Raw genomic sequence first — 69,852 nt, 5'->3', positions numbered from 1 at the left:
CATTATTGATAAGACTGTCTGCCAGTGATGGGGACGATGGGGCTGGTAGCAATGAAATGGAGCCTTACCCATCTCGAGTGGGCCCACAAGAGTTAAATCTGGCATCTGAGTGGCTCTCAGCACATCTAGGCTCATGCTGGGCAAGACACTGACAGCAAAAAGAGGAGGTCAAAGGCCCCTGAGAGCAGATTGGGGATGCTGGCACATGAGCTTCAGGGCTGTGTGAGATGCCTACCCTTGTATTTACGGACAGCCGAAGCCCTGGTGAAGTATTTAGAAGGTGAGACTGCCACAGAACGGGGCCGGATCCGGCAGCCCAAGCGGGGTGAGCCTGCCATGGCTCCATGCCCCAGACCCAGCCAGCAGCACAGCTGAGCCTGTGTCCCATGGTTTTTCCTTACTGATCTTTCTGAAAGAATTAGTTTTGGAGACTTAGAGACTTGCCTAAGATGTAGAAGATCCAACAGAGATGCGGTCCAGTTGGCAGTGGAAGCTGGGGCACTGCTTCTCTCTGCTTCCCATCAGTCTCCAGTTTGCACTGAGCATCCTTCTGCTCTAGTAACTCGAAGCATCTTCCTCAAACCCCTCGGGAGCAACTCAGACCCTGAATAAGGCAGGGCCCTGCAGAACTGAAAGGGGGAGGATCAGGAACACCGTGCCACGGGGGGGGCTGCATGAATGCTGGCGAGAGCTGTTGAAAAAGAAGCGGCTGATTCGCACTGTGCTGCTGTATCTGCTTGCCCACACCTGCACCAGCACACAAAGGGACGAGGCTGCTTATCTGCAAGTGTAAAGCAGGCACATTTCAGGCTGTGAACCAGCAATTACCTCCGACATGTTGCCAGCCGAGTTATGTTCCTCATCTCAATCCCAAATACAGCTTGGCCTGTATCCAATGTCTTCCCCCCTCCCTGTCCACAAAAAGCTCGGTGCTCTTGTATTGCCGGGGGGTCCATGGGATGTAGAGGCCTGGATTAAGGAAAAATGAGCTGAACTTAATTGCAGTGATAGTACAAGCTGCTGCCCAGATTGCTGTCACCACCAGGAGCTTTAGGCCAGATGGAGGCTGAGCAAAGCCATGGAGCGAATGAACTGCATCTCCCAACGCTTTTGTGTAACCTTTGAAGCAATGCACGTGGCCACACTTAGACCTTCATCTTATTCCGTCTGGGGCTGATCCCTGCAGCCCCACGGTGTGTGGAAAGGGACCGCGGAGGGGAGCAAGGCTCTCTTGCGTACCCTGGGGTGATCTGTGCTGAAAATAGTGCTGGGGAGACGCTGAGCTGCAGTAACTCAGATTTTGGCTTGCAGGTTTTTGTAGGGCTAGCAAGAGGCATCTCCTCAGTCAATGGATGGCCAAGTTTTCAAGAGCTTGCCTAAACCAACAGGTGATCTGGATTCCCTAATAGCAAAGTACTCAGCGTGAGCTTTATAATGAACATGCTGGTTCTTTTAGGGATGGGATTTGGGAGACCCAGATCCTGCTCCCTGTGCTGCCATTGACCACGGTGGGGCACTCAGTCAGCACTTTTCCTGTGTCTCCTTTGGGATATGTGAATCAGGGAGCGTGTTCAGGCCTCCTGCCATCCCTGTCCTGTGCGTCTGCTTCCACATTATGGCTGTGAGGAGCCCAGCTCAGATACTTCCCAGACATCAGCTGTTGGATGCTGCTGAAAGGTCCGGTGGGATACACAGCGGAGGACTTGCACAAGCAGGCTTGCACCAAGACACAAGAGTAGGGCTAGAGTTTTGTGCTTTCCCACGTGCTCACCTAAAACCTTCACCCTGAGCCCAGGTGGACTTGAGGTGAACGTCGGCTTAGGCCTGCTCTCCTGCAGTGCTGTGGACATAGTGTTGGTCTCTGAGGAGACACAGCCTTTGCAGGATGGGGAGCTTGTGCTGCCACCCAGAACCAAGTAGGTGAAACAACTCCTTATTTCCAAAGCTAACAAAGGAACTTCTTTCAGAAATGCTGTGAACAGAGCTTATGGGTTACCCGTGGACGTTGACATGACTCCTCATGGCATCTTCCAACTCCTCTAGCTGGAAGCACCTCTTTCCATCCCGGTTTCTGGCAGGTTTGTACCCAGGTGTTGCTGTATCCCACCTTGCTGCACGGCGCTCGGTGCCACACAGATCCTAACATGCACCACGAGAAGCTGCAAACACGCTTCTTGATCGGCAAAGCCCATTTCTGCTCTCCATCTCAGGCCAACATTGAGTACCATGGGTGGATGTGCAAACTTCTGGGCAACGAGAAGAGGAAGCAGGGGCTGTTTGTCTCGTGTGTGGCTCATTTAACCAGGCAGGTCATGCATGGCATTCAGTGAAAGTGGTGCCTTTTAATCTTCTGATCTCTGCCCCTGCCTTGAGCAGCTTTGCCATCTGTTCAGACGCAATGTAAGGTGACGACGCGTGCCCCAACAAAGGCCCATGTTTCTCCAAAGCTCCTCTGCTCTGTCTAGATCTACCGAGCAGCTCAGGGAAAGAAGCTGTGCGGCACTTGTGACACTGAGTTATTTACCAATTGCAAAATTATTTACCGGACTTGGAGGTGGCCCTTTTAGGTAATCACATGTGAAATATGACTTTTTTTGTCTTGATTTCCCTGGAGAATTTGGTGTTTAAGTGGTTTTATCCTTCAGTGTTGGTCACTTAGTGTCCAGTTTTGCTGTCAGCTTAAGGTAGAAGTCCTCTAGTTTTCTTTGGGTATTTCTCGGGCGGTTCTGCTTATTTGGAAGCATTACTGACTTGAGAGAAAGGAAACTGAAGGTGCATTTCCACAGGTAAGCTGAAGCTGCAACGGCCCCAGATACTTCAAAAAAAGAAATCCTTAACTACAGGACAAGCTGCTCTAGGCACGACTAATTGCAGAAGGTTTCTTGAACTTGGATCACAACAACGGCACTTGGCTCTTACGTCGCTTCTGCCATCAGCAGGTCTCAAAGCACTTTGCAAAGAAAATCAGTGTATTTTCCACTGATTAACGCAGGAAAGGGTGACTGCTCAAAAAGCCAATGGAGACGCGGACTTGATCCCGCAATTGCTCTGTCCCCAGGCTTGTGCCCCAGGGTGGGGAGGATTTATCCTTCTCCCTTTCAGCTTTGCACCTCCCTTGGGTTTGTACGTGCGGTCATATCTGTGCATGCTCAGCTGCCCGCTTGGGCCCAGAAAGGCAGGACACCTGCATTTTGTCACTGGAAATATTTGTGGAAATACACCCATCTGCAATGGAGGCGAGGGTGTGGTCTGGCTGAAATCTAACTAAAATACGGCCTTTTTTTTTTTTTTCTTTTTTGTCTCAGGAATGAACCTCTTGGGGTTCAGTAGTTTCAGCTGACGTGCTATTAGTTTCAGGCTCTCCTTAGCAAGGAGGAGTTGATGATAACTGTGCAAGGCCAGGTGATGTTTGAAATAGGACCTGTGCTGTTATTGTAACTGAATCTTGGCTGCTCGGGAAGGCTTGGCTGGCTGGTGAGTCTGTGCTGAATGGGTCTTGCAATACAAATATTTGCCTGTGAATAGATGCCTTATTATTAATTTAAAGTCTGACATAAATCACGAGCTCAGAAATGCAGACTTAAGCTTCACGGACAAAAATAGATGTGCCTCTTGCATGGGGAGCCGTTCCGATTACGCTTCCATAATTGGATCATGCTGAAATGGATACCTTAAATTTGGTTACAAAAGGCTAACAAGAAAAAAATGCCAACAATTTATCACAGCCATGGTGCTATATTTAAAGCTGTCAGCGTTTCCAGGATATAAAGCGATTATAAATCCTAGCGATTTGTAACCGGCCATAGGAATCTGCCTTCATGCTGACATTTAACATTCAAGTTCTCCATGCTGGAAGCCCTTGATTCAACAACGTAATTAAGCCTTCACCTCCTTTTCACTTTAGGAATAGCCCTGCTGCCGTTACAGGCTTAAACGTAGGCATATACTTAAATGCACTGTCGAATCAAGGTCCAAACGCTTAATTTATTTCTCTCAGTAATCAACACCTTGCTGCTGATTTGCAGTTAGAGGTACCAAAATGCTGCTCTCGCGTTCCATTTAACTGAAATAAAGCACTGCCCGGTCCTGTTTTGAGTTTGAGCTTGTGGCAGCTCATTAGCAAAGAGATGAGAAGCGCAGGAGTCAAAAAACTGCTTTAAATGCAGTCCTCCATGAACCTTTCCTATGAACGGCTTGCACAGAAGCCTTTAGAAGAAGACACACAATAATCCATAGTTTAATATTTCTTAAATCCCCTGAGCCTGCTGGCATCATCAGCCCAGGGCCATGCCTCCAAAAAAAGGCAGAAAGAACTTGGAAGCGGGCAGGCATGGAATGACCGTCCTGAGAAGGTTTCTTCCAGGTCTTCTCTAGCTCATGCCCTGAAGCAAGGGAGTTTACCTTATTTTAAAAACTCATTTAGAGCTTAATCTTGCAATCTCTAGTAACGTGGTGGTTCTCTTCTCACCAGTTTGCCTAAGGACTTTTCCATGGATAAGAGCAGTAGAATACCTGTTAATTTAAACTCAAATACACCTGCCCTCGATTCTGCTGCCTGTTGAGGTATCAAAACAGCCTTGATTTCCAAAAGTGTCCCCTTTTCTTGGGTTACACCAAAGCCAGGTTTGTACATCAGAGCACCTCTGAGCTGCTGGAACCCAGAGCTGATGTCAGCTCTCCATCTCTTCTTATCAAAGACAGAAATGGAGCACTAGTGTCTCCTAAAAAGTTCCATTATTTGTTATTAAAAAATATTTTTACCTTTGCTTGCTGTGATCTCGGGTGAAGGATTTATTTTGGCTGCTCAAGAGCCATACAATGGAAAGATGTTTGCTTGAATTATGATACAGATAATCCTGAAAGAGCCTGGCATTTGGAAAATTGGCCAAGAAATAAAGCAAGGAGCAATGCTTCTGCCCGTGGCTCTGCTTTCCTTTGTGTTTTCATTTCCTACCTTCATTCTTTTTCCCTCAAGTGATGTCAAGCCTCTGGAATGTACTTATTTATTAGCAGAGTAAAGAACAACAAGCAAAAAAAATGCAATGAAAAAATAAATTGCTTCTAAACCTCCCTTGCCAAGCATGCGAATCCTTCAGGAAACTAATACATGCCACAGCTCAGCAAATCACTGAGGAATGTGAGTTGTCCTATTGGAGTGAGGAGCACTCGGGAAGCCTGCCGAGATACGCGCTGGGGAAGCAGGGCCTCAAATCCTGCATCGGTACAGACGATGCTCCCGCGGTCATCTGGGGGTCCTACGCTGCCCTGCATGACCCGTGCTTCAAGGGCTGCCTTCGTCAGCCCCTACCACATCATTTGCACTGCACAGCCCCCAGGCCGGGTCTCCGTTCGCTCTGTGGGCTTGAACTCTGAGCTGATGGAAATGGGCTTTTGTGGCCGAGGAGCAGGAGTTCAGCCCCCCAGGTCTTAGCAGCCTCCAGGTAGCACACAACTGCCACGTTTGCGGGTGGCTTGTGCCAATCCCCCCATTACGCCGCTCCCGTGGTGAGTGGTTTTCCACGTCTTGTAACAAAAGGTGTGCCTACCACATTTTTTTTTTTGCAGCCCAAAAGCTCTTTGTTTGCTTGCTTCAAAGACAGGACAGCCAGGGTGCCTATGAAGGCTGAATTTCTCCCTGGAGGTCCGACCGTGCTGCAGCCCATGCCTAACAGTTGCTAGTACGAGGAAGGGGCTTGCTGCAGTTATCTCAGTGCTATTGCGTTGCACGAGGTCGTGCAGAAGACTGGGTTGTCCGTAGGAGGCCCTAGTCCGGCTGCAGATGAGATTCGCTTGATCTCAGAATGGATGCAAAGACTCCCTTGGTGTCGAGGGAACGGCTGTACCTGCTCTAGCACCTTGGCAAACGCTGCGTCACCCAGAAACCATGCACCCTGGTGCTCGTATTCATCCCCCCGTGGGACTGCAGCCAGACAAAGTGTTTTATTCCAGCAACAGCAGTTCCAGCATCCAGAGCTTGAGTGAGGTGTGCGGAGGGCGGATAACAAAAAACCCGGGAGAGGGAAAATGCGATCGTCTTAAATGACTTCCATCTGTCTCCTCCTGTCACCCACCGGAGGGATCAGATTTATGAAACCTCCACGTTAGCAGAGGCTCATTGTAATGCCAGGTACCAGCTCTGCCACCAGCGAGCCATCATGGGGTGAATGCCATCGCCCCCCTCCCCGGTCCTACCGCTGACGACGCTTTGGGTGCCTGCCCAGGATGCTCTCAGTTACTTACAGTGTTTCGCCGCTCGCTGCCAGGCTTTCTGTGCAATAAAATGTACACCTCCCAAGAGAGGTTTTTCAGGAAAGGCTGCGTGTCTGCATTCACGCCAAGGCAAAAATCCTCTTGCAGCGATGACTGAGCAGCGGGAAAGACAGCGGTCAAAAATAGCCCACGTTCAGCCCTGCTCTTACTGAAGCTGGAGAGAGTATCACCTCCTTCCCCATCCTCTTGCCCAAGTTAGCTGGCACGTGCTGCCACCAGGCATCTCGGAGAGGTTTTGGAAGAGGGCCTTGCCTTCAGATAAACAGGGAGGAACCTGAGCTCACAGGATTTATGGATGCGAGGAGAGACAGACTGTCTCCCCCAGCCGATAACCGAGATAATTCACTCTCTCCAGATAATTCAGCTCTTGTGCACCTCACTCCCACTTCAAGAGCCATTTGATGCTGTGCTGGCCAAGTGGGCTTCCCACCCAGTGCTCACCATCGGAGCAGGGTTCAAGAGACACTCCACCCCCCACCCAGGCACACTGTTCCCGGCATTGCCTGGGAATGGTGGGTGTGGGTGCTGGGTGCTCTGGGAGGGACCCAGAGAGCTGCAAAAGGCACTGCGTGGTCTTTCGCTTGACTTTGTTGACAGCCCACCTTTGTGAGGCTAATCGCGCACTTAAAGCGGCTTCGAGGGAATTAATTTTCCTAGGAATTAGTTTCCAAGGGAAAGGTTTCGGCAATTAGTAATTCCCAAAGCTAATAGCTGGGTAACTGTTCGAGGGGAGGAAAACACGTCTGCCAACGTGTGAGTTTTTACTTCTGCGTTGGCAGGAGGTAATGCCAAAGGGACAGGGACCGTTTCGGAGGGAGCAAGAGGCACATCGGTGTGTGAGCAGTGAAAATCAGGCAGGGGATGGGCAGAGGTGGTGGTCTGCTCACCGACGGACAACTCCCCAGTGCTGCACGTGCCCTGGGTTGCTTTTCTCCGCTGCCAGTTTCTAATAGCAGTCAGGAGCAGGGGAGCCAGGCAGAGTTTAATTGAGAAGCCAGTAGCTGATAGTTTGCACGACAAGTTCTCACTTGGAAGCTTTATTTTAAATGGAAAAATGGGGTCTCCGCTAAACCGAGCTGAAATTGAAAGTGTCTGTGAGGTTTTTGTTTGTCTAGCAACCGGCACAAGTATTAATGGAGGGGAAAGGGAGCCAAACCAGCAAATTGCAAGTGCCCTGAAGTAAAAAATGTTCTCGTTCTCCAGCCCAAACCTAAAACACATCAGCAGAAAAATGAATGATAGCATTTAACGGGAACTGTAGCCTTATTTTTCTACCTTTCTTACAGGCCTAAAGCCCCAGCAGACCAGGTCTCCCATGGCATGTTTTGACCATGACATTCAGCTTCTCCTTGCAGGCAGTAAGGTTGTCTGCTGCTGTTGTATGTTGTACAAGTACGTGCAGTATTGCCACCCAAGAAAGACGCCCGGTCTTTGGAGGAGAGCGGGACCGTGGCACGTTGCAGTGGGAGGTATGAACTGAACTACCTCCCTTCTCAGGCTCTGGAGCCCTGATACAGTGGAGAGAGAGGTGGACATGCTTGCAGCAGCAGCATCCTTGCTGTACCTACCCCCAGGTCCTGCCACCGGCACAGAGGGCCACCCTACGGACAACCGGCCAGTCAAGGGAACGTCGGGGAGCAAACCCAGCAAGTATCAAAGCAGACTTCAAAAGGCTCCGTGTCCGGAGTAAGACTGAAAGGACGACAGAAAGGCCTCCACGCTGCCCTTCGCTCAGAGCCGGTGCTCTTGTGGCATCCTGCACCTCGCTGCTCCAGGGGCCGTCGCTTCCCCAGGAGTCTCTGCTCCACGCAGTCCTCCCGTCTTGAAACAGCCCCCCTCCCTGCTCTCTTGCAATTTGCACCAAGATCAGCCCTTACAAACTGAGCACTTGTTTCTTAGCAGGTATTACCCGTCTGCCCCAAATATCAACAATTTGCAGCTGAGACACACTCCACAGTGAAATTCATTTTCTTTGACATCTCTCTTGCAAAAAACCCAAAAGCAACAGCTTCCCTTCCCCCTCCACTCCTGACTTGCTGGCTCCTTTTGAAATCTCAGGCTGCCAGCATGACTCATGCAAGGTGCCAACAGCAAACAGAGGAAGGGCTTGCTTTTGATGTTTCAGTCAAATTTATGTTCCTAATAATCATTCCTTGGACAGAGTAAAGAAGACTTAGTCAAGCAGACATCCCAACTGCAGGGTTAATAGCTGCGAGGAACGTTTTCCTCCCTCTGCTAAAACATCAAGTGTGTAGTTAATGGCAAACATTAATAAAGTCGTTACGCAGAGATCGCAAGTACCACTCACGGGTTTGAACCAGCAGGACAGGCTGTTACTTCTCATGGGAAACCACTCAATTGCCACGATATTCAGTCGTGTCACTGAATGCAGCGTTGCACACGTGCACGCAGACACGAAACCCTGCCAACGCAGTGGCCCTGCGCTCAGCCCAGGCAGGGGACCACGCTCAGCCTGGATAGCCATCATCCTTGCTTGGACAGCGAGGCCAGCACGGTGGCTTCACACATGCCACAGGGTGCTCGTGCCTTGTGCTAAGGGAACTGTAAAACGCAAATATGTGTTATGATCCGATTTTTATCCCCTAAACCGTCTAGATAATGCAGAATCACACCGCAGCCACCCGGAGCGAGGAGATGGGGCTGAACTTACAGCGGAGAAGGAGCAAGCCAAGTGGCTGAGACCCTCTGGGGAGTTATGAAACCTTCTTCTAGAAGGACCTTTCCACCATAAAAATAGCATTCAGGATCCTCCTTCAAAGTGAGTTTGCTTGGCGCTGCTTTGGCTATCTCCACATCACTCCGTGGGCTCCTGCCCGTAGAGACTTCAGAGCTGAGCTTTGAAGTTGTCCACCCTCCTCCCATGTGCCTGCTCTCACTTTGACCTTCCTTACACAAAAATAGCTCCTTTCAGTCACAGAAAATATCAAAGGTGTCAGACAATGGCTGGGTCCCTGTTCTCACTGAAGTCAGTGGGAACTCTGCTATGGCCTGGAGGAGAACGTGATTAGACCAGCAAGGCCCTATGACAGACCTCTTGCCCTAGGAGCATTAGGACCACTGACAATAAGCTGTGGTGGCTCAGGAGATTAGCAATACGATGGTGGGGGATCCCTTTCCTCTCGGGGACACATGGGCAAATCCAGCCTCCATTTGGTGGCCTGTGGGACAGGAGCTGTAAGCCAGTTCCTAGCACATAGAGGTCACAGCAGAGCACACGATCTCCAAAACGAGTGATAATGAGCTGGCCAGAGCCAGCAACAAGGCTCTCCCAACCTACAGGCTCTATACCACCCAACGTACAGGTCCCACACCACCCAACCAACAGGTCCTACCCCTTCCCAACCTACATGCCCTTCTCCATCCAACCCACAGGTCCTACAGCCTCCCAAAGTACAGGTCCTTCTCCATCCAGCCCACAAGTCCCACACTCATCACTAGAGTCACGTGGGTGCTGTCAGCTCACATGACTTCGCTGTGTGCCTAACCCTACCTGATGTTTACTGAAAGCCCCAGATTCTAGAGTCAGGTGAAGAGGAAACAATCTCCACTCTCGTTTTTTAAAGTCTTAAAGTCTTTTTGGGAAATTGCTGTCACATATTGGGAACACTTTACCTCCCCATAGTGAGACAGATACTGTGAAAGCCCAGTACGTCTAAAATTTTTACTAGTTTTTGGGGGCTTGAGTTTTTTGCTGGGTTAAAAAAGATATGAGCTCTTCTCACAGACCTTACCTTACCCATGACCTTGGACTACCACAGCCACAACAGCTCTGTCATTAGAAAAAAATCGTCTTTTGAGCCTGTGGCTGGAAATACCGCTCCCAATCTAAGTGCCAATATCTCTGCTGGAGCTCAGGCTCCATCAGAAGAAACTTGCAGCGGTGTTTCAGTTCACAACCTTCTCTACAGGCAACACAGTTCAACATTAGAGACGATGAGACAAAAATAAATGGAGGAAGCTAGACACGGGAACATAATCAAAGGCATTGAGCCTTTTAAGATAGCGTCTGTCCTAATATTTACAGAGTCCTTCCAAAGCCAAAAGACTTCTTCTGGACTTCAGAGGCTCGGTGCTGCTCTGTTCTTGTTTATGGCCCCGGTGCCAAAGAAAATTGAGGGGCTGATAAACACCGTGCACCCTGCCATGCTCTGTCAATGGACGTCTTCCTTGGAATTAAGTGCCTGAACAACATAAAAGTATTTTCATTCTGCTTTATGTTCTCATCTGTCTCCTGAACAATTATTTTCAGATTTATACAGGAACACAAACTCAGTAGGACTTGGGTTTTTTCCTGCTTTTCCATCAAGCTACAGTGCCAGCCCATGTGCAAGAGTGTCTCACTCTGGCACGGCATTGTCCTCATGTGTTCATCTTGTAATTGTCCCTCGTGTGGGAATTTGCTCATCTGAATTCAGAGCAAGCTCCAGCTGACCAAGGAATGGCTCCCCTCAGAAAAGTGGGCTTACTTAAAGGCAGCTTTCACTGTAGCCACTTGATGTTCAGTCTCGTTGGGTGTCTGGACCGTAATTAGAGAAAGGAACTGGGGACCGGGAGCAGGAAGTTGGCAGGACTCGCAGATACGGGTTGACCCAAGGGTTGCAATCTTCTGGGTTGCTGCCGCATCAGCGCGGTGATTAGTGGCTCCAATCCCACTGGTTGGCTATAATGGAATAGAAGCCCTCTAATTGTGTGTTAATTAGAGCTAATTGCTCACCAGGAAGGAACTCAGGCCTTCCTAGCTCATGGTGGAAAGCAGCGACAGTGGAGCGCTCCTGGCTGAAGGAGGAGCCCCCCCAAGGCAGGGCTCCTGCAAAGGGTGATGCTTGGCAGGAGGCAGGGAAGGGCTGCCCAGCTCACCTTCCTCCTCTGGCACCTAAGCTGCACCTAACCCTGCACTAATCTGGCTTGCCTGGGTCTCTGCTCTGCTCCCAGGCTGCTCCTTGGCTCGTCCCAGCCCTTGCCAGCATCCCAATGGCAAGCAGTTTCCAAGGGCTGTGTCGGAGAAGCGGCATTGCCAGAGGCAGGAGCCATGGAGAGGGCCAAGGGCCAGGGTTGGGCAGCTGTGGACAGCAGGCGTAGCCTCTCTCATGCTAGCACCCCTGCTCCTAAATCGAAGACACTCAGAGCCGGCGCTGCTCCGTGTCTGCAGGAGCCCTGCTGTTCAACCCAACCTCGTCGGGAACGGAGGGCACAGACCTCCTCCTGCTTCAGACCTCTGCACCGCAGAAGAAATCCCCTCAGCTCCTTTCTCCTTGCGAGAATTTCAGACCAATATCAGCTTGAGGCTTTGCAAGGGAGGGAAAGAGAGGCTGGGGGGAGGCAGTGGGAGCTGGGATATGTGGTGGGAAGGGAGGACGGAGGTGCACCCAGCAGATGCCTGGCACCGAACGGCACGAAGCAACTGCAGCAGGAGCGGAGCTGGGCTGCTGGGCTCTGACTTTGGAAGAGAAAGGGAACATGCCCAGCAGAACAGACAGCCTGCAAGGAAGCACCGGCTCAGGATAAATGTGTGGGGTCGGGGGGGTTTGGCTCTTGTGGGTTTGTTGTTGCAGGGAGGAATGCGAGCAATTTCTTGGCACTGTTTCTCCCCAGGATATTAGCATTATAAAGGGAGTCACTGAGAAGCAATAGTTCAGATACGCTGTTGTTGGCTACGTTCACCGTCTCCGGGGGTCTTGGGTCTGCTCTGTCCTTTTCCAGTTAGTACAGTCTAAGGATCATTTGATTGCTCCGCACTTTTCACATGCAAAGCACCCCAAAACCAGCTGAGGAGGACAGCTGGCAGGAGCAGGCAGGATAACATCCCCATTCAGCATTGCAAAATCTCCTGCTCGCCCTTTCTCTGCAGCAGGCGTGCAACCTGAAGCCTGCAGGAAAGGGTCTCTTGGCAAGGACAAAACAACAGATTGATGCTTTCTTTCCTTTCCTGACGCGTATGAAGGGGTCCCAAATGGGTCTTTGTGTCTCTTCTGGCTCTAGTTCACATTAGGTATTTAAGCCTAAGGAGGCTGTGATCGTGTCCAGGGCACTCAGGGATGGATGGAGAATCTAAATCCCAAGGACAGGTATTTTTAAGGCACAAAATGCGGATGGAGCCCAGGGGGATATCTCCCCCTGTAGAAAGTTCAGACCCTGACTACTGGATGGGTTTTTTGGGGGAAAAAACCTCCTCTGTGCCTCCTTTTACAGCAAGTTGTAAAACTTTACTGCTTGTCAAGTAACCTTAGTACCTGTCCCTCCTGGGAAAAGGAGCTTTACCGCCATTACAGCAGATTCAGCCGAGCACTTCAGGGCTTGAGTGACGCCGGGCACAAATTCATGCCCTCAGTCATTTTTGGCAGCACCTTGGAAAAGACTTGTCGTCCCTCCCATCGCAGTCGTACAAACGATGGCTGCTCTGGGAAATCACATTGCAATCAAAACAGAGTTGGAAGAGCGGTTGTTCATGATCTCCCCCTCCTCGGGGACATCACTTCCAATCCAGATTAGATTAAATTGAACCAAAAAGCGTCCAGATTGTGCAGTTGTAAAGCAGCCAAGAATTAATGAGTTTTCACGATCCTAGGTCCCCACTGCAATTTCTTTTGCATTCCTCTGGCCGCCCACATGCGTCGAACAATGAATGCGCCCCATTTCAGGGACCATCGGGAGACGAGCGAATGTTTATAAGCTGAAAATTGCCCTTTGGGCCGTTGGAAAGGCATTTTGTCCTCACCAGGAAAGACACTGCTGTAGCAAAAATGGAAGCTGGCAGCCCCTATCATGCTGTGCGGGCTCCTGCAACGAGGGCAGAGATGGAGCAGCTACATCCTTCTCCAAGCATCAGCCAGTGGGAGAAGCTGTTTTTAAGCATTGAACTAACTGCTTAAAAACTGACACATTGGGTTTTGCATTTACTGTTAACTCAGGAGCATGGAGAACTTCGCTCATAAAGAGCCACGCAGTGGTTGTGTTTCAACAGACACATAGCCAGGCTTTAAAAGTAAGACTTTGAAAGCAAGGCATGTGCCAAGCTTGTTGAGAGGTGGCATGGTGGCTCCAGGACCTGCTTGGGAATAGGGAAGGACAAGGACGATGACTAACTGAGCAAACCTTACCTCCTCGACTGCCAAGCGAGCCCACAGCCCTTGTTGGGTGTGCGGAGGCTGGAAAAACAGGGAAATGAAACAGCCACCAGCATCGCCACGTTGGCTTTGCTGGGCCACCAGTTCTGGCTCCTGCACCAGCGCTGCAGACGGGAAGCAGCCCTCCAATCGTCTCCTCTGACTCTGACAACTTCTACGTGCTTCCAGGTACGAGCAACCCCTTTGTCGGCAGCGTGTGCCAGTCCTGGGGCTGGAACAAGAAGAAGTCTCTGTCTGGTGGGGGGGGTTGGATGATTTGTGGCAGGTCAGATGAGGAGGTTGGGTTTTGCTGCAGACAGCTGGCAAAACTCATGCACGCTGATGCACGAGCTCTAGAGGAATGAGCGTTGCTGCAAATCATTGCCAGGAGCAGTGTGTCCAGCCAAGCAGCGCCCGGCAGAGCAGAGCTGGACCCCGTTTTAGGCAAATCTCCCACTCAGCCACCCCAGCTTGTGGCTGGCCATCAGAAGCCACATTTGCTCGGGCCTCCATAAGCCACGTCAGCCCGGAGCAAGGTTGCGCAGAAGTGCTCTCTGCAGCCCCTGCGCTGTGCTGGGCATGAACCCGGGGGGGCGGGGGGGGCTGGCCAGCATCTCTGGGCCACGTCCCCCACCCTGCACAGCTCCTGCTCCAGCGAGGTGGGTGCTACGTTGGGGTGTGCACCTTCAGGTGTAGCTGCAGGGCGACCACATCTTCTCCCCTTCGAGCCACAAAGTTTTGGAGCCACGTTGCCCCGGAGGGAAGGGAAGCACCCCTGATTTTCTTGTTAGCTTCTTCCCTGGCTGCAGGTGGTGCTTCACCCACCTTCCACCTAAACCGGTGGGGGAAGAGCACCTAGCTGCATCCTTTGCACCAAGACGCCTTTAATCCTGTGCAGCTGCCATTCCTGTTCCTTGTTTGCTTCATAAACCTGGCTGGAGCCCTGCTTCCCTTCGGCACGCTCCCTGGCTTTGTTTCAAGCCCTGCATGGAGGAAAGGAGCTGCAGAACTATTGCATGGGTTGTCCAAGCCCCACAGCCCTGAAGGTACCGTTGCAGCAGGTAGACGAGAGGCCACGCGTGAAGCTGCGAGAGCTGGGTGGTGCACAGGGCAGTGCCGCTGGGAGGGGAGCCGGCATGTCCTTCCCCAGCAGCAGGAGCAGCCCAGGAGCTTTCTGTCCTCCGTGGAGGGCAGGGATGGAGAAAGAGGTGACTTGGAGCTTTGAGATGCTGGCACAGTCCGCACTGCAGCCATCCCTGCAGCACCTCCTGCTAAAGCCTCACCCGCCTTCTGCAGAGCCACAGCTGTGCATCTGCTCCCCACGGGTGGAAAGTGAGGCTGAAATGGCCAGGAATAAAAAGAAGCTGGTGCAAATGAGAGCAGGCTGCAGCCACCAGCAGGGTTAGGCTCCGGGGGGACGCTGGAAGCCCTTGGGGTGATGAATGAGCCTACGGGTAGGAGCAGAGGATGCAGCATCCAGTACATAGGTGGAGACAGGTAAAAAGAAGGTGCACAAGATGTCAGGTCTTTCCCCGTAGTGCCACGTAATAAACGTGTTGTCCTCCTTGCAGGATCCCCCTGTTTCCTAGAGGCAGGAGAAAGCGGTGGCTGCAGGACAGCTGCCCCTGCGAGGTCACCGCTCCTTGTCCGCATTGCTCAGATGTCCCAGCCCTCCATCCAGGGGCAGAAGAAGGGGCACAGCAGCACCCGAGGGTGCTGCAAGGCACCTGGCAGGGTCAGGATGGTGGGCCTTGGAGGAACGGGGCTTATTCTGGAGCAGGAATAAGCAGGCAGGTGGTGTGGTCCAAGTTAGAATAAATGGATCCCTCCACTGGTAAATAGCGTGCACCAGGGGAAGAGGGTGTGAATGGGATTTGCTCCTCTAAGAGGCTTAGAGCGGCTTTGGAAAAGCCTGTCCAGCGTGCGAGCCCTTACTCCATCATAGGGTACTGTGCTCTCCTTCGGGGATGCGCTGTGCACAGTGAGCCCTTCTCCCAGCTCGGCTCCTGCCTAAGGGATCAGTTTGGGGTGGCTGAAGGGACAGGGCAGGACCATGCCGCCTTTCTGACTTAAAAAGTTTCATTTTCAAACGAGATTAGGCAAACAGGTTTTGTGCAGGGTAGCTCTCTGGCATTACTTCTGTCTGTTGGCAAATTCGGACCGCCTCGTGACGTCTTTCCCCGTATTTTGTAAAATAGGTTGAGTTTCTCGGGCCCGACGTCTTCTGAAAGACCAAGAGAGTGCGGGCGACGTGCTGGAGCTTTGCAGCAGATGCAGACATCAGGCACGCAGAGGGCGATCTCAGCCGCGGCGTGCAGCAGCTCGGTCCGGCCACCTTGATGGAGACTTGCACTGCACGTCCATTGCCGTCAGCATCCTCTTCCATGAAAAGGCTGACTATCGCTTTGCTGGCAGACCAAAGCGTTGCTGATTTCTCAAAGTGGCTAAAAACATGGCAGGTTCAGTTTCCCCGGGCCACACTTCCAAAAAAATGGGTAAAAATCTGTAGACTTTTATGCACTCAGTAAATGATATACCAGGCTTGTCTAACAACGAGCATGTAGTTTTATGGATAGTGACGTGAAAGTTAATGGTAAATTAGTTAGAAAGCCCAGCGAAGCATGACACTAATCAGGAAAGGTGATCGCATCTACGCTTTAAAGTATGTGATTGCCCCCGAATCACCCGAATTTGCTGCTCAGCAACGGCTGGTGCAGCAGACCCTGCAGCGGGAGGAAGGCTGCTCATTGCTAAGGGGATGTTGTGAGTCTGACAGCTCTGATGACTGTCTCTTGAGGCCGTTTCGCAAAACCCTAGGACTAATGAAAATGCCACTCGAGCAAGATGCGGCGCTTAGGGATGTAAAATACGGAGCTGAATTGCTTTTTCAGGACTGAGCGAAGGTGGAGAGTCTGAAAGTGAGTGGTCCACAGCTGGTATGGGCATCTGAAAACCCATTTTGCCGGGTCTGGAAGGGACATCTCATTCTCTCCTGTCCAAGGAGGGTCATAGATCCTTTCTGGGGCTGGGCAAACCCACCACGAGACACGGACCTGTTGTCCTGGTGGTCCAGCCTGTCCCAGAGGTGTTGGACTCAACGGCTGCGATCCGGTGAGTGACCAGTGACCCCGAGGAGCAAAAGTCCTGTTCTCTGCTGTTGGGTTTGGTGGGGGAGAGGGAGGGGTTAATATGCTTTAAAGTAAGTATGTATATAAATATACATACACAGTTTTAAAAATATATAATACACATATGTATATAAAAATCACATTTGTAAAACAAATAACAGCTTATATATGTTTTAATGAGCATATTCTAAAAGCCCACGAGCTCTCACTGTACTAATTACAAAATGGGCCAGGCCTAAACTTTCCTACTACCCATGCTCCTCCTGCTGATTTTGCATAGTTCAAACTTGACTATTTTTATGCAGTCTGAAGCAAATAAAGAACATAACAGTGAAGTGAAACATGCCATTAAAATGTAAGCAAATTGGCAAGCTTCTGACTCTGCAAATAATTTACTGGAATCTTTAATGAAGTCTGCACCGGGTGAATTATGGACAGCAAAACTGGGAACGGCATTTGGTGTTGAAAAGGAGAGTAAGATTAGACTATTTTTGTAACTGTTTTCCTATCAGATTTATGCTTTTCTGAAGTTTTAAGATGCGTGGACATAACTCCTGATACGCTTTTTAAATGGTGTTTTCATCCCAAATTAAGATTGCATTGTAAAAATGTCTGCGACAACCTTATCTCATCGCAGCTGCTCCAACACCCACATTTTAGTTTTGCTGCTACCACAGCGCTAAGTTATCCAACTGGGGGTGGGCTGGGAGGGATGCAGGCTTTTCACATCACTGGTGTGGTCCTACCTGAAGATTTTTCCCTTTCTGAAGAGCTGAGATGTGCAAAAAGAGCCACCTGCTTCTGCTCAGGCAGGAGAGCCATCTGCGGGGAGCCAAACGATTTTTGGCTTACGTTTTTAATTCTTTTAAGTAAATAATGAATGTACATGACACCTCCTTCCTGCTCAGCTGTGGCTTTCACGAGGCGTGAAGATGAAGCCATCAAGCACAACTGAACAGTTTGTCGTATAAATGTTTATCTGCCACCTCTTGCCCCTTCCCCGCCCCACTCCCCGAGAAGAAAAAAAGGGATTTGGACCCAAATCAAAAGGGTTGGTGGAGCTGGGTCCAAATCGGCCTGATGCCTCGACCAGGCTGTGGCTCGAAGGGAAGGTCCTTGAGCTTGGGTTGACGTTGTGCCTCTGGAACCCATCAGCGGAGATGGAGAAACGCAGCTGGACCTGCTCAGGGACAACGTCCTGGGCTCCAGCAACGCCTGCCTGTTGGTGGTGCCTTAAAGCTGTGCATCGAGTTGAGTTTCCCCCAAGGCCGTGAGCTGAATTTCTCATGGCTACCCTCAAAAAATGTTAGCCTCCGTCAGCGGTATTGAAGCCCGATTTGGGAGGACCCTTGCCAGTTCCTTCCGTCAGGACGAAAGCCAGCAGGCAGGCTCCCTCCGCACTGGCTGCACGGCTGCTGCCAGCGTCTGCTCTCGCTGGAAAGAGCTTCGTGCTTCGCTGAGAAACCATCAGCCTCGACCTGTGTGTCTCCCTGGCCCTTTCACCGAGTCAGAAATCACAACAAACAGCCTCGAGGCTTTAGGAGCCCCAGCATCCGAGGAGGAGGCTGCTCCCCGCTTCTCCAGCATCCAGCTCACACCGTCCAAGCGTAAGATACAGCCGTGTAGTGTTAAAGGCCACGATCAAAGTAAGTCCGTGCTTTCCTGTTTGTCCCAGCTCCTGACGAGTACGTGAGCTGCTGTGACTAGATAGGAGCGGTGAACGTGCTCTTGGGGAGGTGAAAGCCTTCTGAACTGAGGACAGCATGGCGTGAAAAGCACATCTGTGTTTCCCCAGCCCTCCCACCTCCTGCAAATCCTTCGGGGTGGGAAAACCTCCCTCGACCCAAAAGCTTTGCCGTAAGAAGGGAGTCGAGGAGGAACACTTGGATGTTCAGAGCTGTGTGTCAGCAAAATCTTGGTTCTCCTTAAAGCCCAGGAAGAAATAACTCCTAGAAAAGCAGTAGCGCTGGTTCTGTCGGGTTCAGCTCGGTTTGTACGGGAGCGTTTGGGGTACGGCTGCGTTGGGTTAGCTCATGATTTTTAAGGCCGTGTTTCTGTGCCAGCCGAAGCCCTGGAGGAGATAATGCCAGCATCATACAGCCCGACGCAGCTACAGCCAGCCTCTCTGTCCTTCTGTCTCTCCCTGCATTGCCCTCTAAGCTCCTGAGGGTGTTGTGGGCTAAACCATCCCTTTCTACCTTGAAGAACGCTTTTGGATCCAGGTTACGCTGTTTCCAGGCTTTTCGTTACTGGTCTGCATTCGTCCAGCCAGCCAGAGCCAAATCCAGCCCCGCCGACCCCAGGGAGCTTCAACCAGGGGTGAGTTTGGCCCAAGATGTTTCTATCACGAAGCTGTCAAAACCGATTTCCACTGATCGGACTGAACTGAAATCCCAGCGGAGGCAATTCATCTACTGCTGGATGCTGGATATAACGGCAAATAAACATCAGAGGCAGGAAAGCCTGGCTGGAGATGAGAAATCTCGTCCTGTGATGAGAGGTTACGGACCTTTCTTATCTTGTCTGTTTGGGTTTCATAACGAGAAGCCTGACGTGGCAAGCGGCGGCTCGCGCCAAGCAGCCTGTCCCCGAGCTGGGTGCTGGGGTGCCCCGGGGGTGGCAGATGGACCGATGGCTGGGGACACTGCAGGGGGACAGCCAGCTCTGGTCCCCCCTTCTCCTTCCCCCCCTCCCCAGGGTTTACGGTGCGGGCTGGGGCTGGGGCAGCCAGCCCTACAGCAGGGCGGCCGCGTGATGCTGCGTGGCAGGACTCGTGTCTCCTCCAGGATCAAAGATGTGATCTTTGCGTCCCCGGGGCTGACTGCTGGCACGGCAATGTGTTTTCTCATGCCCTGGATGGGGCGGGGGGGGAGGTTTGAAGGATGAGGCGGGGAGGGAACGTGCCAGCATTAAAGCCGTGGTGGATTTAACAACAGATACTTTATCTGCTGCCAATGTGCACGCAAACGCCTGTGGGAACGTGCCAGCCCTGGCCAAGGTCCTTCCTACAGAGCTCTTGCCCGTATGCCCATGCTGACTGCTGTTTTGGGGTGCAGCGGTGGGATACACCGGTGTGGGAGCCAGCAGCAGAGCAGCTTTGTTCCCTTCACCTCCTGCTCACGTCGTCCTCAACGGTGGTACCTCCACTTGTCAGAGCCCCGGGACCCCTCCGAGGGCCACTTGTGACTACTGCTCCGGCCATACGGTTCATCTCCATGCCATGCAAGACCCCACCACCTCCAACCCATCCCACCTCTCTGGAAACGGGGTGATTTATCTTCCTATTTGCCTACAGGAGCTGCTACGTGTCTGCTGAGTGAACTAACCCATGGGGATGAACTCATTCCACCAAGCTCCCATGGGAAATCGGTGGCAGAACCAGGACTGGCCACCCCATCCCTTGACTCCCACCCCTGCGCTGCCTTGCTGGCAGCCGGCATTGCAGCAGTGAGGAGGAAAAGCTGGGGCTTAAGTGATTTAGCTTGGGGAGCGAGTGAAATCTACTTATATGGGCTAATTGATAGCGAATGATGCCTTAATTAGAAATTATAGAATTGCCCCCTAACTTACGAGGAGGAACAGGACCAATGCGTTGAGGAGCTGAGGGGTAATTTTGTGGCTGCTATCGATTTTCCTTCAGAGATGCTCTTGCCAATTAACTTTTCATGACATAAATTTGTTTGCCTTAAAATATCCAGTTAGAAGCATTTTGAGATACATTATTTAAGGCCTGAAAATAAATATTGGATGCTCAGGCTGTGCTTTGTGAAAGCTCGGAGCGGCTTGCCCTCTCACTCAATAATTGATCGTGCTTTCCGCTGCATTGGAGATGTTCCCGCATGCACAGGGGAAAATCCCAGCTTGTTTACTTGCTCGTTCTATTTCTCAAAGTCTCTAAAAACTCATCCAGCAATGGATTTGGGATGTTTATCACAGCAGAGAATTTATTTCCGATGCTAAGGCCGCATCAGGGAGCCGCCAGCCCCAGGTATTTCTCACCACGGGCACTAAGGATGGGCTGATGTATTTTTATTAAAAGGGGAAATGCCAGTGATGGCACAACACATTTCCACCGCCATCGGGAAGGGTGAGCGTGGCACACTTGCTAGCTGGATGAGCACAGAAGAGCTACCAAAGCCTGGCTTCTTCAGCAGTCGAGACTGACTGCGTGGTCTGATGGATGCTCTTCTCACATTAGGGACTTTCATGTCTCTCTCGATGTGGGCTTTCTGATGTTGAATAAGGTATGAGCATCTCATGCAATTTTTTCCTCACTGAGATATTTACAGGTTCTTTCTTCTCAACACAGATGTTATTCGATACAAAATTTTGCCAGGACATATTTATCCTTGGGATTGCGACGCTCGTGTCAGATTTGATTGCAATTAGCCCCGGTGGCTCCTCAGGGAGGAGACCAGCCTGCCAGCCAGCGTGGTGGCTTGGACCTCATCTTCTGCAAGCATCAGGACAGTGAAGTGGTGAAAGTGGTCGAGTAGCCACAAGTTGCGAGAGCTGGGGAAGTGAGATTTGTAAAGGGGGAGGAATTGCATAAACTTCACCTTTGGAAGACTGCAAATAGGTTTACAGGGATATTTGGGGGATGCGGTCCCTGGCCCGGCAGGCTCTCAGCCCCTGCGAGATGCCAGTGCCCAAGAACTGCTCGCCCTTGGTTTTGTGTCAGGAGATCTGCCAAAAATTTGCCGGTGGAAAACCGGTTAGCCCGGCTGTCTTGCTTTGCAGCCGGAGCCTCGACAGAAGTGGCACGTTTCCGCACCCCATGAAACACTGCGTCCCACAGAAAGCTGCTCTGACGGATGCTTTTTGAGCGATGGGAGCCCCAGCATCACCCAAGATGGGTTCGAGCATTGTCAGAGGCAAAAATCACACGGGACCTGTTTCAGAAGTGTTGCACAGGGGAATTCACTTTGCATCCCTGCTCCTTCCCACATGGCGAACTGGAGCCACAGAGCTTGAAAACCCCGCGGACTCACGGCCCTAATTAATATTGCAAACAAGCTGGCAACGGGATGCCACCAGACAGGCTCCAGCTACGGGCCTGACCGTCGGCAGGCCTGCAAAGTCCTCGTCGTGCTATGGCTGGCGGTCAAAGCCAGCGGGAATTTCACCATTGACTTCAAGGAAGCCAACCTTTTGCCCCAAAGCCCTGCTGCTCCCGTCTGCTGCTTCCCTGCAACGCCGGCCCCGGCGCGGACCACGGCATGAATGGACCACACGAGCCCCGAGTCCTTTCCACCCGCTGCCCACCAGGACATAACCAGCCCGATCGATGCTGCCTCCATCTGCTTTGACAACCTCCAGCCCCAATTTTTCCGCTTTTTAAATGGGAATAATGCCGTTCACGCTGGTGGCGATTCCTCTGATGGATGCTAAGGGGGAAGCTCGGCTTTTGGGCTGGCGTTGCCCGATTGCCGCCGTTATTGCGGTGAAGGGTATGGTTTCTTAACATCCACGCAAATAATCCCATGGCACTGGGAGCTAAATGAGAGCCCAGTGCTCGCCAGCTGGTAAAGAAGAGAACTGGGCATTTCTTCGCCGTAGAAAAGGAGTGTGATTAATGCACTTATAAAAGAGGGAGCGCAAAAAAAAAATGTAGACCCGAGTGCTTTCCGTTCTCCTTTACACGCTTATAAGAAAGCAATTCAGGCTTGGCGCATGCATTTATTAAACAAAAAAAAAAATTCTTGTGACTTTGTTTCTTTCCAGGGCCGTCAAGCAAACTGCTCGATACGCTGTGACCTTGAAACATAATGAAGCATTGAAAAGCAAATCCGGCGGTACAGAAAGGAAGTGTGTTTTACCATGCAAGAGGAGGTATTGAGGTCCAAGCAAGAAACAGCCAAGCGGTTATCTCTCACGACTTCAGTCTCATCCAGGCAGCGCTTTTTACAAGACCCCCTTTGTTAAAGAGAGCCACAAACAGTGCCATGTGTGGAGGGCTCCGCAGAAGAGTACCTGGCGTCGTGGCACACATCTGACATTGAACATCATTTTATAACGATACAACTGACTCGTGTTCCTCTTCGCCCTTGTCGGTGTGGAATAACTAACCCCTAGGACGGGCACCCGCGCGCCTGGTAGCGGCGACCATTGCAAAAAGCCACCGCGGCAGCGTCCTCGGGGGCTGCTCCAGGGAGAGGATGCCTTCTGCGAGAAGGAGAGGGTTTGCACGTGGTTATGGATTTAAAACCCAGCCAGGTTGCTGGGGGCTAACGGAGGAGCTCCGAGCTGGTCCATCACACATCAGCATCACTCCTTTGCTCCCTCTACCCCAGCAACAAACGTCCCCAGTTTTATCTCAGCGGCAGCTTTGGGTAGCTGGGGTGAGAGACCTGTTAAGGTAGCAAAGAAGCCAGGGTGGAGAAGACGGGGGAAAGGGGCTGTGGGGCAGGAGCCCCCGGGGAGAGAGCGCTTGCGTGAGGGTGTCGGCAGGGACATTTCTTCAAATATAGAGCAGCCAGAGTTAAGAAAAAGAGAAAGGATTGCAAGCCTGCAGGTATCTGGTGTTGCAGAGTCCTCAGTGCCCTCTGGGTCCTGGCTGTGCTCAGCAGCTCCAGGATGGGACCCCACAGAGCCACATCTGGGTCACACGCAGGGCTTTTGCATGTCAGAGGGGGAGCAAAACCAAGAGCCTGCTCCTGCCTGATGGTTAAATATCCCTCAACACTCTGAAGAAGAAAAGAAGGGTGAGAAGCCCCACATCCCATGTGAAACCTTCCTAAGTTTAGTGAACTTCAGCAAGGGAAAGCTTTGCAGTCCTTTGGCCCTGACATGAGTGCCTGGGTGTCAGGGTGACTGCAGAGGCACCCCTTTGGGGACAGCTTTGCTGAGGAAGCTTAGGACGTTCATCGCCTCAACCAGAAACCTAAACCCAACACGGCAGGTAGATAAGAGGGCATGATATCTGGAGCAGAAATGCAGATCTTCAGGTTGATGTAGACTTCAAGCTCTCTCTGACCCGGGTTATAACACACTTAGGACAGACGCAAGTTTCCTCCTAGAAGGATTTTTCAGCTCCGGGTCTTTGGAATGAGAGGAAAAGCTTCCAACCTCCCTTGAAAATCAGCCGGTGAAATGCAGCCCCCATCTGGCCCAACGCTCTGGAGGAAAGCCAAGGGGACGGCACGAGTTGTGCAGGGGCTGGCAATTGGGAAGGGATTTTGCATCGCTGGGTTGAACGGGATGCTGAGAGGAGTTTGTGGGAGAGAGCATCTCTTGATGGGGCAGCTGCCTTCACATTAATTGCTAATTAATTACTAGTTAGTAGAGTCACTATCTGCACAACTCTTACATTCAGGAGATGATCCAGGGGATGCTACACAGCTGACCAGCATCTCAAGCTGGACAAGAAATCACTAAAAATACCCTGAATTATGGGCACACTGGCAAATTTTAGCACTGTGCCCTGGCTGCGCTAAACGGGCAAAATGGGGATGACGTGTCCCCATCTGACAGAGGAGCTGTGGAAATTCGGTCATGCAGGCTTCAGCCTGAGCAAAACCGCCTAGGAGAAAATGCTAAGTGCCAAGGTCTGGCTGGTTTTTGGTAAATAAGACCCAGGGACTGTAGGCAGGAAAAGGAGGATGAGAAGAAGGGATGTCCCTCCTACGTATGGGGGCAGCAAGGAAAAAAATAGTGTCCATCGACTATACGAAAAGGGGGGAAAGCGCTGTTGCCGGTTGTGCCGCCCGGTCCTCGGCATCCAGCGTTTGCTTTGGGAAGATAAGGTTGCCATAAATCATCGTTGCACGTCCTCTGTGACGCTGCTGATGGGGCACGTGCTCTGGCAGGTCTTGCTCCAGCCCTCGTTACCGCGTGATTGATGGCTCTCGGCTCTCCTGGGTTTCTGGGCTAATTCCTCACTCCCATTTTCCTGTGCCTCTAAAGGCCCGGGAATTATTATTTTTCCCCTTATCCTTTGAGACCTGAGCCCTTTTGCAAGGTGGATAGCAGACAGCCAAAGGTGCTGAGAACTTTTATCCTCTCTTTTTATCCCGGGACACTTGCACCCAGTGTCCCTTGGGATGAATTTGCAGAAAATGCTGCTTTTTTTGGGTTTGCCCTGTATTCGTATCAGGTGCATTCAGCCCTTGGGTTCAAATCTGATTTAGCTGCTGGTATGCACTAGAAATGAGACTGATGGCTGCAGCGTAGCATCTTCCGAATGCCTGTCCCTGTCCCTAAGCCACTGCTGGTGTGCGGTGGGGAGACCCAGGATCTCCCGCTGCTTCTTGTATCGAGGTGGAGATGACCGCGGGCAGCTCTTCTGACGGATCATCGCGTTCAGTGGGGCTAAAGATGTGAAACAGCTGCTCTGAACACAAGCCAGTGCACTCATCAATTCAATTAACCACACTGATTAATACAGGAGCTCAGCAAACATCATAAACAATGCTGCCCGTCACTGAACATGGGAAATTACCGTGTCTTACACTATTTAAATGAGGAAACTGTCCCCTGTTTTATCACGGTGCTGCCTGAAAGGTGGAAGGGGTCTGGCAGCGATTCGATGGAAGGAAATAAATGACGGGCGCATCACTCGGCAGCACCATTAAATGGCTCTTGCTCCCCGTGTCTTTGCCCCAGAGAAGATCTTTAGATGTGCAGGGGGAAATTTGGGGGTCAGCAGCCAAAACTGGTGGAGACAGGGCTGCTCTGAGCCTCCGATGGACACGGAAAGGCAGCCTAGGAGGACATTGCGCTCAAGACCAAAGTCCTCCTTGGCTGCAAAACAGGGCTTTCTGCTCCTCTAACTCCCTCCTGCAAGCTCTGGGCCTGATCCAGACCCGCAGAAATCCGCTGGAGCCTCTTCACTGACTGCAGCAGTCCTTGCAAATCCTGTAATCCAGCTGAATTTGTCGGTTCGCTGGGGGCGGGGGGCGGAGGGCGTAGGTTGGAGCCCACCTCTCGCCTCTCAACCTCATTTCAAGGTTCACGGTGATGCGTCGATAATCGTGCCCTTTTGCACACCTCCTCTGCTAGGCAGGGATATTTGTCCAGCTATGAAGTCATCCTAAACCGTAGCAATTTCCCCCTTCCCATTAGCTTGCCGCTTTCTTCCCTAACGATGATCAAACAGACTCATCTTGGTGGTTAGTTTTGGATAGAGCTGTCATTGAGCCTTGGCATTTTTTGCAGCTTCCGTCATTCCGTTGCCAGGAGAATCTCCATCGCAAACAAAAGCCGTTTTATTTCGCGCAATCGGACTCGGGGAGGAAAAGAAACTCTCTGCAGGAAACCGCAGCGTTAACTCGTGGGTCGCGGGTCTCGCCGTTGCCATCGGCCAGCCAGGTTGGGAGGTACGGACAGGGGATCGCTTGGCTTCTGGCGAAAGGATGACGAGGGAAAATGAAGAGTGCTATTTACTGGAAATGGTTGGTTAAAATAAAGGATTTTGGTTACAATAAAGGGTTTTGGTTACAATAAAGGGTTTTGCCGTATGGAGTAGTTTTCTAGGAGGGGGGGAGGCTGAGGATGCATGCACGGTGCAAAGCTCCCCAAAGCAAACTCCACCACCCATCCCTCCCCACGGGGCAGAGCGAGCAGTGGGTAGGAACCGCACCATTTAATGCGCGGTGGCAAGGACGAGGGATGCGACGGGGGCAGGAACAGTGTGCAAGGCTGCTGCAAAACTGAGGACGGCGGCGGCGGGGTGGGAAGACGCTGTAGATTTTACCTCGAGGACCGGAGAAGGTGCAAGGCCGGTCCCCGGGGTCTCTCTGATCTCTCACCTCCGCCTCTTTGCTTTCTTTTGTTCATTCATTCATTCAGTCGATGTCAGGCAGCCAAAGAAATGAAAAGCCGCTCCGGAAGCCCTGTCATTTGCTTTGCGCAATTCCTCATCAGGCTTAAAAAACCTAATCCCTGTTATTAGTAGGAAGCGATCGTTACCTGGCCGGGTGTTTACCGTCACCTTACAAACACGGTACACGAGGGCTGAGCAGTTTGCACAGCGGTCATGGGTGACTTGCAGCTCCCCCATCCCGCAACTTTCCTTCCCCTTTGGCACCAACACGGCCTCCGATTTATGAAGGGAGGGGGTACTCATCTGCTGCGGCGCAATGGTTACCCCAGCGAACGTGTCTGGGGGACACCGTGCTGGGAGCCTTGAGGAAAAGCAAAAGTAGAGGCCAGGTTCGCAAATATAGCGTAGGAAATGGCAGGTTTCGCCTTCAGCCACTGCAACGGACGGAGATCTCGCGTAACGTTCGCAGCGCCTGGCCGAGGAAGGAATGGGAAAAAATCCTCCAGACGCCAGCTACAAAAAACAAATCGGGTAAATGTACGTTCGAAGCGGAGATGGGTGTTGGAGGAGTAAATCTGCCGTGCTTTCATTACAGCCCAGTGTAATCTAATTCAGAAAATGAAGCAGAAAAAATCCATTTGGGGCGTCTGGCAGAAGGAAGACGATGCTTTGTTTGCCAGTTCCGAATGCACGGAGACTTATTTATTAGAAACCTTTGTGGGTAATTGGTTTTGAAGCGAGGAAGTTATACATACAAAATAAATCTTGTCTGAATCATTTATTTACTTGTTCGTAGTCATAAAACCCGAGTATCCTGACCAAGCAGAGTTCAAACACCTGTAAGTGCCCGCCTATGTCAGCGATGCTCCGGATCCTGCCTTGCTCCCTGCCAAGGGATGCAAATAAAGAGCCGCTGCTTCCCGGGAAGGCAGCAATAGCTCTGCCACCCGCTTCCATAGGAGAAGATCTGTCTTGGTACGGCACGAACCAAGAGGGACATCAAAACCCGCCAGCTAGCCCTAGCCCTAACCCTCGTCATTAACCATCACGGCTGTAATTAATTCGCAGCAAGGGGAAGATTGGCCTGGAAGAGCTCACCCCAGGGAGTTTGCCGGGCTCGCTGTACTAATGAAGCGTTATTAAACGTACCTTGGCAGCCAAGCACTCTCTTCCCCAGCTCCGGAAAGCAATCTATAGCATGATATGGGCAAAGGGATTTGCTGGACTCCTACCAAAATTGGAGGATCACAGAAAAAGCGCTCCCTCCAGCGTGTAGCAACAGGCTGCAACAAACCCGGGCTGCAGCGGGAGCTCAGATACTCCCACCGAGGGATTTTTATTAGATTCCATTTGGGAAGTAGATTTTATTAGGCTTAGATTGGGGAACGCTCCCGTCTGCAAGGTTTCAGGAGCTCAACGTTAGCAGCTGAGCCACCACTTCGCCTGCAAGAGCATCCTTCTGCGCCTCCAGCCCCGGCGAGGGGTTTGGTGCTGCTGGGTTTGGCGCTCATCAGACCCGGGCTCATTTGCAGGGCAGCTCGTTTCAGTATTTTCCTCCAAGACAAGCAGATGATGGCCCAGCGTCTCTCTGCAATTTCAAAGGTGGCATCAGAGCAAAGACGAGCCCTTCTCTTTCTGAAAGAGCCAGGTGCACTCACATATCTGAGTCACGGGTATGTCATCCCGGACCAGCCCTTCTCCTAAGCACTATTTAGGCAAACGGAGACAATTACCATTCAATTTTGTTTAAGTGCTTGAGAAACACCACAGGCGAACGGACAGAGAAAGTCTTGAAGTGAACTTTAACATGGAATTCCTGTAAGATGAATTCCCAGCACCGTATAAAAGCCTGAGCTCGTTAGGGTATCCTGTCCGGGTCTAATTGCTCACCGGTATCGCTTCCTGGCAGGGGAAACGGGAGCGGCACACATCCAAAGGTGGGATGGCTCTGCCACCGTGCCGGCATGCCTGGCTCTTTCCCGGCTCTCTGCGGTCGCAGTGGGAGTGGAGGGGACGCGGCAGGGGAAGGCAGCTGCAGGCAGGAGAGGGGTAGGAGCAGGGCAGGGAGGCAGGAGCCCGGGGGCAGCCCGCACCGGCGCCTACTGGAACGACGCTGGGCAAGCATCTTCTTCCGTACCCACAGATTTTGGTCCCTGCCACGTACAGCACCCACCCCACGACCAAACACCCCACGGCCCCTTATTGCTCTGAGCTGCTTCTGGGCGTTGCAAAACACTTGTTGCAAAACAGAGAGGGGGATGAGATGTGGGATGGGATGCTCATCCCTCCACCCCAGGTACGGCCGGACCTTCCCCACTGGCAAGGTGCCTAACGTGCATCCTCAGCACACGGAAAGCAGCTCCCAGCTCCCAGGACGGGCAGCGGTCGTCGCGCATGAATTGCTGATTTTCAATTAAGCCGCTGGTTTGGAGTTCAAGTTCAGTTTTACCGCCTGGAGACGTGGGTTTACCACAGAGGGATCACGAGGCTGGCTGAGCTGAAACTCTAGATGCACGTACGCCTCCTCCAGCCCAGCAGCCAGCTCATCGGAAAAGACATTTTTGTCCCCAAAGCCACTCAAGGCCGTCAGCCTGGGACGATCCAGAGATCTCCACCGTCACTTCTCAGGGCTTCAGCTACTTAGGGAATGATTAAAATGAGCAGGAATCAACTGGGGTTTGGGAGGCAGAGAAAAAAAGGCGATTCAAACTTTGTCGGGGATGGGAGGGGAGGGTGTGATTTACCCCCGACACGGACTAATTCATTTAAGGGCGAAGCAGGACAATAAATTTTGTGAAACATCAGCTGGTTGGCATCGGAAGCTGTTTCGATAGTGAGATTTGATACTTTAGTATTTCGAATATAAAAACATTTAATGAGACAAGTCATTTTGGACTTTACAGCATCAGAAAGATACGAAATCAGACTAAGGATGTAAGAGAGAAATAAATCAGCAGCTCAAATAATGCTGTTCATGAGAGTTTTGCACAACACGCGCAGAAGCAGAGGGACAGGCTCGGTGCCAAGGTGCAGACGGGAGCAGCACCCCGGTACCCGCACGGCACCTGCCGCCAGCGCGGGAGCAGCACCCAGCCCGGCTGCACCCCGGTGTTGCCGGCAGCCCGGCGTTCGCGGGTGCCATCTGAACCGTTTCCACCAGCAAAGTGAGACGAAAATGCCCCGTTGCAATTAGAGAACCGGGCTATCCGGCTGCGGGGAGCTTTCCTTTGATAAACCCCAAACCTCCCAAAACAATGCAACAGAAACGAGCTCCCAAGGGTGCTTTGAAGTGGTTATACGGCTCGTTTCGTTTGCCTTCGCTAAATGAAGCCGGTGAAAGGGCTGGATGAGACCGGGGAGCCCCCACTGACACCCGGGACGGGGTTTGGCCACGCAGGGACTCGCAGCCGCCCCAGCTGCCTGCCCCGCTTTCACCTCGCCCCAGCGATAAACCCATCTCCTTCTGCGGCGCTGGAAGTTCGGGAGCAGGAGGAGCCAACACCAGGAAGAGGAAATTTAATCATCGGATCCCAATTAAACCCAGGAAAAAAACAAGGAGGGGGTAAGAAGAGCGGCGGCTCGCACAGCCCGGGCCCTTCTGCGCACAGGACCCGCTTGCCCCAATATTTCTTGCTCAGCTGCTTTTCCCAGGGGTTGTTCCAACACGAGATGGCCACTGTGACGGTATCTGTGGCCACCGTCCCTGGCTGCACGTTGCATCCATCCCCGACCTGTTGCGTTTCTTGCTCCTGGTACCCCATTTCCTAACCCAGCGTCCCTGCCGGGCAGCGCAAACCCCAGCCAGCGCTGGGGTGGGATGCTCAATTAGTCCGTGGGATTTTAAGGAGGACCAAGCCTTTTTTTGGCCTTGGCTGCCTCAGGGTCGGAGCCGTTGCAACCTTTGAAGCCGCCTTCTCCAACCATGGTTGACTCAAAGAAACTGGGTTGCGCAACTTGTTGCTTTATTGAGGATAAAGATTTTGGTTTAGCGTTTTTCCTCCATGTTTCTTCCTTCTCCCATCCTTCCCATCCTGGGAGAGGAGCATGGGGGGGGGGGGATTTTTGCACCGGTCCCAGACAGCACGGGGGACGCAGCACGGCACAGCGAGCTTCACAGCAAACGCTTGACCCCAGGCTGCACCGCGCAGCTTCGCTTCCTTTACAAAAATGCACGAAAACGCAAAAAAAAACCAAAACCCCCAACACCACCCCCCCCCCCCGAGACCCTAAATCACCCCGTCTACACGGAAAAGAGCTTCAGCGTCACCCCCCCCCCCCCGCGTTGTGATTCGTATCGCGGCACGCCCTCGCACGACCCTTGGCCCCCCCCCCCCCCCCGCCCCGTCCCGCGTGGAGGGGCTCCGCCGTGCAAGGGGTGTGGGGTGTCTGTCACCCCCAAAGCCCCTGCGCACCCCTGTTTTACACGAGGACCGCCCCTTGCACAAGGACAGCCCCCCCCCCGCCTTCCCTTCCCCCTCCCCGCGGACGGTCTGAGCCCCCGCCCCCCCCCTGACGTCAGCGCTTGAGCGTGGGGCGGGCGGCGCGCGCGGCGGCCCGTGCCCGGCGGGGAGGCGGGAGCCGGGAGCGGAGCGGGGTCGGGTCCCGGTCCCGGTTGCAGGTAAGAGCCGCGCATGGCGGAGGGCGGAGGGCGGCGGGGGGGCTCGGAGAGAGGGGTGGGCAACGCCGGCGGGAGCGGCTCCGCCGGGGGCTCCCGGTGCCGCCTGGCCGGCAGGGAAAAGTTTGTGGTGGTGGTGGCGGCGGCGGCGGCGGCGGCGGGCGGGTGAGCAGCGGGAGTTGTGTCCGGTCCCGTTCCCCCCCCCCGCCTCGGTTGGGAGCGCTGGTGAGGCGGCGTCCGAGGTCGGCCGGTATGGGCAGCCGGGCTCTGGGGCGGTGTTAGGGTGTGGGGTGCTCCGGGACCGGTTGCGCCGTGCGGGTGTGCAACGCCGTGTGTGTGTGTGTGTGGTGTGCCGTGCAAGTGCGTGTGCGGTGTTGTGCGAGTGGGTGGGGGTGTGGGGGTGCGCGCGCGCGCCGCGTGCGGTGCCGTGCAAGCGAGGGTGCAGGCTGTACTAAGCGTGCAACGCTGTGCAAGCGCGGGCTGCGCGCGTGCAGCGCTGTGCAAGCGTGGGTGCGGTTTGCGTGCGCGCACTGTGCGTGCATCGCCCTGCAAGCCTGCGTTGCTGGCTGCGTGTGTGTGTGTGTGCGCTGTGGAAGTGTGCGCGCCCCTACGCAAACACGATGTGCCAGCCCCGTGCAAGTGGGAGCTGGGGGGAGCCTGGCTCGCACAAGGTGGGAGCCACCCCAGCAGCTTGCGCTCCGGGCCGTCCGCCCCGCTCCCACTCCTGCTGCCCCATGGACGTGTCCGCTGCGAGAAACTTTTGCTCACGCCTCGAGCGTCGCGTGCTTGAGGGGGGCTTGCTCGCCTGCCTGTGCGTTAGCCACCGGGCAAGCGCTTCGCGTTCGCAGCCTGCCTCTTGTCCCCCAGGGTCCCGCTGGCACTGCCGGGAGGGGACGGGGGGCAATGGGGGCCAGGTCCCAGGGTTGGCATCCCTGCACCCAGTGGGGAACCCTGGAGAGCCAGGCGGACGCCGGGGGCTTTGTGCATGGCGATGCGAGCGGGTGTCCTCTGGGGACAAGGCGCAAGCGTTTCCTGATGTGTCTGGCCCGTAAACTTGCGGTGATGTCTTCCAGCTGAGGCTGGAGGAGGCCGGGCTGGCTTTGCTTTTCTTTTCTTTCTTATCTCATCGGCCACGGGTGGGCCGTTCCTTGGGAGTTTGGGGCTTTTTTTTAACAGCGTTGCACTGGCTGCGCCTGGCATTTCTTTTCCAGGAGGGTTTGCCCAGTCGGGGCTCGCCGATGTCCTGGGGTCGCTGACCTTTTTGCTCCTTGCTGGCTGCCTGAGGGGGGGTTTAGTGAGGGGGGGTTTAGTTTTGCAAGCAGGGGATGCTATTCAAGGCTCGGTTTACAGCCGTTGCTGCAGCAGGGTTGTTAGCAGGACAGCGTTTGGCAGGAGAGGTGGACTCGTGCAGAAGGTGTGTTATGGGGAGGTGTGAATCAGTGGTGATGTGTTGCAGCCTTGGGCTCAGGTACTGGGGTTACCGTTTGGGTTTTTTGGGGACCCCTGGCTGTAAAGCTGTTCGGGAGGCAACACCTCAGCCCCGAGGGCAGCTCAGCGGCACTTGCACTCGGAGGAACTGCGGTACAAAGGGGGACGGTGGCGACCGTGATGCGGTTTTGTGCCTCTGCCCTAGGTAAGCCGCGTCGCGTCGAAGCCTGTTAGGGACCCAGAGGTGTAAAAGGGTGTGGGGTGCAAGAGCGTGCAAATGCTTGGTGCAGCATCTGTGCTCTGGCAGGGGGGGATGCTGAGGAAGCCCATCGTCTCCCCAGCCTGCCCTTCCTGGCTAATGCTACCTGAGATTTGCAATAATTAAGTTGTGGCTGTTAATGAGCAGAGCAGCAGCTTGGGTAGAAGTTGGAGGGGGATGCGCGTTGTGTTGACGTCTGTGTCTAGATAGCAAAACGTCCCCCTCCACTCTGGAAGAAGGACTCAGCCTTTATTTCCTAGTGCCTAACTGCAGCAACAGGATGCTTAGATTTGCTTAAAAACAAAAAAAAAAACCCTGATACTGAGAACAATGTCCTCCTGGGATGTCTTGTAGCTCTGAATATTTGCGTCTCGTCCTGGCTCTTGCTCCCATGCGGCAGCGTCGGTACCAGACCCTGCGCAGGTGCCCTTGTGCAACATCTCCGGTAGCACCTTTTCTCTCTTTTTCTCCTTTTTCTCTTTTTTCTCCTTTTCTCTCACCCTTTCCGGCGGTTAGACGCTCGCCCAGGGTCGCCGTGCTCTTCCTACGGCGAGCTTTAGCCCCCTGGCCGCGAGCAGCAAGAGGATGCGGTTGCCTGCGATGCTCGCTGGTGCCCCGTGCCGTGGCCCTGCAGCCTCCGCTGAGCGCGTGTCCTCCCGGGTGGGGATTTTTTGCTGGCAAAGATGCCAGCTTTCCATATATATATATATTTCCAAAATAACTCCGGTCGGGCCGTGGAAGAGAGTGTGCTTTTCAAAAATAGCAGCGTCGTTACTTTTAATCAAATAAAGCCTGAGCGGCGCGGTGCTGCGTGGAGTGATTGCAGCCGTTGCTTGCCTCTGTGCTTGACATCCTAATTATGTTTTCATTTTAATGAGAGGAAAACTATTTGCGAAGCAAAATATTTATTTTAGCCTGGTGAGGTTGTTCAGAAGAGCTTGTATCTATGTTAAGGAGGTGGTTTAGACACTGCATTTTTTTAAATGAGAAAAACATTTAAATACGGCAAGAAGCTTTTCATCACAGAAGCCTGTCTGCGCAAAGCGAGCGAGCAGCTGTAGAGGTCAGGACGTGAAGGGGAATTTGCATCCTCCTTATTCTTCTTATTTTCGAGAGGTCGGAAAGTTGCATCGCCTCCTGGTTTGGTGGGTGGATTTCTGACGGCAGCTGAAACAGAAACGAATGCAAATAACCTCGCCTCGGAGTCTCTCAACCTTAGGTTTGGCACCTGCCTTTTCTCTCCTTTCCCAAATTCATTCTGACAACACCTGAGCTTTGCAGACTGCCCCGGAGGCTCCCCGGGAGATGCTAAGGAGGTGGGATGGGTTTCCAGCAGGTCGGAGGTTTGCTGTCCCTGCAAAGGGTGTGCTTTGGGTTGGCAGGGCTGGCTGTGACGCTGCTCGGCCAAGGGTGGTCCTCGCTGAGTGTTTGGGCACCCAGCAGCATTGCGGAGGGGTGTCCACGGCAGTGGAGGGGTTCCCCAAGCGGAGGGCTGGACATCTCTTGCACGTTTGGCTATGGACGGCAACTCTCGGAGGAGTTTTGTAGCCAAACGTTGGCTTCCCTAGTGACCAGCGACGAGCCAGGTTTGAAAGAGGGGGATCAGCCTGCTGCAAAATGTATTTATGCTTATTAACTGGGATATATAGGTGGCAATATATGCAGCGAAATGTTCTTCAGCACTTCACCCTTGCAGGGCTTTTGGTCTGGTTTGTTCTTAAAAGTTGCTCGGATGGAAACTCCTGGAGGTGATGATGTCAGGTTTCATAGGTGGCTTCGGTAACGTCATGCATGTGTCGCTGTGGGTGCCAAACGGATAGCTTGCTCCTTGTGTTGCGGTAATACCCCAGGCCCGGTGCCAGGCTGGCGGGTTTGTCGCAGGGGATTTTATGTGGGCTCGCAAGGGACAGCCTGGGGTGGGAGATGATGGCTTCAGCAAGGTTATTTATTGAGAGCAACGTGCGGCCGCAAAGCTGGGTGCTGCCTGGGGTGCCTTGCCTGCTGGACAATGCCCAGCTGAGGTACAGGAGGCATCTCCGCTGTCAGCGCCAGCTGATGGACCCATCCAGGCTGCTCCCTAAAATTTGCAAGAATGAGGTTTTAGCTTAAAAAGCACAAAACGAGTCCCCCCCCCCATCGTTTTGCTCGGGACCTGAGCTCCGGCATCAGAGCGCGCTCCTGGTCCCCGTGCGAGCGGAGGATGCTTCGCTGTTGCTGCCGGAGCTGCGTCCGCTCGCTTCTCGCGAGCACGGGGCGAACAATCCCGGCATTAACCCTGCCGAGGGGCCAGCGTTCGGGCACAGGGCTGTCATTGTTAGAGGATGTCGAAAGCACCGTGCCAGCCTTGGCTGGGGCAGGGAGCACGCGGACCTCTCGGCGCTGGCACAGGGAAAAACGTGCCACCCGCCGTGGACGTGACTTGGAAGCAAACCCCGGAGGGGCAGTGAAACCCTGGGGCGTGCTGGGGAGCAGCGGGAGGGTTGCTCCTCGTGGAGATGATGGGTCCCATTTCTCTCCCTAAAGGACCTGAAGGGTTGGTACGGGGTTGCAAAGGCAGCCTTGCTTCTTAATTATGAAGCTGCAGGGTTTATTAAATTCGAAAGTGCCAATTGCAGCCTGAGATCACTTTGTGGCCATAAATAATGTTTGTTTTTTAAAAATAAAAAAGGAGAAGGCACTTGCAGGACCTGTAACTTTGGCCGATGGGAGCAGGTCCTCCAGCGGGCACATGCATGTCCTGACAAGCCCCTTTCCTTCCAGCACAGAGCCTTGGCTTTCTAAACGAGGCGGAGAGACTTGCTCCCAGCAGGTCAGATGGTCGCATCTGGTTTTCGTTTAATGCTCAAGTGATGTCCCAGGTCCAGGAACACCGCAACCATCCGCAGAGCCACGCTGAGGGATAATTTCTGAGGATACCTGTGGCATCTATCCCCTCCCATGGTCCTCGTTGCAGCCTGAGGTCCTTAATTTCTCCCGGTGGTCCTTGGAGTCAAACGATTTCAGTGTATTTCTGCTCCCTTGGGCTCGTAAAGAAAAGCGTGGGAGTATGGCGAGGGGTGTGTACTGATGGCTCCCGGCAACAGGAAAATGAAGGAGCACGTGAAACCCCTTTGCTGCCCTGGGTGGTTTGCAGGTCCGGCAGGCAGCCGTGCTCCCCTCTGCTTCTGGGTGGTGTTTCCAGGGTAAAGTCGGGTTTTGATGGGTCAAAGAGCTGACCATAAAGCTTCCAACTCTCTCTCATCCTGTCCTTGGATTCACTTCCCCCCCCCCCCCCCCCTCTGCTAGGAACATTGACATTTTGGGTGGGTTGCATGTTTTTTGAAGAAATCGCTGGTGTCCCACAAGCAGCATCTACTGTCTTTAATCCCATTTTTTGATGGAAACCTCGCACTGTCTATGGCCTGGCCAGTCTGCCGCTCCTCCGTTACGAACCCCTTGGCCGGTGCCCTCCCTCCCACCCACCCCCCCGAGATATTTCTATTTTTAACCTGCTGATTTCACTTGGATTTGTGCGAGGGTTTATTTTCGGCGCCGAGAGGTAGTCATTCCCAGCTGGCGTATCAACGGGCTGCTGGGGAGCGTAACGCTCTCATTACCGATAGAAGAAAATGAATTGCAGGTCCTAGGGCTATATGTTCCTGCGTGCTCCTACGTGAGTAGGTGCTCTTGCTCTGCCTGGGCGAGATGTTGCTTCAGACCCATCGGCAGGAAGGCGGTGCACGTTGCCTCCCATCACCTCTTCGCCGGCGACGGCTCGGCTGACGCACGCCGTCTGCATGTGCGGATGATGGATGTGAGAGCGACTTTGTCGCCTGAAACCTGTACGTATTAAAATACAAAGGCGGAAGGTGGCTGAGTCACTTATTTTTTACGTTTTCGTTTTTTAATCTCTCCTGTGTTTCTTCATCATCTGGGTGCCTTTGCGCAAATTGGAGGGACGGTAATGCATGTCTGGTTTGCAGTCCTGTTAAGTGGCAGGGGGAAAGCTGTAATAATAATGATGATGATGATGATGTGAAAGCCTTTCCTTTTCACAGTTCTCTGCAGGCTCTGAAGTTGCTTCCTCTGCCCCCTCCTCCTGCCCCACAGGAGGGTTGCCCTGGGGAGCATCCCCATCGTTTTCAAGAGGGGAGATCGCTGCCACGAAGCCAAAGCAGATGTTTTCTAGCTGACTCCAGGAAACACCCTTTCGACACAGCAAAGAAACGTGGCTTCGGTATGTGGTCGTTAGGCTGGGTTACTCATCCCGTCCTGCAAATGAGCCCCGTGCAAAGCTATTGCTTCCCTCTCCCCGGCAGGGGTAAATCCAGCAGCCGCCCTTCTCCCTTCGTGCCTGGCCAGCCTGACCGTGCCGCCCGTATAAAGTGCTTTAGGTCGTCTTTTAGGGGGAAGACGTTTGCATGGTGTGTGGCCTTGTTTGAACGACGTCGGCTGTTTCCTTAGGAACAGAAAAGGCTTTTTTGGAGTTGAACAATGGTGCGTGCCCAGCTCGGTCAGTGGAAGAGCAAGGCAGGGATGTTTTACGGTCTCTGCTGCCCTTAGAGCTTGCCAGCGAGCTCGGCGAGGGCTTTGCAGGGTTCGTTGCCAGTTGTGATGGTCCTTCGTGACGGTGGCCCGCAGCACGTTCTGCTTGGGGCTGCCAGCCTGATGGCGTCGCACCAGCGAAGCGTTGCGGGGAGCACGAGCCGTGTTACGTTGAGTTTGGGGGGGGGGTTGAATTTGGAATAAGTCCCTGGATGGGTTCACTTGGACCTCTTGGCTGCAGGTTGGCGTCGGTGCAGACGTGGCTTCGGCAAGCGCCAGGGCTGGCTGTGGAGCGTCTGTCGGTTTGCTCGGCGCGGTCGGAGAAGATGCTTGAGTTGTCCGTCTAGAAGACACCTACACCCGGTAAAGCGTGGAGGAAGGGAGCTAAAAGAGCAGGAATTTGAATAACCGACGCGGTGGTCGCGCAGGGAATTGAGACCAAAGTCTCCCAGGTCTCGCGTGCCTCCGGGAGTAAAAATAATCTGTTTGAGCTCGGGTCGCGTCTTTGTGGGAGACGTTAAAGCTTTAATTCCCGCATTATTCCCCGCTGCCATGCCGTAGTCTTCGTTCGCATCCGTTCCCAGAGCAGCCGGGAGGGACGCTGGGTCCCTCGGCGCAAGGGCTACTGCAGCTATAATTAAACAAAGAGAAACTTTTTTATTTTTTTTTGTGTAACTGATCCAGCTTCCGGAAAATGGCAGCTAGCTGAAGGGAGGGAAACAAAACAAGCCTTCGCCCGGCCAGAAAAAGCGTCCTCACCTCTGTGGCATTTCCTTGCTTTCTTTCCCCCCCCCTCGCCAGCCTCCCTCCCCAGCCCCTCGCATCCTGGCTGCCGCATTGAAAACCTGCCATCAGATTAGCTGTCCCGGGGTGGGGTTGCTCTCCGCCGGCATGAGAAGCGTTTCCCAGCCGGCAGCGTGCATGCAAACCGAGCCTTGGCAATTGCTCTTCTCTCTCCCCCAAGCACCTCCCGCCCCAAACCCCTCCACGCTATTTTTTTTTTTTACCCCCTTGCTCGCAAAACCCATCGTTAGCATTTTTTTCGGTGCGTGTGGCTGCACCTTTGGTGCAGATTGAGCTATTAACATCCATAAGAAAGCGCAGGGAATATTTCCTAATGCACGGGGCCTGGGAGCGACCAGTGTTTTTGCAATTCATCGGGTTTGGAGTTAGGAAAAAAGGAGATGGGGGGTTGCGTCCCGCAAGAAGAGGAGGAGGTGTGGGGTGGGTGCATCCCGCAGCTTGTCTTCCTGAGTGCTGGCTCCTCCTTACCTATGGATGCTGTTGGCTGCAGATTTATTGGAGCAGCCTCCGTACGAGTGGTACCTCTGTAGGCATTCATCCCACGTTTGCTCGGACGGAGGAGGACAAGTAGGTTTTTTGGGGAAAGGGGACAAAAGCACGGGGTCCCCAGCAACAGGGTGGGTTGTTTTTTGGGTGGGTTTTTTTTTGTTTGTTTTGTTTTGTTTTTTTAATACCAGCTTCCCAGGACGCGGCTCCTTTCCAGCACTTTGTGGCAGCCGTCCTTGTCAGGGAGCAAAACAGCAGCAGCCACAAAGCAAGCCTTTCTTTTGGCCTTCGCAAGCGTTTTGCTTGGTTATCTCCGGGCAAGGGCTGCGGACAGACAAAGTATTTACTGTCCCCGGGAGATGGCGATTACCTCGTCAGCAAAACAGATAGCCCGTGCTGCCGGCTCTGGCCTTGACCAGCTTATCGTCCTAGGAGTTACGGGCAGCGTTGCTCGCTTCCCGGAGCTTATCACGTCTGCTTTGCGCCGGACCGAGGGAAAGATGCTCTGGGTATGGGACATCAGGGTGGTGGGTCTCCTCCCATGCATCCATCCGCTACAGCCTTGCCTGGGTCTTCTCCAGCTCCGCTGGGCATGCGGAGTCTGTCCTGCTCAGCGTGGAGGTGAAAAATAAATGAAGGTTTGGGAGCTTTCTGGGTTTTGGGGGGTTTTTTTCAGTCTTTTTTTTTAAATAAGCTGCTTGGAATCAGCAAACACTGCTGAGAAACAGCTCGGTGCCATCAGTAAGTGCTTCCAAGTAAATTTTCCCGTCTCTCCTGCTGCTCCCGAGGTGTGGCCCGTGCTCCCTAGAGAGAGCTGGAGCTGCTCTGGAGCGGCGCGCCTGAAAGTTAATCGCTGCCGAAAAACGCTTTAATTAACTCAATTAGCCAGACGGTCCATCTGGACTCTTGCAGCGCCTGGTGAGATCCTGTGAAACAAGGTCGCAGCTCCACCCCGGCAACGGGGGGGGGGGACACACACGCAACACGACGACTCATGCAAGTTCCCGCTCTTGGACCTGCAGGGAATGGGAGATGTTTTTCCAGGAGGTGCGTAAAAATTCCGTGTTGACGTTGAGTACAGATCCGAAATGCTTTTGGGTGAGCAGGGATATTTTTTTTTAATTTTTTTTTTTTTTTTTGGTCCTCTGCCTGATTTTTAGCACCTTGCCCTGCAACGGGACAGCCCTGCGGCTCCTCGGAGGTGCGACTGGCCAGAGCAGCTGGTGCCTCTCCAGCTCCTGCTCTGCCTATTAATAGGAGCTATTAAAAAATGTTCACCAAATCCAGGATGCAGGACATGACCGGGCATGGAAACAGTGAGCAAAAAAAAGCTTTAGCCCTGCACGCTGTTTGAGCAGAGGAATGCAGGGCCCTGCAGCGGGGATTTGGGGAGGGCGAGAGTTTAACCCCCTCTCTGCAATTGCCCTGTGGCGGGGGTGACCTTTCCATCCCGGCTTTACCTCCGTGCGTTGACCTCTGTTTTAAACCCTCGCCTTACGGGTGTCCCAGGGGAAAGCTGCTTGCCATCCTGCTGCTGGTTTTCCTGCTACCTGGCCATGATGGAAAACCCCAGCGCAGGCAGGCGGAGATGCATCCTTTAGGTAAGGGGGAGGGATGCGTGTCCTGAAGGGTTTGGGTACCAGCGGATAACTCTGGGGGGGGGGGAAACTGAGGCACGGAGCATCAGCGTTGCCTGGGTTCCTGCAGCAGTACAATCTGAGGGTTGAAGCATGGTCTCTGCAGTCGTGGTGCACGTGCCTCCAAAAACGGGCTCTAAAAACACTTCAAAAGTGCATTTGGGGGAGTGGGGAGAAAAAAAAAAAATCACTGTGTCCAGATTGCTCTGCAGTCAGGCAGGATAAAAGGAATAAAAACATTTGCAGTTTGGCCTAATTTTTACGGGATTGTGACGGGGAAAGTGGTGATGCCGGCGCTGCGTCAGATGGTCCCCTCGCTTGGAGGGGGAAGGGGAGGCGTTTTGCTTTGGGAAAGGGCAGGTGGTTCCTGGCTTTAGGCTGCTTTAAGGCAATGCGGCTTGCGAAAGCAGGGCAGAGGGTAATTCCCTGCGGGGAGGCTGGCGGGCGGAGGTGATGCTGCTGGTCGCTGCCAGGATGTTTGTATGCAGAGCATCTTTTTTTTTTTTGGGCTGAGCATCCATCGCCTGGCGCTGGGGGGGTCCCACCTGGATGGCCTGGGGAGGTCCCAGCTCATCCCCGCGTCCCAAGCAGTGCAAAGGCAGAGGAGTCCAGGCATCAGCCTTCTTTCTCTCCCCTTCTGTGGATGGGATATGTGGGAATCATTTGGACCCAGAGTTCTGAGGCTAACCATTATAATTCCTGCATAGTGCTGCAAACGCTTCTTCCTCCCTTTTGCCTTTAAGTATAAAATCGTCATCCCTCTTCCTGCGCAAAAAAAAAATGTGAGTAATGTTGGAGAAATTTGGGATGAGGCCCAGGAAACGATCGGATATCCGGCTAAGCACGTCTCTGACTTCTGAACTAAAAAGCTCCCAAATGAATAATATGGCAGAAGAAACAGCAGATTTTGAAGGATTGTATTTTATGTTGGTGGTCTCCTTTATCTCTCTTAAAACTTCAGTTTTGAGAGACTTGGAAATGGCTTTTTTTTTTTTTTTTGGTCACTTTGGTGTATTTGTTTTATGCTGAAGTACTAACATGTTGTTAGTTGTCCTGTTGGAAACGAAGCTGACAGTAGTAAGGACTAAATTTAAAAAAAAAAAAAAATAATGCCAGCTGTCTTGTGAATGCACGTGATGTGTTTTGGTTGATAGCCTTTACATGGGCTCCGTGAGCTGTAAACGTTGTTTACTGGGATCGTGCGTGGAAAAAAGGCTGAATTCAGTGTAAAAGTGGAGAGTTGGAAGGCTAAAATGCCGGTGGGTGTTGCCCTTAGTAATAACGGGTGGCGGTGGCCATTTCTCTTGGTTTTCTTTTCTCCTTCTGGACAGTGCCAAGAAAGTTTCCATTTCTTTCCTGTTGATCGAGTACTTAAGTAGTTCTTCTAAATATAAATCTGTCCTAGTGCATCAGCTGTGCCTGGGATTTCACTTCTTTTATGTGTCACTTCAAGCAAGTTTTAATTTAAAAAATTTTCCTGTCAAGAGCATGTCTGATTCTGGCCTGACCATGGCCCTTTGACAGCAAAGTCCTGCAGGCTGCATGTGGGCATCAGCTGGTTGTTGTGCTGGAGAGCATCCCTCAGCTCCTGGAGAGCTCTTGCTGCCTCCTCTGCTTCTCCTTGCAGAGCTGCCCCGTCACTGGCACCGAGATCTGCTGCGCTTCTGGACGCGAGTGGCATTGAGATACGGAACAGCTTGATCCTGCGGGGAAGAAAATCTGGGGTGTTGGTGTGAAAGATGCTGAGAAAAGGAGGTGTTGTCTAGGCGAGTCGGTGAAGGTGGCCGTGGATGGTGCCCTGGCACGTTGGTTGTACCTGGAATTGTCTTCTCTAGCCAAGAGCCTGCTGCTTGTAGATCCCAACCCACGCTTTAGATATGGAGCCAAAATTAAAATGCACACATCACCGTAGTTATAAAAGCAGCCTTGAAGCAGAGCTGGCGGTGGGATTGAAGTTGCTTTCCGTAGAAATCACTAAACGGGGCAGGTTCTTTGCCGCACATGGCCAACGTTCAGCTGCCCCAAGGCATCTGTCCCTGAATACATGGGGCTTCTTAACCTGATTTTAGTCCTTACTTTCTAAAATGAGGCATTCTTCTAGAGGCAGTGGACAAGCTTTGGGCTTTTCTGTATCCCCCTGCCCGGCTGTCGGCAACGGCTTCGTCTTTTTTTTCCTCTAATGCGGGTGCTTCTGTGTTGGCCTAAGACAACCCCGTACCACAGCTGATAACGCTTCACCCCTAATTCAAGCTGCAGTAATCCAAAATTCAGCGGTGGGGTCTGTTAACTTCGAAATCTCAGCGGGAATGAATGGAGCACCCGGCTCTCGGGCTCGAACAGGGAGGCTCTGAGCTTCCTCGGGGCCTCGCGTCTTGGGCTTGAGAAGGGAGGGCAGGTACATCTCCTTACAGCCTCGCCTGGGGCCGACTTCTTGGAGACAGCATAGAGGGAATAACTTGCCCTTTGGAAATATTCCCTCTGCGGTGGCTTGGAGTTGCCCATTTTTTAGGGGATGCTCTTGCGAAGATGCATCACCGTGGTTTGATGCACACGCGGGAGGGTGTTTTGTGCTTGCAAGAAGAAGTGCAATGCAGAAAGTTGTAGAAACCGACTCCACTCAACCACAAAAGCTCTGCTTTAAGCAGGGAAAAAAATCTTCCATTAATTTAAGATGACTTTCAGGTATCATTTTAATTTTACCTGTTGACCAACACTGCAAAGACCGTGTCTGAGGTTCAACCCTGCTTCGTCCGGCAACGAGAGCAATTTTGAGCAAAGGTGAGATTTTGCCAAATTGACGTAAATGACTATTTCTGTGCCCAAGCATCTTGCTAGAGAGGGGCATCTTTCCCCAAAATGGCTCACCCTTTTTGTTGAGGATGGTGTCCCGGCACAGAGAAGCAGCATGTCTTTGACATTGCACATGGTGGAGGCTGCAGAGAATGGACTTGGGCTCTCCTTTCATGCCACGTTAATTTTGAAGAGCATCCAGACAAGGGCCTCATGCATTTTTTTTAACTGACGTGAAACTAAACAGTTCAAAGTGCGTAACTTTGTTTGCAGATAAACCCTTCCAATAAATGTTCGGGTCTTCAGATGATGAAATCGGTTTATCATCAGCCATCTGACCCATGATGATGGGCTCGAGCGGCTTTTAACCTGGCGAGACCGAAACAGCAAACTCTGAAGTACAGACGGACGGGGTGGGTGGTGTTAAATTTTGGGTTTTTCCCTTCATGGATGGCACTGTTGATGTTACAGAAAGTCCTTGGAGCCAGTGGCTTGGATTATATCTGGCATCCCTCACCCCCAGGTTGCGTTCCCCTCTAGTTAATTTGCAGGTTGCACAAAGCCTCCATGCAGTTTGACAGGCTTTAATTTCAGGGGTAACTAATTAAACAAGCAGGCGTGGTGTTTGCTCTTGTGTTGCCTAAACACTGGCCTGTTTTGGTTTATCTCGAACACCCTCCTGGCTGGCAGAAGTGGGTTGCCTGCACCTGGGAAGCTAATTCCCACCTGTGGACAAGCTCTAATCTAAATTAAGGCAAGGGCTTTGCTGCCGAAAACCGCCTGAAACGAGCCACGTGGTCTTCTGTGCCGATGTAATGAGCCTGGTGTTAAAAGCATGCTCTGAATTGAAGCAGGAACGCTTTCTGGGATGAGTCTGCAACTCGCTGGATTTGCAGGTGAGATCGAATCGGAAGACGGGGGGCTTTTTGCAGCATGTCCTAATCGACGCTCTGGGCTGGAGCAGACGTCTGTTCTCACGTCCCTTTCTTGCTGCACGCCTCCCGAATGGCATCGTCACCCGGGGGTTTGCTTGTCCAGGTATGGTACTGCTCCCAACGAGCTTGCCCTCTTTCCAGCGTGGGTTCGTGGACCAGGGATTGGGTCAAACGTGGAGCATCCTGTGGAGCGAGCAACCCGTAGTCCAGTTTAACCCCGCACGTTGCTTTCCTGTGAGAAGATCGTCAGCTCCAGCAAACGGTTAAGCTGCTTAAACCCAAGTATCGTGGGGAATCTGGTTTGGAAATGTTTACCAAGGATGAGTGCTTAAAAAAAAAAAAGCTGTTTTGAGGAAATTGCAATGCGCTGATTGCATTTGTTTCTGAGCCTACCTCAGGCTCGTGATGGTTTTTGGCTCCTGTCAGCATTTCCAGCGTAGCTGAAGGTGTCGTGTAATCCACCAACAGGTCAGTACCTGGACTAATCAGCAAGGTGTGTAAGAACATTACATCAAGGGTAAGCTTTTGCACGAGCTCGTCGCTTGAATGAGTTCTTTGGTTTGATAATCCAAAGAGGTTTTATTCATTAGCGAGAGAATCTGGCTGCTAGGTGGTGGCTGCTCGGTGTCCGTGGGTGTGCTCAGGCAGCGAGCTGGGAACAAAACCCCTCTTTTTTTTCTTTCCCCCTAAAATGGACCTCCTGACTGAGGTCAGGAGCAAGTCCAGCTGACCTTGGGGGCTGTGGCCGTGTCCTGGCTACCTGCTTACAAAGTCACCCTTTGGGTGACCCATGGGTGGCTGCCGCGTGCCCATCCTGCCCACAGCATCTGCATCTTGAACGCAGCCCTCTCTTTTTAGATGATGAGCGGGTCAGGTAAGTCCAGAGGACCAAGCAGGACCGATTTTTTTTTTCCAGCCTTTGACGTTCTTTGCACGAGGAAGCGGTCAGTGTGGAAAAGAAATGTCTTGGTGGAGTACTTGGGCAGGGAGAGCTGCATGGAGTTGGCTATGTGTTGGTCTACAGGCAAGTTGGAGCTAGCTCATCTCTGGAGCTTTTTGTTGTCCTCTCTGTGTGTCGCTGCATCGGTTATGGTGCCAGCCTCGCCAGCCGGCAGCACGAGGGACTTTCCTGTGCCTGCCCTTCTCTGGTCACGCTGGTGGGACTGGTTTCCCAACAGTGCAGCCAAGAACAAGGAGAGCACATGGCTCTGCGCTTTGCACCAGCAATTCAGCTGGGAACAGCTACTTCTTTCCATCAGACAAAGACGAAATTAGTGAAGGGTGATGGAGACGGGGCTCTGAAGTGTTGATGCAGTTAAAGCTCTGTCATCATCCCCACTTGGGGGAAGCACAGCTTTTCAGGGACTCCGTTGCTTCAGCTTTTGACAGCTCTTGAAGTCCAAATTAGCATCCAAATTATCTAAGTAAGGAGGCACTGCCGGGACTGTGGCCCTGAGGGTAGCATGATAGTGAGTTGCTGCAAGATTTTCTCAATGAAAGCCTTTTACCGTGCTTCAAGTTTTCATTGCCCTGGTTAATTTGGTGTCTTGAGATGGGGAGGAGGGGTTTGGGTGGCCCCCCCTCAAGTGCACCAGGTATTAATGAGAGGGTTCTCGCAGCACCCGTGGAGACGGGAAACCATTTCCCCTCCTTTTGTTTTCCGCGGTTGCCCTTAGTCTGCTCTTCGTGGACGTTGACCTGAGATCTAGTGGGTGACCATGGCGTCTCTTCCACCGCAGCATCACACGGGGAGCAGTGTGTCTGCTTTTTCCTGGTGATGATCCTAGGTAGGGCCACAGCACAGCGTTCATACTGTTCCTCCATCAACCGAGAGTGTGCCACCAGCGGGCAGAGCGGGTGCCGGCAACAGCCGAAGAGCTTTGTCCGGCATCCCTGCTCCGGAGCAACTCGTGCGGATGTATGTGCCAGGGTGCAGACGTGCCCTTAGATTAACCCGCCGATTAGTCTGCAGTGCTTAAAAAAGAAAAGGAGAGATTTTTCCTCCTCTTCAAGGCAGAGGATGATGACTATGAGCCACGGGTGGGATTGTCTGTTGTCAGACAAGACCATTTCTTCTTTAAAAGTGTCTCTCTGTGGCCAGCAGCTGGCTTGTGGCTCTGAAAATCTGGGTTTCATTTCTCCTCCGCCACCGATTGCCTGCGTGAGCTTGTGCTGTTGCCTGATCTGGCTCAAATCTGAGCTCCTCTGGTTTGAAAGGCGCTTGGTCCTTGCTTTTGACCCAAAGCGTCCCTCAGGAGCAGTCTTGCTTCGGCCGTTCACTGAGCTCTGGGGCTTGCGAAGGACTTTGGAGGGCCTGCAAGAGCTTGGAGGAAGAAGGTGCTCTCCTGGGCTCCCGTTCCCTCCAAGGGTTTTAAACTTAGGTTTGTGGCTTTTATGTTTAACCCCTGGGAGCTCAGCGCTGGATATGATTTTGAGTTTTCATGTTTTTGTTGGTCCCCAGGGGGACTTGGCTGGAACAAACTCCTTGCCCTGGCAGAGGAGGGTCCATCCGCAGCTCCCTGTTAAAAAAAGAGAACACCTTTGGGGCTGCCCCACCTGAATTAGGAAGTGTTTTTTCCTCTTGGAAGAACATTGAGCAGACAGTAGGGAGAGGGTGGATCAGGACTGAACTCTGCCTCTTCTGATTGTGAGGGCTAGTGGACGTCAGACAGAGCTGGTGAGAGCCCGTTCCTGATGGAGGTGGGTTTTCCACCACGCGGGCAGCAGACCCGTGGAGCTAATTGCTGAAGGACGTCGCGGAGCCAAAAAATGCACGTGGGTTCAAGGAAAGACTGACCAAGTCCTCCCCTGGGCAAGAGATCCAGCTCAGGTTGCAAAATGGGCAGAGCGTCCCTGTTGGGGTCCCTGTTGGGGTGTTCTCCTTTGGTCGCATTGCTTCAGCATGAGATATTTGGGCAGACACTACTTTTTTTTTTAATTAGTTTTGTGGAATGGAGAAGTCTATTCTTAGGGTGTGCCAGGAGGTACCCAGCTCTCTGTGCCGGGGTTTCGGCAGCATCGGCTGCACCAAGGACTGTACGATTGGAGACATCCCTCTGCCTTGTTTTGTTGGGGATGCCAGAGGGGGTGACTAGTCTTGCAGCCCGTGGTAGCCTTGAAACCATGGAAGCAAATACAACTTTATTTACTTCCCTGCTATATTATCAGGACTTGCAAGTGTATAATGGTTTTATTGCTGGGAAGCATTGCTGTCGGGTGGTAGGACCTGGACTGTCAGCCCAGGAGCACCCTTTTTATGGCCCTGTAAACCTCATGAGGGTTCCTGCTGCGTACAGCACTGCCAGCACCTTCCTGCGCTTGCAGGCTTTTTAAACCTTTGCCACAGTGGCACCGTTTTCAGTGATTTTGGGGAGGGCTTTGAAGTTGTTCTGGATGCTCGAGGGTGGTACCTGCATCTCTGGGAACCTCCCGTGCCTTGGCAGTCAGCACATCTGTGCTGCTCTCTGCTTGATGCCAAGACATCCAACTTGCCTTACCACGAGTGGCTCTTGGGCTGTACTCGACCCAGTCTCGCTGGCTTCTGCAGTGCTTTCTCCTGACTTGGTGGCTGATTGTATGGGACACGGGTGACCGAAATCAGTGGGTGGGTGCTGGGCTGGAGCCCGTGCTTGGCAGCAGCAGGAGGTCCTGCAGGGAAAGCTCTCTTCCCGCCCCGCCGAAGACACCTAATCTATATTTGAGTCACTTGAAAGTCAGCGCTGGAGATGGATATCCAACGGGACTCATGCTCCAAAGTTGTTGCTATAAAAGGCGACATTCCCGTCCTTCCTGCTTCACTCGCAAAGGGTGACGTCCCCATCAGGGAGGCTGTGACGGACACCAGGTACCAGGAGACACTGGCAACACATGCTTAGCCATAATTACGTTTGGTTGTGGGTTTTTTTTCTTTTTTTCTCCCTTCTAACTCTGCCCCATCAAACCTGCTATGTTTGGCTTGCCCTTGCCTGGCAGCAGGCTCAGCCAGCAGGAGCAGAGCCAAGCTTAAGCTCGCGGGCAGGATTTTTCCATAGGGCTTGGCAGGGGCTGGAGGGGACAACGCAGCACGGGGCTGTGCTTTTCAGCCGGTTCTGCTGCCACTGCAATGCCTGAGCAGGGATGCTGGGTGCGAGCATCCCCGCCACTTGGCATGCACGGTGGGGCTAGGGTCCAAAGCAAACCCCTGGGAGATGAGGTGATGGGAGGTCCCAATATTTCCACAAGTCCCTTCTCGTTTGCTAGAAGAGGGACAAAAATGACATGTCTTCTGTTCTGGTGCATCAGTAGCTCCAAGGCTTGTTTGGGACCTACGTGAGTTCACGCTAATGTGTTCTTTGTGGTACAAGGAACTTGTGTTGTCTTAAGGGGTGGTTTACCTTTGGTTGGGTTTTGATTGGGTTTTTTTTGAAGATGAAGGCATTGGCTTTGCAAGCCCAAGTGGCAAAGTAGGAGGAGGAGATAAGAGAAAGGCGACAAGGTCAGGAATCACCAGGGTATGCAGCATTGCTGGTATCAAATGTGCAAAATGCCTGGCCCCAGCTTCTGGAGGGGAAAAAAACAATAGCAGCGAGCTCTTCCCCACCCGTCTTTACCAGCAAGGCTGGTGTCCCCTGTGCATGTCCCCTGGGTTTCCAGGAGGAGTCTCCTCTGCGACTGCTTCCGTGGTCTTGAGTTACTTAAGGTTTTGTGACTGTGATAAAAGCAACATTTTCAGTAAATTCATTGTGTAGGATGAATGGGCTCTGTGGGTAGCGCTGTGGCTCTGGGAAATGAATTTCGAGCTACAAAAAGTTAAATTCACTTGTATTTAAGCAAAGCTGACTGTTTTTAAAAGAAACCTCCAAAACCACTTCTATGTTTGTAGGAGAGCCAGAGGAGCTTGACTTTGGAGAAGGAAAAGGCAAATTAAAAGCCATTAACAACAAGTGCCTGGAGTTGGTCTTGGCTTTGGCGTGGGAAGAGGATGATGAGTGATTGATTAGAAGCTCTTTCTTCTCTTCCCACCTTTCAGTTTGTGGCCAAGAGTAGGTGGAAGGTTTCCCCTGAACTTTGTACCATGAGCTTAGGGCTTGAGGGGCTTTTTATGCGTTACCCAGGCATGCAGGTATGGTAGTTATTGCAAGGTTGACCCGTCTTGTGTCATGGTGACTCCTGTTCCTGATGCTTCCCATGGACATGTGCGTGCTGGGGTGGGATGGACCCTGCAGCTCCCTGGCTTGGTGGAGCTCCAGGGAGGGCTTGGGAGGTGTGGGATGGGCAGGGATGTGCATCAGTCCTCTCCACCTCCCTTTGCTGGTGGCAGGTACCGTGTGCTGCCCTAGCTTTGGCTGCATGTTGAAGGACCTGGCTCCATCTCCAGCCCTGATGGTGCTTGGTACCGCCCAGCACTGCCAGCCCTCCCGGGTCTTATCAGCCCAAATTCTTGGCAGTCAGGAGTTTTCCATCACTGAGGCTTTTGGAGGGATCCTCTCCCACCTATGCTGGGCTGCAGTCAGTGCTTGTTGGAGAAGACCTCCCCTTGGCCAGCAGCAGATCCTGCTTCCCACCTTTGGGGTTTGTACTTTTAGGTGTTCCTGTGTTTTTATTGCATTTCTTTGCTTGCAGACACGGGGCTTAACGCTGCCAGTGAGTGTTTCTCCTGGGATTGCTTTTCTCTGCTAACCCTGTTGAGCATGGCCGGATGCCCATGCTATGTCTTTGATTTATAGCTCAGTGTCTGAGCGGAGGTGGGTCCGTACCGTAATCCCATCGGGACCAGCTTGGTGTGATGGATGGAGCTGGGAGCATCGGGGAGGACGGGGGTCTGCTGCCGGCCCCGCCGTGCCACCATCAGCCTGCACCAGGGGGTCTCGGGGGACTCCCCTGGGTCTGCAGAGCTGGGAGGGGAAAGCCTGCGGTTGTGTTTCTGGGCTAAGCCATACCAGACAGTTTGCAGAAGTTATTTTTAACCTTTTCTGTGCCACTGCACGCCAGGAAATGCTGCTGTTCGAAAGCTGAATGCTGTGCATTCAAACGCCGCGGGAAAAAGATGTTTGGGTTTTTTTGTTTTGTTTTTTTTAACAAGTTTTTTTTATAGTTGCTACCGTCACCAGCCTTAGTCCCTCCCCAAACCTGCTGCTGTTCTGTGCCTGGTGAAGAGGAGATCCAGGAGCAGGTAGAGCACTGATTCAAGACCCTGGAGATCCTCGCTGCTCCCCAGCTTGCTCATGACGGCGTTTCTATACCTTGAGAAGTAGCCAGCCTCTCTGCAGAGAGGAGCACGGCTAGGTCTGCATGTTCCATCTGTCCCTCCTCAAAAACCTTATTCATAGCCCCAGCTAATGCAAAGTTAAATCCATGCTCAGCAAGTCCCTGTTGGAGACAGCTCTGCTGTTCCCCTGACGGGTGACTCACAGGACGGGCGTCCCGTGATGTCCCCGGGGAGCAGAAGCCCAGCAGATGGGGAGGGGAGGTGACACGGCCACTGTGTCACCCCACGTGATGCCGGCATGGGAGCAAGGGGTATTCGGAGAGAAGCCCTGCAGCCCTGCACCGTCCGAGGGCGGCACCATCCCTGCCGCTTCTGTGCCCCAGGGAGCTGGTGAGGATTTGCGGGGTGCCAGCCAGCAGCCATGGGAACGTGCTCATCGGGGCTTCCCTAAAGCGTTGCCCAACCTTCAGCAAAGCCTATTTAGGATTTTGGAAAGAATAGTGACGTAGCTGGTACCGTAGGGTGTAACCAGCGTGGAGCCCCAACCCGGGCAGCTGCTGCCTGCATAGCTGCCTGTTGGATTCGTCAGCATGGGGGAAGCATGCAGCAGGTCCTCCTGGCTTGCACAGTTGGATTTGACCCTGCAGCATTGCCTTTCCCTCGTGGGAGGAAAAAAAATGGTGTGAAAAGTGGGTGCGGGCGCCTTTGAGCTGGTTGCATGACGAGACGCTGTCGCCTTCCTCGCTCGTGCGGGGCGAGCTCTGGTTGCTCACCGGTTTCCTTCCCCCCCCTTCATTTCGCATGCTGTTTATGGCTTTGGATAAACAGATGGGGCTGGGTTTTTCCTAGTCTATATTTAATCCCAGTCTATATTTAAAGTGCTTTCAGAGGAGTTTGCAGACCATTGTCTCAGCCGTGGCTACAGAAGTGATTTCTAAACAAATCTTGCCCCGTCCACCCTTGTTTCCCCCCACCCTGCTCCCAACTGACCACTTTTATTCTCACGTAGCCCGAGTTTGAAGGCTTGCTGGTTATCTGTCCTGCCTCTGCATTCAGAAACATCTCGGGTCCATCCCCTGGGACCATCAGCTCCAAAACACGGCTCCCACCCCAAGCCCAGCTGTCGGGGGCACGCACCCCCATCCTTTTGTGTGTGTGAGAGCTTTGCTACATCCAGAATGGACTGAGACGCAGCCAAGTTGCTGCTTTTGGGCGAGGAAATACCTTTTCATGATCACTCGTTTTGCTGTACGTTCTTGCTGCCTTTTGAGACTGGAGGGTGCGTGTAGGGGGGATTTTTCCAGCTGTTTTTCCACACAGTCACATCTGTCCAGACCTTTAGCATAAAGCTTCCCGTATAGTTACGTAAATACAGGATGGGGGAGCATCCCTGCAAATGCCAGGCACTGCGAGGCGTGTGGATCTGTTGGTGAGAGTTGGCAGTGCGCCGCTGTAATGATTGATATAAAAAAATATTTGGCACTGGACTACCAGGCAGGTGTTTAAAAATATATTCGTGGCTTGCACTTTGATTCACGGGAGAAATCACCAACCCGTCCCTGGTTTCTTTCTCGCTTCGTGCGGTGCTCACCAAGCAGGAGCGACCTTTGGGCTGTCAAAGTGGTTTTTGGTTTTTAACAGGATTGTGTGCAAGCATCGCTAAAATTAGTGAAAACTTTGCCACTTGAGCTATTTCTGCGATGACGACGCTGTGCCCCTCGTGCTGGATTTTTTTGCCTGTGTAACTGTGGAGGGTTTGAACCCTCCAGCTAGGGAGAAAAAAAAAAAAAAAAACAACCACCTACAAGAGCCTACCTAATGTCTGCAGGGTCTCTTTAGGGGGAGGCAGTAAGTGTTTAGGGTCTTTGCATGCCGGGTGGAAAACTGTGCAATCCCAAACAGTGCCTTGCATTAATTAGAAACAACACCCTTGCCTGCCTTGGTGGTGCTTTGCGAAGGGGTGAGCTGGATAGGTGGTGAACCGTGCTAGCTAACGAGAGTGTCTTTCCTCCCTTCCTTGCTTCCCACTGACTGCTTATTGCTTTTTCTTGCTGCTGATGGCAGCTCCGAGTCCCCTGTCTTACCTGGCCCGGCTCTGATAAGCACAGTCTTGACTCAAAGCCTGGTTTCTCTGTATTTAATGCCTGCCAAGACATCTCCCCTTGGAGTGCTCCCGGCAGGACCCGAAACAATGCTCTTCTCAAAGGGAAAAGCGTTTGCACACAAGTTCTCCCTTCCCTTTTCTGGCTGGAGCCTGGTGCATCCCTTCCAGCTAACCGCATTCCCGGCATACCGGCCCGGGGGATGGCTTGGGAAGCATTTCAAGCAGGCTGGAGTATCTCCTGCTCAGGCTCTCCCCTGCAAATTTCCTCTTACTGCATTCCAGAAAAGGGCACCGAATCCTTCAGGGCTTGCTGCTCCTCCTTGCCGTGCCGGTGGAGAGAAACGCGCTGGTTTAATAACGGCCGGCTGCAGCCCAAGCCATCAGCGCTTGTCTTCATGTTTCCATGAGCTCCATGTTCCCACCTAAGGAATTTGGGTTTGGGGGTTATTTTCTGCTTGATGTGATTTTTCAAGCAGAGGGAGGAAAAAAAAAATTGCATGGGAGGGGGAGAAAGGAAAAACAGCGTTAGGAGTGGATGAAAAGCCCTTTGGGTGCTAGGCTAAAGCAAGGGATTTGGATGTGACTTTTAATTGCACAGGGCTTTATTTTTAAGAGCTGTTTGCGCTTTGCAGCCAGGCTGGAGTTTTGTGGCAGGTTTGTAGAGAGCAGGACGTAGGGATGTCCATAGGGATGCTGGATGGCAGGATTTACCGGGATGATGGCAGGATTTACCGGGATGATGGCAGGTACATCAGACCGCATACCCACTCCCTGCTGCAAACCTGGCGGAGCGAAGCATGGCTCAGGCTCTGTTCTCCAGCCGTGCCTTCAGCTAGCAGAGGAGGCACCAGGCTTGCCTGCTCACCCACATGCTCCTGGCCTTTCTGGCCACCCTCGAAGCTCCAGAGGACATGGGTGACATCAGAGGAGGTCTTACCAGCACTTGCATCAGCCACGACGTTGGCAGTCGAAGTGCCGGCGTGTTCTGTGGGCAGCGGGAAATGGGTTAATTTTCCTCTCAGCTCGGGTGTGCTGATGCAGCTGCTCTTCCACAGGGTTTCTGGAAGTGTTTTTGCAAATGTTTCTGGAAAAAAAGGAGGAAAAACCCCTTTATTTTTATTTTTCCTCAAGTGAAGCTTGGCAGTCAGTGCAAGAAGGGATGTTTCTCTGCCTGGTCCCTGCCCTGTCAGCTGGGCGAGGGGAGGGATGCAGGAAGCAAGCGGGAAGAGCTAGTCCCCATCCCAGGACATCCCGGTGCTGCAGTGGGAGAGAGTGATGACCGGGTTGAACGTGCAAAAAGCCCTCCGTGTTTGCAAACCACTGCCTGGGGCTCCCACAGCATCTGAGCACTTGATGGTTTTATAAATATGTATTACAGCAATGTGCAGATGCCCTGAAAGCTCTTATGAAACGGGGAGAAGGACCAGTTTATGAGCCTGGGAGCAACGGATCCCCAAATAACTCTTAAAGGCAAGAGGGATGCTTTGTACGGGGTGGTGGCCAGCGGTAGCATCGTGCGAGACCAGGCTGTCCTCGCCTGGTGAGAGGCCTCGGTGATTTGTAGGCAGTGCTGTGCTTATTAGGAGCACCCAGGTTATCTTTCATGATGCTTTACGGAGAACATGAGGATGTTCTCCTGTATCGGCACCGCAGGGCGGGCGTGTGCCTGGGGAGAGCGTCGTCGGCGAGTGGGTGGCATGGTGGGACCTGGAGCCTTTGCTAACGTGCTGGGGTTTGTTTCTCTCCCCCAGGCTGGTTCCCCAAGGTGACGCTGGGCTCCCCGTAGCCGGCTTTGCTCGCAGAGAAGCCATGGCCACCTAGCGCTCCCTGGGACCACGGGGTCGGCGGGCCGGAGATGGCAGCGCAGAGGATCCGGGCAGCCAACTCGGGCGGCCTGCCACGGTGCAAGTCGGAGGGGACGCTCATCGACCTCGGCGAGGGCTTCGCCGAGACCAGCCTCTGCGACGTCAAAGGTGCGGAGGGGGCGGGTGGGGACCCCCACGGGATGGGTGGGGACGGTGCCCCCTCCTCAATTAGGGTGCATCCTCTCTCCCCTGGGGTCCAGGAGGGGGTTGGTTGATAACTAGCAGATGGCAGCTGATGGGGAAGAGCAGTAAGCGCTGACGAGCGCGTCCACGGGTGCAAGGACAGGCGTGGACCTGACACCAAGAGATCCAGCAGCCAAGAGAGGTGACGGCAACAAGGTGGTTGCAAGGGTTTGTTTTCCCCTTCCCCGGAGCTGGGAGCTTGCAGGTTGCTTGAATAATCCTTTTTCTTCCTTTTATTGCTTTTTCTTCAGCTGTATTTACCTTCCCCAGCATAAAAGCTGTGTTCAGGTGAGAGGGGAATTACTGTTCCCCCCGGCAGAAACGGATCCCAAGAAATAACTCCAGGTGGAAGTTAGCATGCGCCGAGGGCCTTTAAAAATAAATATGCACAAAAGCGATTGCTTTTGCAGGCGTAGCAAGAAGAGACCCGAACATCAAACGCTCTCGCTGCAAATTAGATTGTTTTTAATGCGAAAAATAGGAATTACTCGTATTCTCCAAGGGGTTTGCTGGTTTCAGCACACCCCTGCTAACCCTGCCGCCGCGCCGGCTGCGTGCACAGCTTGGGGGGGACACACGGGGACAGCCGCTTGCCCATCTGATCCGACGGGATGGGGAGACCAAAAATGCCCCGACCTGCAGCCAGCTCCAGCTGCAGCGCTGAGTTACCAGTGGTTTCCTACCAGGGTGGCAAAATAGTTTCAATACAGAGTTTATATATAGTTTTACGCTGAATAAATGTCCTCACGACTTTGCCTACCTGCTGGCGGAGGAAGTGGGTTAACGATGAGTTGTTTAGGATGTGTACAAACTCTTCCCTTCTTAATATTTGATCCCTAGCGTATATTTAAAGACTTTCTTGCTCGTCTGTATCTTCCCTTGCCTTGTAGTTTCCGTGTCCGAGAAGTGCTGCCAGCCTACAGCTAGTGATCTGATCTAGCACTCTGATCTGCCATCCCTTCATCTCCGGGATTTTAGGGGCTTCCTGTGTTTCTTAAATCCCCCTTTTCCCTCCGGAGAGCTCTCAAGCCTATTGAAGCAGGTGCTCTCCCAGTTCTCTTGCAGCTCCGTATTGGTGAAAATCCAGCTCTCCTTGTTTTCTTAGGTCCGTCTAGCCAGATCACACACATTTGAACGTCGATGTAACATCCTCTGCAGCTTGTTTCTAGTACTTTATACAGGAATAGGTCCTAAAAGTGAGAGCAAAACCAATAAATACGGTGACAGCGTGAACATCTATAGGCTTGACCTAGCTGTTTTGCTTGTAACTGGGATCCCTTGGCAAAATGACTTTCAGCTGCCACCGCTGAAAGGGACATTGGAGCTGCTGCTAGGACCACGACAGCGCTGCAGGAGGGCGATGCTGTGCCTCTTTCTGAGGGTTCAGACTACATGACCTTCTTTAGAATTGGAGTTAATTCTTGTTGAGGAGCTTTGAAATATAGGTGCTATGTAAAAGGAGTGAGATGCTGGGGTTTTTGGCTGGTGTGATGTGAAAAAGTAGGAGTATGACATGCCCTTAGTTGTTTCTTACGCTGAAACGTTTCACATGTGGAGGAGAGGGGTTATGGCAGAGCGAGAGCACTTTTAGCCTGCGCTGGAAAGTTATCTTGGGTTTACAGTTACCTTGGGTTATCACGTAATCTCTTTGAAGAGGAGGCATTCACCAACAGCAGCACAGATAACTATTTGCACGGAGAGTACAATGGCAGTGCTAAAGAGCTGGTGGCCAAAGACCTTGAGATACCGCTGAGCAAATTGGTAGGATAATGGCTCTTCCCATGTAGCAATCGTTGAGAAACCCGCCCCCCAATTAACTTCTCTTATTTTAAATGTGAACATTTAAGGGGGTGCCTGCCATTCTAGCGCGTGCCCGGAGGAGCTTAGATCCCAGCACGCCAGGTGAAAAGGAGAGCTGATAAGAAGCTACTCCCAACTCCCTCAAAACTCCCTCCAACACATCTTCTTGCGCATCGTTCATCAGGGAGCTTAGCGAGGCTGTGGGACGCTGGTGTCTCGTACAGGAGCAGCTGCGTGGGGCCCTACGTTGAGGGCTAAGGCATTTGACTGCATCGGGAGGATAACAAGTTCCTGCTTCTCCTGTCTCTTCCCAGCAGCGTCGATGCCCATCCCTTTAGATCATGAACCCTTTGGGGAAGAGGAACGTGAATGTATCGGAAGTAGCGGAGGGAGAAGTTTTGTTTAAAAATTTGGGGGGGGGGGGGGGGGGGGGGGGGGCGGAAATACCTGCAGGTTTGAGAGGTCGTAAAATGACCTTACTTCACCGCTTAAAGTAGCATGGATTGCTGACCTGAAATAAATGATTGCAAGTAAGTTCTGACTCTCCTGTGGATTGCTTACAGTGCTGTTTTCTTCTTGGCTTCACAGTGCCTTCTCCTAGTGCCTTGCTGGTTGACAATCCCACGTCCTTTGGAAATGCGAAAGAAGTAATAGCAATCAAAGATTACTGTCCGACTAATTTCACCACTTTGAAGTTCTCCAAGGGGGACCACCTTTATGTCTTAGACATGTCGGGAGGTGAGTGGTGGTACGCTCACAACACCACGGAAATGGGTTACATCCCTTCCTCCTACGTCCAGCCTGTAAACTACCGCAACTCTTCCTTAACGGACAGCGGGATGATAGACAATCTACTGGAGAGCCCTGACGAGGGGGTCAAGGAGTTAGACCTGCTTGGAGAATGGACTGACGTGAAAAGAAACTCTGTGAAAACCTACAGTAACAACCCGTTCTTGAACGGAGTCCAGACGAACCCGTTTCTGAATGGGAATTTGCAAACAGTGCCCAGCTCGGACAAAGAGTCCAACTCCAACGTCGCCGTTGACTTGCTGCTCTTTGACACGGGGGCTCCTACTTCAGCTATGTCCAGTTCGGCTGCTAATAGCAGCCTGGGTAACATTTTTGATGAGTTTCCATCCACAAACAGGCTGGATCTGGAACAGCCTGTGAAAAGGGACAATCCCTTCTTCAGAAGTAAACGCTCCTACAGCTTGTCTGAACTGTCTGTTCTTCAGGCCAAGTCAGATGCTCCGGCATCGTCGGGTTTCTTCAGCGGTTTGAAGTCTCCCACCCCTGAGCAGTTCCAGAGCCGGGAAGATTTTAGGACGGCGTGGCTGAACCACAGGAAGCTGGCTCGGTCTTGCCATGACTTGGATTTGCTTGGTCAAAATCCTGGCTGGGGTCAGACGCAACCGGTGGAGACCAACATTGTCTGCAAGCTGGATAGCTCTGGTGGAGCTGTTCAGCTTCCAGACACCAACATCAGCATCCACGTGCCAGAGGGCCACGTGTGCCCTGGGGAGACGCAGCAGATCTCCATGAAAGCGATGCTGGATCCACCGCTGGAGCTGAACAGCGACAAGTGTAGCACCATCAGCCCGGTCCTGCAGATCAAACTCAGCAATATGGAAGTGAAAACCTTCATCATTCTGGAGATGAAAGTGTCAGCAGAGGTCAAGAATGACATCATGAGCAAGAGTTTGGTAGGACTGCAGTGCCTGCGGAGCGACATGAAAGAGGGGCCGTACACGCCGATGCAGCTGAGCTATTCGTATGGGGACACGATCCAGGTGCAGCTGGAGAACCTGGAGCCTTGCATGTACATCGCGGCCGTAGCCCAGGGGCAGAACATCCTCTACCCTTACACCGTTTGGGATTACATCAGCAAGAAGATCACGGTTGGCGTCTACGGCCCAAAACACATTCACCCTTCCTTTAAAACCGTCGTGGCCATGTTCGGGCACGAATGCGCGCCCAAGACTCTCCTGGTGAACGAGGTCACAAGACAGTCCCACAGCCCGGCTCCCGTCGCCCTCCAGCTCTGGGGTAAGCATCAGTTTGCTCTGTCCCGGCCTCAGGATCTCAAGCTCTGCATGTTCTCCAACATGACCAACTATGAGGTGAAAGCTAGCGAGCAAGCCAAAATTGTGCGGGGCTTCCAGATGAAGCTGGGCAAGGTCAGCCGCCTTATCTTCCCCATTGCGTCCCACGATCCCAACGAGCTCTCAGACTTCACGCTAAGGATACAGGTCAAGGATGACAAGGATGCCATTTTGACCCAATTCTGCGTCCAGACGCCACAGCCACCTCCGAAAAGTGCCATCAAACCGATGGGGCAGAGGCGGTTCCTCAAGAAGAACGAGGTTGGAAAGATCATCCTTTCACCTCTGGCTGCCACCGCCAAGTATCCAGTTTTTCAGGACCGGCCAGTGTTGAGCTTGAAGTACGGCAAGCTGCTGAAGACGGTGGTGAGGCAAAGCAAGAATCACTATTTGCTGGAGTACAAGAAAGGAGACGTCATAGCCCTCCTCAGTGAGGAGAAGATCAGGTTAAAAGGGCAGCTGTGGACCAAGGAGTGGTATATTGGCTACTACCAGGGAAAAATAGGCCTTGTGCACACCAAAAACGTGCTGGTGGTTGGGAAGGTGAAGCCCAGCTACTTCTCTGGGCCAGATCTCACGACCAGCTTGTTGCTCGAGCAGATCCTGAGGCCCTGCAAGTTCCTGACCTACATCTATGCCTCCGTGAGGACTCTGCTCATGGAGAACCTCAGCAGCTGGCGCTCCTTCGCCGATGCGCTGGGGTACTTGAACTTGCCGCTCACGTTTTTCTGCCGAGCGGAGCTGGACAGCGAGCCGGAGCGAGTGGCCTCCGTCTTGGAGAAGCTGAAGGAAGACTGCAACAATGCCGAGAGCAAGGAGAGGAAATCTTTCCAGAAGGAGCTGATGACGGTGAGTCTGAGGTCTGACGAGGGGGCTTAATTCCCTGCTGTGCAGAGTGATTAGGGTGAATGGGAGGTGGAAGTTTCCTAATTCAGTCTGTAGAAAATGAAGTCCATCTTTTAAGGTCTTCTGCAGGCTGCTCGGCACAGCTCGGTGGAAGTTCAGCCCTGCGGTTGTACATGTTGGTGGGCTCCTGGTTTAATGGGATCATGGCCATAAATGAGGGACACGCTGGGTGAAAGACCATAGGTACATGTTGTGTGAGGGCAGCCAACAGGCTTGCTTTGGAAGGTAGCTGATCTGAAGCCCCTCAAGATCAAGGTGATTTTGGTCCAGTGTTTTCATAGCACTCGACTGGTCCCTGCTGCTGGGTATTTATGTTTCAGCCTTCGATGATGCACGCTTCGAGGAGTTACCCGAGAGCTGCTGGTCTCCTCAACCCCAGTGTCAAAGCGTGCATCGTTGAAGGCAATACCGATGGAAAACTGGAAGACGGGCAAGAAACACAAAAGCTTTTCCTATACGGAGCGGGGTAGGCAAGCCACCTCTCGGGTCACGTACTTTTGCATCACCAGGTGTGTCAAAGCATGCTGGAGAGGGGTTTTACAGCTGCTGTGAAGAATGATGCTCCACCTTTGCCTTCATGAAACAACCTCAAATTCCTCTGTAATAATGTCGGGTTATGTCTGCCCCATCTCTCTTTGAGTGGCAGCTAAACGAAGGGCACCTTTGAGCTGGGATGCTTTACACCCAACTGTGGATCGTGGTTGCAGATTGAAATGCATGGCTTGCTTCCGTCCTGAAAGGCGTTTGGGGGAGTGCTGCCTGCAAGTATTTCTAGGATGCTGTTAGGAAGTCTCTTACAAGAAATCATCTTCGTGATCATTTCTAGCATTTCATAGGAAGTGAGCCAAAGAAATGTACAGGACGAAATGTCTGGAAGAGATTTGCAGCTCTCGCCTCTTAACAGACTCTCTCGCAGAAGCAGGATAACTGAGTTACGGCGAATCATGTGGTTTAAAATGCCAGTTGAATTAAGGAATAGCGACAGCTTGGCTTGGCGATGACGGGCGCAGGCAGCAGCATGCGAAATGACATTACGAGTAGGCAGCCTGGGTAAAGAGGACTGGAGCCGAATGAAGTATTTCATTTCCCAAACTCCTTTTAATAAGAAGGGGGGAAATTGAGGATCGAGTATGAGGTGTAAGGTGTTAGGAAGAGTACGGAGCCCTTTGTTACTTGTGGAAATACTGTCCAACGAGTTCCCGGTGCCTCGGTACCACTTTGTGGCCCGTGGGGCAACGTTTTAGCTTTGACTTTCAGGTGCCAGGTCATGCCACCAACAGTGCTTCTGTTGAGGGGTTCTTCTGGCCATCATACGTGGTTGTCTCTCTTCTTTCTGGGGCCATCCAGGAAGGCAAATACCCGCCGTGGTAGCCAAGGCTAGTGTCTGGCCCCGTGGTTCCCCCAAAGGAGGGTTTGCTCCTTTAATCGTTAGCCTTGGTGAACGATGGGATGAAATCTTGCTGGATGCTTCCAAGGGCTTCGTGCTGTTTGCCTTAACAGCTTTGCAAACCTGTAAGTGTTTCTTTTATCTATTCCCTTTGTCTCCAGGAGTCCCAGACAGTCTGTAGGTCGTGGAAAATCTATGCCAGACCTCAGTGGGGAGACGAAGGGAAAGATAAGGCTCTTTGGATACTCGGGGAGCAGCTAACTCAAGGGGAGGGCCATAAGCTGCAGGAAAACATCCCGCACCCCAAGGGACGCCTGGAGTGCAAAGTCCCAGAGCAGGCTTTATTTTCCTTGTTTGAATGGAGGCTAATCCTGAGCGTTAGCTCTGTTCCCTGTTCTTTGTGAGGCTGAGCCTGTCAATAAAGGAGGAGCTCCCTTCCCGGTGGAAGATGATGCTTCTTCTAAACCCCTTGCTGCTGTCAAATCCTCCTTAGCTTATGGAGAAATTAGATTGAGCCTGTTGTTTGGAGTTTTTTTTTAAGAAGAAAAAAGAAATAGATGTTTCAGGGGATGGCAACAGAGCAGTAATGTATTTTATTGTGTTTAAATCTGATTTTGTTTGTAACAAATGGACTCGCTTTCTGGTGTCTGCTGGCAAGAAGAACCGGTTGGATTAAGTGCTGATCTGGCCGTTTCATCTTAAAGTTGGTTGTCTTCTCTCAAAGGGACCGTGAAGGGAGAAGTAGTAAGCAGGCTTATCTGACTTCAGTGTTGAGTACACGAAATTGCAGTGGCAGAGCCATGCACCAGCAGCCAAGGATGGAAAAGCCTTCGTCATGATGACTAGTTAATAACTAATCTGCATTTAATTATTATTTTGCTAATCTAGCGCTAGCAGCGGTGTGTGAAGGTAACTGGGGGAATGTTGCTCAGAAGTTACTCATCACATCAGAAAGAAAAACCTCCCTCTCCCTCCTCTCTGCCCATCGAAAGCAGGCAGCACACGGATGCTCTTGCTAAAAAAGCCTGGGCACAGATGGGAGAAGACCTCATTGCAGCTGGGCCACCGGTACCTGGCCAGGCAGTGACTGCGCTGCCCGGTCCTTGGGAGCTGGGGTTAGACCTGTCATGAGGCACAGCGTTTTCTCTCTGTCTCTGGATTTTCAATACGGTGTTTTTATAGAGCCTCGCATTTATCATCCTTTCCAACAGCCGCTGCCTTTGGGAAAAACATGGTTCTTCTGGGAATGCCATTGGGCACGTCAGCAGAGAGCTGCGGAAACTATGAGCTTTTTCTTCTCCAGGCTACTTCTAAATATCATACAGAAGATGATGTTGCGATTTTTCCCCCCCCCCCCCCCCCCCCGTTGTTTTCTATCCTTTATTCTGACTGCAGGTCTCTGCATGCTGCCTTTCTTCTACCAAAAAGATACCGCTTGTCCCTGGCGTGCGCAGACCCCAGAGAGCTGCTGGTGGGCTCACACAGTCCTTAATGTCCTGCAGAGCAGGGCGTCCATCGCTTGGACCTTGTGCTGGCACGCCCGGAGCATGCCAGCCCAAGGTGGCTCACCTTGGGTCCCTCTTGCTCCTCTAGCCCAAAGCAATCTGCTGGCTAATGGTAGTCCATGTGCTGAATTTGGGTCCAGAGGGAAAGCCCGACTCCTGCCTTTCTTCTGCCTTCATGGGAACAAATCCCCACCCCACGTATAGATCCTGGATGTTGCTCCCCTAAGGAACCACGCTGCGCCCTGCTGAAGTCGGTTGGGATGTTTTCCGTAGGGCACGGCTTGTCCTTGCCTAGCCAAGTTGCTTGCAGCACAGAAGGAGGAGGAGTTGCTCGCAGGCTTCATGCAAGGTCTTTTCATGCGCAACGCTTTTGTAAGTCTTGCCCTGCGCCCCTATCAATGAACAGAAAGCTGCAGAAATGCCGCCGATGCCTTTCAGCTGTCGTGTTGTCAGGCTCCGTGCTCCATGGACGGTATAAGCCAACCGGCTTTTATTTTCTGGGGCTGGCAGGAAATGTTTACTGCCTTCCCGTCCCCGGTGCAGCAGTTGCAGACCCTGTGTTCTTGCTCCCATGCAATTTTGCTCTTGCCAAAAAAAAAAAACCAACCCCAAACCAACCGCAAGCTGCCTGCGGTTGCGTTGATGGTACCTTCTCTGAGCCACTTGGGAGCGTGGCTGATGGCACTTGGTGTCATTTCAGAAGTGATGCCTTAAGCACCCTGAAACCCAGCCGGGCACTATGTTCAGGGAAATTACCCCACAGAGCCTGTGCCTTGATTGTGTTAGGTAAAAAAAAAAAAATTTTAAAAAAAAAAATTAGTATTTAAGATCGGGAGTGTGTAGCGCAGTATTTTAAGTGTGCGTGACTGGTGATTTTGGGGGTGCTGACAGCCAAAAGAAGCGAGGATGTTTAATCCCTAAAGCAAGTGTTATTTTGGGGAGCGCTCATCCAGAGGCAACTCATCCCGGCCAAAAACCTGACCTGTATCCCAGAGAAGGACGATGGAGGCAGGAGCCTGTGCATGAGCATCCTCTCACCCCGCGGATCTCCCCGGCCCCTTGGGGACACAGGGCTGTTCTCCCTGTGTTTGAGGAGGTCCCAGGCGGGACGATGCCGTCCCAGGCAGGATGATGCCACCCCAGGCACATTGCCTGCCTGCCCTGCCTGCCCCTGCCTGCCACGCTCCGGTTGCATCCCTGCCCTGGCACGCATCCCTGCAGCGGTTAATGGGACACTAAATATTACTGCTTACGGTAAGCGCATCTCCGCTTCCCCCACCGACGTTTCGGGGGGTGACTAATGCGGGATAACACTTGGACCCCCGGGGTGCTTTCCAATATAAATGCTCTTTTAAAAAAAAAAAAATCATTAATTTAAGAAGTCTATTTCCATAACAGCCTCCTTGTGGGTCTTGCTCCGCGCTTGGTGGGCACATGTGAACTTGGTGATGCTTTCTGCTCCCGGGGCAAAAAAGAAAGGTTTTTACTCCTTTAGTTTGGCCGAAGATGGGGAAGAAACAAGACACCCCCCGCCCTCCCTGCCCCAGCTCAGACGGCTCCTCCGGAGCACGTGGGGGTCAGGGCTGGACCGTATTTGTGCATGGGAGAGCGAGCAGCAGGGCTGGAGGCTCACGGAGTCGGGAGCGGACCATGAAGGTTGCGGTGATGGGCACGGGCAGGGGTGGCCATGCATCTGCAGGCGGTTTTCGGGGTTGCCTCTTCCTTCTAGCTTGGCTTGCTTTCTTCCAGATGCTGGTTTCCGTCATTAGAGGATGGGAAATGGGATTTTGCATTTCAGAGCCGGGATGCAAATTCAGCCGCCTCCTGCATGCCTTTTAAGTTAGAGGCGCTTCTGCGCCTCTTTGAACTGGGATTTGAATATCAAACCACCTCCTTTGCTGTGCGCCAGTCTGGTGGAGCAGGCTCGGAGTCGCTCCGAGGTTAATAAATAAATGCTTTGGAGGGCGCTGGGAAGGCACAGCCCGGGTCACGCCTCGGCAGGGAGCACAGCTGGGGAAGGAGGGATGGAGACATGGTGGGTGTACCCAGCTAGCCGGGGAGGTTTGTCCGGGGCGAGGGAGGAGGATGGAAAGAAATTGTAGCGTAATCCCAAAAGCGCCTGCTGGAGGATTAAGTCTGTTGTGAGCCCTGCTAATCCCGGCCGGGCAGTCAGGGCTTCCAGGAGAGCCCCGTGTCTGCCCGCCTTTCATGTATTTCTGTGACAGAGGGAGCGAGTTGTGCCCAGGCCAAAAAAAGTACGTTGCTGTTGCCACTAATATTCCCCCTTTGGCTCCGACCTTAGCAGCCGTGTGTTCTTCTTGCATCCCATCCCCACCTGGCTTTGGTGCTGTCCCCATCTCCGATCACCTCTGCCCACTCTCCTGTGTTTTCCCCAGCCCATAGTTTGTGTGTTGAGAGCTGAAATCACCAGGGGCAAAGCACAGGAAGTAGGTGGTTCTGTGGCTGTCAGTAGGTTTCAGAGTTAGCGTGCTGCGCTGCGGGGAGCAATCCGTCTCTCCCAAAGCTGTTGTCTTGAGTGATTATATGGTTCTCGATTACGTGGCCTCCCAGCTGCTTTACTTGATGCCATTCTCTTGTTTACTTCGAGCAGCAGAAGGAAGAGGAGAATCAGTCTCCTGCAGCTCTATCCTTCTTAACCCCTGCGGCGTGCTTTGCTCCCGACGGCCTCCTCCGCTGCCTCGGACCTGCTCGGTCTCCAGCAAGAGATGAGAGTGGCTCATTTAGCCTGCTTTGCTAAATACCAGGTTGTTTCGGGGTTTGCACGCGGGCGATCAAGCCACCCGGAAAGGCAGGTTTGAGGATGCTAAATCTGCCCTTCCTTAGGACGGTCTGAATCCTCCGCCTGCAGAGGAGAGGGTGGTGAATCCGTAGGCTGGGTGGTAAGGTAGCGTTTGCTGGAGAGGAAGCGGTTATGGTGCAGGTGTGAGATCTAAATGCTTCTTAATGCCCTTTTTAAAAACAATAATGCTCTTTTAAATGTATTTTCCTCGCTTCCTTAAGAAGAGGGTTTATTACTTCTCTCCTAGTACAGGAAACCAGTGTAAGCACTTTGGAGGAGCAAACAAACGCTGGTCTGCAGCTGTAATTAGATTCGAGCCCAGCTTTAAGCTGGAAACAGATAAGGGAAAAATCAACATGCATTTGCTTTGCAAATTGCTGGAGTGGTTTCAGATGTTCCCATCCTCCCCCAGCTGTGCCTGTGAAACCGCCTGTGTGAGGCTTTAACCCTCCTTCTGCCCCAGAGCCAAACCAGCTGGGGTCTGCCCACACCCTCCGTGCCAGGAGAGGATGTCGGGACCCACGGCGGCAGAAAGCAGGAGGATTCTGGCCGGGTTAGGGACCACCGCATCCACCGTTTCTGTCATAACCAGCCCCGCACTGTTGTGAAGGTGTGGGTGATGTTCCCGATGGGGACGCGTGTGCCAGCGTGGTTCTTCGGGCGCTCGCTGGTGTTCAGCATCCCTCGGCGCGGGGGGGGGCTGTCCCCTGCATCCCTGAGCTCTGGTTTGCCTTTATTGAAGCGAATCCTGCTGTTGAAACACTGACTTCTTGGCGTTCACCCATCCTGGAGCCACCATCCTGAGTCTGCTGGTGCCGCAGTCCGTATCTGGCCATAGGAAAACAAGAGGGGTACTCAGCAAACTATCACCCAAGGCATAGTCTGGGGTCTGTTAGCTTAATTTCCATGTTTTAAAAAGGGGATGCCCGTTTTGTAATATAAAACACCTTTCTGTAGCCACTTGAGGTTGGAGGTGGGATTTGCCCAGAGGCTGGGGTTGCTGCTGAGGCTGTTGCAGTCCACGGGCTCTGGCGGAGGATGGAGCCGCCCTGGTGAGCGCGATGTTGGTTCTGTTGGTCAGATCCTGTCCTCCGATAATTGACGCTTAAACCCTTCCTTTCCTGGGCTGTGTGGTGGGTTTTCCCCTATTGCAACTCACTTTCCGCTTTGAGCAGATGTTAATGTGATTTGGTACCTGAAGATAGGAGCTAACCCTGCTCCGACATTTTTTTTTCCTGGCTAAGTTATTGCTAGCTAGAAAACTGTGACTGCTGCAGTTCCTCTTCCCCACTTCTTCAAAACCGTTTGCAGAAAATCTCAGCTTTTAGGTCAATAAATGACACAGGAGGAGGAGGTTTCTGAACTGGTCTGGGAAGGCAGAGGGGCAGCGAGAAGAGCAAGAACGTCCCAAGCCAAGCGATGGTCCTGTAGTGCTGTCAACTAGCCCTTCGCCCGGGTCTCACCCCAGCCCATCCCCTCCCAAGGCTGATGTCCAGGTCCCATCCCAAAATGTTCTGGTTGGCTCGCAGCCACCCGTCCGTGCTGAAGGATGGTGCTCCTCCGGGCTCGGGGAGGCAAGCTGTATGGACAGCGCTGGATTATGTGACCTTGGTTGAAGGCATCTGTTCTTCTCAGCCCCTGGGATGCTTTAAACTGCTTATGGTAGCACCTGAACATCTTGAGGGGTTGCCTGGAAAATTAAGGCTGCGTTGGCCGGCCCAGGCTGCAAGCCTCGTTGAACCAGGGGTAGGGCGCTTCGTTCAGTTAATGGGATTACTCTTCTGTCGAGCCTGGTGGCCTAATTTCACCGGCTGTTGATAGAAAGGGGGTGGGAGGATTTTTGGGGTGGCTTCTCGAGGGAGTTCCCTGCACGGTCACCTGCCATCCTACCGCCTGCCTTGACTCTCTTGTTTGGTTTTCACCCCTGTCCTTTAGGCCCTGCTGAAAATGGACTGCCAGGGGCTGGTCGTCCGGCTCATCCAGGACTTTGTGCTGCTGACCACGGCCGTGGAGGTGGCCCAGCGCTGGAGGGAGCTCGCCGAGAAGCTCGCCAAAGTCTCCAAGCAGCAGATGGATGCCTACGAGGCCCCGCACCGGGACAAGACGGGGACGGTGGACAGCGAGGTGAGAGCGGATGGGTCTTGGTCTCCATGGGTCCCCTAGGGTTGTAGATACCTCCAGAGCACATTTTTCTGGAGCACCTTGGGGGGATAAAAGGGATTTGGGTGCGCTGGGGGAATTTGGAGGTGTTTTTTCCCAGGAATGTGCTTGTTCTGGAATGAGGGTGTGTGTTGGAGATGGCATCGCTTGCTCACCGGCCGTCCAGCCTGGCTCAGCTCTGATCTCCTCTCCCCTCTGCCCCGTCACCGCAGGCCATGTGGAAGCCAGCGTACGACTTCCTTCTGACCTGGAGCAGCCAGATGGGCGACAGCTACCGTGACGTGATCCAGGAGCTGCACACCGGGCTGGACAAGATGAAGAATCCCATCACCAAACGCTGGAAGCATCTCACCGGCACCCTGATCCTCGTCAACTCCTTGGACATGCTGCGGGCAGCTGCCTTCAGCCCGCAAGACCACGAGGATTTTGCAATCTAAGCTCCTGCAGCGACGTTTTTGTCCACATCTCGTTTGCTGGGGGTTTTTTTCTGTGCTTTCCCCCCCCCCCTTTTTTTTTTTTTAAAAGCAGTTGACTTTAAAAAGAAGCGGAGGTTGCTCTCCCCGGGTTTTAAGAGGCCAAAGTTTGCGAGTTTTCCACCGGGACTGGAAATCAGTAGGAGCCATCCCTCCTTGATGTGAAGGCATCCAGAGGCGGGGCGGGGGGATGGCTTTTCATACGGCATTGATACCAGTTAAACTATTTCTTACTAAGAAACTTTAAAGGGGGTGGGGAGGGATCACAAAAGAGATCACCTTTTTTAGGCATTTGCAAATAAAAGTCTAATTTTTGTAACGAGCAGTAAAGGTTGTAACCACTTTGGGGGGAAGCTGTGGCTGTTTTTTTTACATTGTAGAAACTGCTTTTAAATTACCGTTTTTGAGACGAAGGTGAGTCATGTAAATATGTATTTTAAGAGGAAGCATAGTAAATGCCCTCCCCTACGGCCACAGTCAGGCTTTGGCAGACTCCCAGACGTGACTGTAAAGCACTGTCTGAACTTGGGATGTCCTCAGCCCAACAAGCATCTTACACCAAAAAGGAGCTTTATTTTTTTTTTTTATTTTTATTTTTTATTCACAGGCCCTGTGACCCATCTGGTTGATTTGTGTTTTATTTTCATGTCTCTGCAAACATAAATTTTTCTCATTTGCGGACAGGGAGATGCTCGCTGCCTGTTTTTCAGACGCACGGGTACCGGGTTTTTTTTAACCAGGCAAAGCGGCCGCTGCCCCTTGCGCTTCATCCCACCCGGGTGCTGCAGGACATCTCTGGAAGAAGCTGGAGGTTTGGGGTTCAGCGGAGACCTCCTTGAGAGATAGACCGGGAGGACGGTGAGAGTGGGTCACCTTGCCGTGGCAGCGAACTCTCCAGATGCTCCTGCTCTGGGGAAGAGGCCAGAAAAGGGGAGGGAACTGTTGTCATCCATATATCCCTTTATACACACACAAAAAAAAAGAAGGAAAAGAGAAAACATTTCTCCTAACTTGAAATCCGAGCTCACTGGAGACGTTCCAGTTGCGCTATGCGACTTAACGCTCATTGCCATTGATTTCAGAGGGCTTCGCGTGGGGCTCTTCAAGGCTCCTAAAGTCCAGTTTAATTTGTAAATAGTCTTTCCTATAAACCCGGTGCCAGCGAGCTAAATGTTTGTGGCACCGGGTGCCCGTATTTTTCCCCGTTCGTTTTATAGCTGAGTCTTTTGAATTATTTCCCCTCCTCCTTCCACTCCCCAGCTTTCAAATGTTTTACATAGGAGGGAAATATTTTTGCACAGAAAGATTATTTTAAGTGCAAAGTCTCTTTATAGTGAAACGCTGCTACCACAGAAAGGTTAGTTGTTAAAGGATGATTTTCTTTCAGGTTAATCTAAAAAAAATAAAATAAAAAATAGAATAGGAAAGGCATCCGGCGGATCGTGCCGGCACGGCGGCCTCGGGAGGGAACGGTCTCCTTTCTTCTCCCAAAATCACGTCCCCACAAATGGCCACTCTTGACGGACCCCACAAGAAGTAAATAGCACCTTAAATTTCTCCTCAGGGGCTTTAAGGAGTTTCCTATGCAACTTAACGTAGCACAGAGAGAGGGTCCGTCGGCAGCCGAGCCCACTCCGCGTCCCCTTTCTCTAAGGCACCCTAAGAGCACATTTTTCCATGCACGAGCAAAAATCTCCACTGCAATAAGGAATGCCTCCTGCAGGAGCATGCGTGCGTGCAGGCAGAGGGACGGCTTTCTCCCGGGCTCTTCCCCAAATCTCGGCTTTCGCCGTTCTCCGAAGCGGCATGTGCTGTAGGAGGGGGTCAGTCCTGCGCAGGGTCCGGAGCTCTGCAGAACAGCTGCGCCGGGGAGCCCCGAGCGTGTCAGCAGCGGGCGAGGGCAGGAGTTTGAGCCTCCTCTGTTTCAGGGATGTCCCTGAATAATTTCAGCATTCTTTTTTTTTTTTTTTTTTTTTTTACACCCCCCACCCCCCCCTTGGTTTTTCTGTCTACCTCAGGTACTCCGTATACCCAGCTTAACATTTCAGCAGCAGCCTAAAACATGCCGTGCTCAGCTCGTCGATGGCGTGCACCCTCTTCTGAGACCCGCGGGAGCACGGCCGGCACGTTTCGGGGCCCGTGGGGTGAACGCTGCATTAATTTGTCCTTGTCCTGGGTCCGAAATCCAGTCCCTCCTCACGTGCTGGGACTGGGCCTATGTCCTTCGGATGCCTTCTGCCTGCTAAACGTCAAGCCCTTCTTCAAAGCTTCTGTCTGGGCTTTGCATTACCACTCTTCGTGCAGTAACTGGTTATTGTATTTACCGTTTAATGTTCCTTTTTTTTTTCTTTTTTTCCCTTTTTTAAAGAAAAAAATTTTGGAGAAAAAAATAAATATTACAATTAAAGCTATTACTATTCCAGTGCTCCCGAGTAGACGTCATCTACTGTTGTCTCTTCATCTCAAAGCAGCTTTGATGCCTGGGATTCATTTAGTGGGTTTTCCGCCACGCCAACAGCACGTTTCTCGCAGCACGTTTCCACGCCTAGAGCCAGCGGTCCTCGGGGGCTGATCTCAATCCGATCCTCCTTCCCTGTGCCTTTCCATCCCGCCTTCT

The 69,852-nt window shown here is 52.5% G+C and overlaps 1 protein-coding gene across 1 annotated transcript; it reads left to right on the top strand.

Annotated features, from left to right (window-relative positions):
* The first annotated feature begins 30,850 nt into the window (after window positions 1–30,850).
* SH3BP4 (SH3 domain binding protein 4) lies at window positions 30,851–67,256 on the top strand. Its single transcript, XM_050900308.1, has 5 exons — window positions 30,851–30,903; window positions 53,806–54,027; window positions 56,491–58,853; window positions 66,538–66,726; window positions 66,975–67,256. The coding sequence occupies exons 2-5, from the start codon at window positions 53,910–53,912 to the stop codon at window positions 67,197–67,199; spliced, it is 2,895 nt and encodes a 964-aa protein (XP_050756265.1). The 5' UTR covers window positions 30,851–30,903; window positions 53,806–53,909; the 3' UTR covers window positions 67,200–67,256.
* Window positions 67,257–69,852: the final 2,596 nt, after the last annotated feature.

Source organism: Gymnogyps californianus, chromosome 7, assembly GCF_018139145.2.
Source record: "Gymnogyps californianus isolate 813 chromosome 7, ASM1813914v2, whole genome shotgun sequence".
Taxonomy (NCBI): Eukaryota; Metazoa; Chordata; class Aves; order Accipitriformes; family Cathartidae; genus Gymnogyps; species Gymnogyps californianus.
The sequence above is the reverse complement of the archived record's forward strand: the minus strand, read 5'-3'. Positions and strand labels throughout refer to the sequence as shown.

Coding starts and splice junctions, on each gene's coding strand:
- SH3BP4 (XM_050900308.1), top strand. CDS start 53,910: ATGGCAGCGCAGAGGATCCGGGCAGCCAACTCGGGCGGCCTGCCACGG. Junction 58,854..66,537: donor TCCAGAAGGAGCTGATGACG/GTGAGTCTGAGG, acceptor CCTGTCCTTTAG/GCCCTGCTGAAAATGGACTG. Junction 66,727..66,974: donor CGGGGACGGTGGACAGCGAG/GTGAGAGCGGAT, acceptor CCGTCACCGCAG/GCCATGTGGAAGCCAGCGTA.